We start from the raw sequence: 70,826 nt of genomic DNA, 5'->3' as shown, positions 1-70,826 counted from the left end.
TAGGCAGACTGTTGAAGGACTGTGCACACTCCTCCCCGCCCACTACCCTTCCCCCGACCCTACCACTAAACCTAACCAGCCCGCGCCTCCAGTCTGCCGTCAATAGGTGGCGCTCTGCCAGTGCGGATCCTCTGGGGGCCTTGTCGGTGAGTACTCTGTTTCATTTGTGCGAGTGTAGTGACGGGGCAACAAGTCATGCCATTGCTTAGACTTGTTTTGACACATTGTTCAACAGGAGGCTAGGTACTTCAAAGCAAACATTTTATTGCTTTGTGCAAACATCCCAATATTCAAGTGGATGTTAGGCTACTATGTGATGCATGTAATTTGTCGAAATGACACATCACATATGTAAGAATTCTTATTTTGGAATTCTTTTGGAAGTCTTCTGACTCCACTGCAGCGTGAGCAACAGCCCCGCCCCCTGCAGCACACTATTTAAAGCCACCTCCTGTTTGAAGGCTCATTCCCTCTCCAGCAGTCGATCAGAACACATCCTGCTCACGGAGGACACACAGGGAGAGTCGGCATTTGGCACAGGGATTTCAAGGAAGCATCCCACCCACTGGTGGAACCAGGTGAGTCCCAGTGGGCGTGGCCCAGCCAGCCTGACGAGGCCTGAAAGGCCGAAACGCGCGTCGCTGGATGTTTGTCCGCATGTGTCGTCATTGCATTTAACGCCTGTCTCGGATTGCTTGCTTTTCAGGGTCCTTTCAGGGGGTCTCGCTGTGGCGCAGGTGTTCCCGATTCGGATTGCTTAATTGCAGAGTCCTCGGGATGTCCTGCGTTTGGCGGGGGCGTGGCCTAGGCAGACTGTTGAAGGACTGTGCACACTCCTCCCCGCCCACTACCCTTCCCCCGACCCTACCACTAAACCTAACCAGCCCGCGCCTCCAGTCTGCCGTCAATAGGTGGCGCTCTGCCAGTGCGGATCCTCTGGGGGCCTTGTCGGTGAGTACTCTGTTTCATTTGTGCGAGTGTAGTGACGGGGCAACAAGTCATGCCATTGCTTAGACTTGTTTTGACACATTGTTCAACAGGAGGCTAGGTACTTCAAAGCAAACATTTTATTGCTTTGTGCAAACATCCCAATATTCAAGTGGATGTTAGGCTACTATGTGATGCATGTAATTTGTCGAAATGACACATCACATATGTAAGAATTCTTATTTTGGAATTCTTTTGGAAGTCTTCTGACTCCACTGCAGCGTGAGCAACAGCCCCGCCCCCTGCAGCACACTATTTAAAGCCACCTCCTGTTTGAAGGCTCATTCCCTCTCCAGCAGTCGATCAGAACACATCCTGCTCACGGAGGACACACAGGGAGAGTCGGCATTTGGCACAGGGATTTCAAGGAAGCATCCCACCCACTGGTGGAACCAGGTGAGTCCCAGTGGGCGTGGCCCAGCCAGCCTGACGAGGCCTGAAAGGCCGAAACGCGCGTCGCTGGATGTTTGTCCGCATGTGTCGTCATTGCATTTAACGCCTGTCTCGGATTGCTTGCTTTTCAGGGTCCTTTCAGGGGGTCCTCGCTGTGGCGCAGGTGTTCCCGATTCGGATTGCTTAATTGCAGAGTCCTCGGGATGTCCTGCGTTTGGCGGGGGCGTGGCCTAGGCAGACTGTTGAAGGACTGTGCACACTCCTCCCCGCCCACTACCCTTCCCCCGACCCTACCACTAAACCTAACCAGCCCGCGCCTCCAGTCTGCCGTCAATAGGTGGCGCTCTGCCAGTGCGGATCCTCTGGGGGCCTTGTCGGTGAGTACTCTGTTTCATTTGTGCGAGTGTAGTGACGGGGCAACAAGTCATGCCATTGCTTAGACTTGTTTTGACACATTGTTCAACAGGAGGCTAGGTACTTCAAAGCAAACATTTTATTGCTTTGTGCAAACATCCCAATATTCAAGTGGATGTTAGGCTACTATGTGATGCATGTAATTTGTCGAAATGACACATCACATATGTAAGAATTCTTATTTTGGAATTCTTTTGGAAGTCTTCTGACTCCACTGCAGCGTGAGCAACAGCCCCGCCCCCTGCAGCACACTATTTAAAGCCACCTCCTGTTTGAAGGCTCATTCCCTCTCCAGCAGTCGATCAGAACACATCCTGCTCACGGAGGACACACAGGGAGAGTCGGCATTTGGCACAGGGATTTCAAGGAAGCATCCCACCCACTGGTGGAACCAGGTGAGTCCCAGTGGGCGTGGCCCAGCCAGCCTGACGAGGCCTGAAAGGCCGAAACGCGCGTCGCTGGATGTTTGTCCGCATGTGTCGTCATTGCATTTAACGCCTGTCTCGGATTGCTTGCTTTTCAGGGTCCTTTCAGGGGGTCTCGCTGTGGCGCAGGTGTTCCGATTCGGATTGCTTAATTGCAGAGTCCTCGGGATGTCCTGCGTTTGGCGGGGGCGTGGCCTAGGCAGACTGTTGAAGGACTGTGCACACTCCTCCCCGCCCACTACCCTTCCCCGACCCTACCACTAAACCTAACCAGCCCGCGCCTCCAGTCTGCCGTCAATAGGTGGCGCTCTGCCAGTGCGGATCCTCTGGGGGCCTTGTCGGTGAGTACTCTGTTTCATTTGTGCGAGTGTAGTGACGGGGGCAACAAGTCATGCCATTGCTTAGACTTGTTTTGACACATTGTTCAACAGGAGGCTAGGTACTTCAAAGCAAACATTTTATTGCTTTGTGCAAACATCCCAATATTCAAGTGGATGTTAGGCTACTATGTGATGCATGTAATTTGTCGAAATGACACATCACATATGTAAGAATTCTTATTTTGGAATTCTTTTGGAAGTCTTCTGACTCCACTGCAGCGTGAGCAACAGCCCCGCCCCCTGCAGCACACTATTTAAAGCCACCTCCTGTTTGAAGGCTCATTCCCTCTCCAGCAGTCGATCAGAACACATCCTGCTCACGGAGGACACACAGGGAGAGTCGGCATTTGGCACAGGGATTTCAAGGAAGCATCCCACCCACTGGTGGAACCAGGTGAGTCCCAGTGGGCGTGGCCCAGCCAGCCTGACGAGGCCTGAAAGGCCGAAACGCGCGTCGCTGGATGTTTGTCCGCATGTGTCGTCATTGCATTTAACGCCTGTCTCGGATTGCTTGCTTTTCAGGGTCCTTTCAGGGGGTCTCGCTGTGGCGCAGGTGTTCCCGATTCGGATTGCTTAATTGCAGAGTCCTCGGGATGTCCTGCGTTTGGCGGGGGCGTGGCCTAGGCAGACTGTTGAAGGACTGTGCACACTCCTCCCCGCCCACTACCCTTCCCCCGACCCTACCACTAAACCTAACCAGCCCGCGCCTCCAGTCTGCCGTCAATAGGTGGCGCTCTGCCAGTGCGGATCCTCTGGGGGCCTTGTCGGTGAGTACTCTGTTTCATTTGTGCGAGTGTAGTGACGGGGCAACAAGTCATGCCATTGCTTAGACTTGTTTTGACACATTGTTCAACAGGAGGCTAGGTACTTCAAAGCAAACATTTTATTGCTTTGTGCAAACATCCCAATATTCAAGTGGATGTTAGGCTACTATGTGATGCATGTAATTTGTCGAAATGACACATCACATATGTAAGAATTCTTATTTTGGAATTCTTTTGGAAGTCTTCTGACTCCACTGCAGCGTGAGCAACAGCCCCGCCCCCTGCAGCACACTATTTAAAGCCACCTCCTGTTTGAAGGCTCATTCCCTCTCCAGCAGTCGATCAGAACACATCCTGCTCACGGAGGACACACAGGGAGAGTCGGCATTTGGCACAGGGATTTCAAGGAAGCATCCCACCCACTGGTGGAACCAGGTGAGTCCCAGTGGGCGTGGCCCAGCCAGCCTGACGAGGCCTGAAAGGCCGAAACGCGCGTCGCTGGATGTTTGTCCGCATGTGTCGTCATTGCATTTAACGCCTGTCTCGGATTGCTTGCTTTTCAGGGTCCTTTCAGGGGGTCTCGCTGTGGCGCAGGTGTTTCCCGATTCGGATTGCTTAATTGCAGAGTCCTCGGGATGTCCTGCGTTTGGCGGGGGCGTGGCCTAGGCAGACTGTTGAAGGACTGTGCACACTCCTCCCCGCCCACTACCCTTCCCCCGACCCTACCACTAAACCTAACCAGCCCGCGCCTCCAGTCTGCCGTCAATAGGTGGCGCTCTGCCAGTGCGGATCCTCTGGGGGCCTTGTCGGTGAGTACTCTGTTTCATTTGTGCGAGTGTAGTGACGGGGCAACAAGTCATGCCATTGCTTAGACTTGTTTTGACACATTGTTCAACAGGAGGCTAGGTACTTCAAAGCAAACATTTTATTGCTTTGTGCAAACATCCCAATATTCAAGTGGATGTTAGGCTACTATGTGATGCATGTAATTTGTCGAAATGACACATCACATATGTAAGAATTCTTATTTTGGAATTCTTTTGGAAGTCTTCTGACTCCACTGCAGCGTGAGCAACAGCCCCGCCCCCTGCAGCACACTATTTAAAGCCACCTCCTGTTTGAAGGCTCATTCCCTCTCCAGCAGTCGATCAGAACACATCCTGCTCACGGAGGACACACAGGGAGAGTCGGCATTTGGCACAGGGATTTCAAGGAAGCATCCCACCCACTGGTGGAACCAGGTGAGTCCCAGTGGGCGTGGCCCAGCCAGCCTGACGAGGCCTGAAAGGCCGAAACGCGCGTCGCTGGATGTTTGTCCGCATGTGTCGTCATTGCATTTAACGCCTGTCTCGGATTGCTTGCTTTTCAGGGTCCTTTCAGGGGGTCTCGCTGTGGCGCAGGTGTTCCCGATTCGGATTGCTTAATTGCAGAGTCCTCGGGATGTCCTGCGTTTGGCGGGGGCGTGGCCTAGGCAGACTGTTGAAGGACTGTGCACACTCCTCCCCGCCCACTACCCTTCCCCCGACCCTACCACTAAACCTAACCAGCCCGCGCCTCCAGTCTGCCGTCAATAGGTGGCGCTCTGCCAGTGCGGATCCTCTGGGGGCCTTGTCGGTGAGTACTCTGTTTCATTTGTGCGAGTGTAGTGACGGGGCAACAAGTCATGCCATTGCTTAGACTTGTTTTGACACATTGTTCAACAGGAGGCTAGGTACTTCAAAGCAAACATTTTATTGCTTTGTGCAAACATCCCAATATTCAAGTGGATGTTAGGCTACTATGTGATGCATGTAATTTGTCGAAATGACACATCACATATGTAAGAATTCTTATTTTGGAATTCTTTTGGAAGTCTTCTGACTCCACTGCAGCGTGAGCAACAGCCCCGCCCCCTGCAGCACACTATTTAAAGCCACCTCCTGTTTGAAGGCTCATTCCCTCTCCAGCAGTCGATCAGAACACATCCTGCTCACGGAGGACACACAGGGAGAGTCGGCATTTGGCACAGGGATTTCAAGGAAGCATCCCACCCACTGGTGGAACCAGGTGAGTCCCAGTGGGCGTGGCCCAGCCAGCCTGACGAGGCCTGAAAGGCCGAAACGCGCGTCGCTGGATGTTTGTCCGCATGTGTCGTCATTGCATTTAACGCCTGTCTCGGATTGCTTGCTTTTCAGGGTCCTTTCAGGGGGTCTCGCTGTGGCGCAGGTGTTCCCGATTCGGATTGCTTAATTGCAGAGTCCTCGGGATGTCCTGCGTTTGGCGGGGGCGTGGCCTAGGCAGACTGTTGAAGGACTGTGCACACTCCTCCCCGCCCACTACCCTTCCCCCGACCCTACCACTAAACCTAACCAGCCCGCGCCTCCAGTCTGCCGTCAATAGGTGGCGCTCTGCCAGTGCGGATCCTCTGGGGGCCTTGTCGGTGAGTACTCTGTTTCATTTGTGCGAGTGTAGTGACGGGGCAACAAGTCATGCCATTGCTTAGACTTGTTTTGACACATTGTTCAACAGGAGGCTAGGTACTTCAAAGCAAACATTTTATTGCTTTGTGCAAACATCCCAATATTCAAGTGGATGTTAGGCTACTATGTGATGCATGTAATTTGTCGAAATGACACATCACATATGTAAGAATTCTTATTTTGGAATTCTTTTGGAAGTCTTCTGACTCCACTGCAGCGTGAGCAACAGCCCCGCCCCCTGCAGCACACTATTTAAAGCCACCTCCTGTTTGAAGGCTCATTCCCTCTCCAGCAGTCGATCAGAACACATCCTGCTCACGGAGGACACACAGGGAGAGTCGGCATTTGGCACAGGGATTTCAAGGAAGCATCCCACCCACTGGTGGAACCAGGTGAGTCCCAGTGGGCGTGGCCCAGCCAGCCTGACGAGGCCTGAAAGGCCGAAACGCGCGTCGCTGGATGTTTGTCCGCATGTGTCGTCATTGCATTTAACGCCTGTCTCGGATTGCTTGCTTTTCAGGGTCCTTTCAGGGGGTCTCGCTGTGGCGCAGGTGTTCCCGATTCGGATTGCTTAATTGCAGAGTCCTCGGGATGTCCTGCGTTTGGCGGGGGCGTGGCCTAGGCAGACTGTTGAAGGACTGTGCACACTCCTCCCCGCCCACTACCCTTCCCCCGACCCTACCACTAAACCTAACCAGCCCGCGCCTCCAGTCTGCCGTCAATAGGTGGCGCTCTGCCAGTGCGGATCCTCTGGGGGCCTTGTCGGTGAGTACTCTGTTTCATTTGTGCGAGTGTAGTGACGGGGCAACAAGTCATGCCATTGCTTAGACTTGTTTTGACACATTGTTCAACAGGAGGCTAGGTACTTCAAAGCAAACATTTTATTGCTTTGTGCAAACATCCCAATATTCAAGTGGATGTTAGGCTACTATGTGATGCATGTAATTTGTCGAAATGACACATCACATATGTAAGAATTCTTATTTTGGAATTCTTTTGGAAGTCTTCTGACTCCACTGCAGCGTGAGCAACAGCCCCGCCCCCTGCAGCACACTATTTAAAGCCACCTCCTGTTTGAAGGCTCATTCCCTCTCCAGCAGTCGATCAGAACACATCCTGCTCACGGAGGACACACAGGGAGAGTCGGCATTTGGCACAGGGATTTCAAGGAAGCATCCCACCCACTGGTGGAACCAGGTGAGTCCCAGTGGGCGTGGCCCAGCCAGCCTGACGAGGCCTGAAAGGCCGAAACGCGCGTCGCTGGATGTTTGTCCGCATGTGTCGTCATTGCATTTAACGCCTGTCTCGGATTGCTTGCTTTTCAGGGTCCTTTCAGGGGGTCTCGCTGTGGCGCAGGTGTTCCCGATTCGGATTGCTTAATTGCAGAGTCCTCGGGATGTCCTGCGTTTGGCGGGGGCGTGGCCTAGGCAGACTGTTGAAGGACTGTGCACACTCCTCCCCGCCCACTACCCTTCCCCCGACCCTACCACTAAACCTAACCAGCCCGCGCCTCCAGTCTGCCGTCAATAGGTGGCGCTCTGCCAGTGCGGATCCTCTGGGGGCCTTGTCGGTGAGTACTCTGTTTCATTTGTGCGAGTGTAGTGACGGGGCAACAAGTCATGCCATTGCTTAGACTTGTTTTGACACATTGTTCAACAGGAGGCTAGGTACTTCAAAGCAAACATTTTATTGCTTTGTGCAAACATCCCAATATTCAAGTGGATGTTAGGCTACTATGTGATGCATGTAATTTGTCGAAATGACACATCACATATGTAAGAATTCTTATTTTGGAATTCTTTTGGAAGTCTTCTGACTCCACTGCAGCGTGAGCAACAGCCCCGCCCCCTGCAGCACACTATTTAAAGCCACCTCCTGTTTGAAGGCTCATTCCCTCTCCAGCAGTCGATCAGAACACATCCTGCTCACGGAGGACACACAGGGAGAGTCGGCATTTGGCACAGGGATTTCAAGGAAGCATCCCACCCACTGGTGGAACCAGGTGAGTCCCAGTGGGCGTGGCCCAGCCAGCCTGACGAGGCCTGAAAGGCCGAAACGCGCGTCGCTGGATGTTTGTCCGCATGTGTCGTCATTGCATTTAACGCCTGTCTCGGATTGCTTGCTTTTCAGGGTCCTTTCAGGGGGTCTCGCTGTGGCGCAGGTGTTCCCGATTCGGATTGCTTAATTGCAGAGTCCTCGGGATGTCCTGCGTTTGGCGGGGGCGTGGCCTAGGCAGACTGTTGAAGGACTGTGCACACTCCTCCCCGCCCACTACCCTTCCCCCGACCCTACCACTAAACCTAACCAGCCCGCGCCTCCAGTCTGCCGTCAATAGGTGGCGCTCTGCCAGTGCGGATCCTCTGGGGGCCTTGTCGGTGAGTACTCTGTTTCATTTGTGCGAGTGTAGTGACGGGGCAACAAGTCATGCCATTGCTTAGACTTGTTTTGACACATTGTTCAACAGGAGGCTAGGTACTTCAAAGCAAACATTTTATTGCTTTGTGCAAACATCCCAATATTCAAGTGGATGTTAGGCTACTATGTGATGCATGTAATTTGTCGAAATGACACATCACATATGTAAGAATTCTTATTTTGGAATTCTTTTGGAAGTCTTCTGACTCCACTGCAGCGTGAGCAACAGCCCCGCCCCCTGCAGCACACTATTTAAAGCCACCTCCTGTTTGAAGGCTCATTCCCTCTCCAGCAGTCGATCAGAACACATCCTGCTCACGGAGGACACACAGGGAGAGTCGGCATTTGGCACAGGGATTTCAAGGAAGCATCCCACCCACTGGTGGAACCAGGTGAGTCCCAGTGGGCGTGGCCCAGCCAGCCTGACGAGGCCTGAAAGGCCGAAACGCGCGTCGCTGGATGTTTGTCCGCATGTGTCGTCATTGCATTTAACGCCTGTCTCGGATTGCTTGCTTTTCAGGGTCCTTTCAGGGGGTCTCGCTGTGGCGCAGGTGTTCCCGATTCGGATTGCTTAATTGCAGAGTCCTCGGGATGTCCTGCGTTTGGCGGGGGCGTGGCCTAGGCAGACTGTTGAAGGACTGTGCACACTCCTCCCCGCCCACTACCCTTCCCCCGACCCTACCACTAAACCTAACCAGCCCGCGCCTCCAGTCTGCCGTCAATAGGTGGCGCTCTGCCAGTGCGGATCCTCTGGGGGCCTTGTCGGTGAGTACTCTGTTTCATTTGTGCGAGTGTAGTGACGGGGCAACAAGTCATGCCATTGCTTAGACTTGTTTTGACACATTGTTCAACAGGAGGCTAGGTACTTCAAAGCAAACATTTTATTGCTTTGTGCAAACATCCCAATATTCAAGTGGATGTTAGGCTACTATGTGATGCATGTAATTTGTCGAAATGACACATCACATATGTAAGAATTCTTATTTTGGAATTCTTTTGGAAGTCTTCTGACTCCACTGCAGCGTGAGCAACAGCCCCGCCCCCTGCAGCACACTATTTAAAGCCACCTCCTGTTTGAAGGCTCATTCCCTCTCCAGCAGTCGATCAGAACACATCCTGCTCACGGAGGACACACAGGGAGAGTCGGCATTTGGCACAGGGATTTCAAGGAAGCATCCCACCCACTGGTGGAACCAGGTGAGTCCCAGTGGGCGTGGCCCAGCCAGCCTGACGAGGCCTGAAAGGCCGAAACGCGCGTCGCTGGATGTTTGTCCGCATGTGTCGTCATTGCATTTAACGCCTGTCTCGGATTGCTTGCTTTTCAGGGTCCTTTCAGGGGGTCTCGCTGTGGCGCAGGTGTTCCCGATTCGGATTGCTTAATTGCAGAGTCCTCGGGATGTCCTGCGTTTGGCGGGGGCGTGGCCTAGGCAGACTGTTGAAGGACTGTGCACACTCCTCCCCGCCCACTACCCTTCCCCCGACCCTACCACTAAACCTAACCAGCCCGCGCCTCCAGTCTGCCGTCAATAGGTGGCGCTCTGCCAGTGCGGATCCTCTGGGGGCCTTGTCGGTGAGTACTCTGTTTCATTTGTGCGAGTGTAGTGACGGGGCAACAAGTCATGCCATTGCTTAGACTTGTTTTGACACATTGTTCAACAGGAGGCTAGGTACTTCAAAGCAAACATTTTATTGCTTTGTGCAAACATCCCAATATTCAAGTGGATGTTAGGCTACTATGTGATGCATGTAATTTGTCGAAATGACACATCACATATGTAAGAATTCTTATTTTGGAATTCTTTTGGAAGTCTTCTGACTCCACTGCAGCGTGAGCAACAGCCCCGCCCCCTGCAGCACACTATTTAAAGCCACCTCCTGTTTGAAGGCTCATTCCCTCTCCAGCAGTCGATCAGAACACATCCTGCTCACGGAGGACACACAGGGAGAGTCGGCATTTGGCACAGGGATTTCAAGGAAGCATCCCACCCACTGGTGGAACCAGGTGAGTCCCAGTGGGCGTGGCCCAGCCAGCCTGACGAGGCCTGAAAGGCCGAAACGCGCGTCGCTGGATGTTTGTCCGCATGTGTCGTCATTGCATTTAACGCCTGTCTCGGATTGCTTGCTTTTCAGGGTCCTTTCAGGGGGTCTCGCTGTGGCGCAGGTGTTCCCGATTCGGATTGCTTAATTGCAGAGTCCTCGGGATGTCCTGCGTTTGGCGGGGGCGTGGCCTAGGCAGACTGTTGAAGGACTGTGCACACTCCTCCCCGCCCACTACCCTTCCCCCGACCCTACCACTAAACCTAACCAGCCCGCGCCTCCAGTCTGCCGTCAATAGGTGGCGCTCTGCCAGTGCGGATCCTCTGGGGGCCTTGTCGGTGAGTACTCTGTTTCATTTGTGCGAGTGTAGTGACGGGGCAACAAGTCATGCCATTGCTTAGACTTGTTTTGACACATTGTTCAACAGGAGGCTAGGTACTTCAAAGCAAACATTTTATTGCTTTGTGCAAACATCCCAATATTCAAGTGGATGTTAGGCTACTATGTGATGCATGTAATTTGTCGAAATGACACATCACATATGTAAGAATTCTTATTTTGGAATTCTTTTGGAAGTCTTCTGACTCCACTGCAGCGTGAGCAACAGCCCCGCCCCCTGCAGCACACTATTTAAAGCCACCTCCTGTTTGAAGGCTCATTCCCTCTCCAGCAGTCGATCAGAACACATCCTGCTCACGGAGGACACACAGGGAGAGTCGGCATTTGGCACAGGGATTTCAAGGAAGCATCCCACCCACTGGTGGAACCAGGTGAGTCCCAGTGGGCGTGGCCCAGCCAGCCTGACGAGGCCTGAAAGGCCGAAACGCGCGTCGCTGGATGTTTGTCCGCATGTGTCGTCATTGCATTTAACGCCTGTCTCGGATTGCTTGCTTTTCAGGGTCCTTTCAGGGGGTCTCGCTGTGGCGCAGGTGTTCCCGATTCGGATTGCTTAATTGCAGAGTCCTCGGGATGTCCTGCGTTTGGCGGGGGCGTGGCCTAGGCAGACTGTTGAAGGACTGTGCACACTCCTCCCCGCCCACTACCCTTCCCCCGACCCTACCACTAAACCTAACCAGCCCGCGCCTCCAGTCTGCCGTCAATAGGTGGCGCTCTGCCAGTGCGGATCCTCTGGGGGCCTTGTCGGTGAGTACTCTGTTTCATTTGTGCGAGTGTAGTGACGGGGCAACAAGTCATGCCATTGCTTAGACTTGTTTTGACACATTGTTCAACAGGAGGCTAGGTACTTCAAAGCAAACATTTTATTGCTTTGTGCAAACATCCCAATATTCAAGTGGATGTTAGGCTACTATGTGATGCATGTAATTTGTCGAAATGACACATCACATATGTAAGAATTCTTATTTTGGAATTCTTTTGGAAGTCTTCTGACTCCACTGCAGCGTGAGCAACAGCCCCGCCCCCTGCAGCACACTATTTAAAGCCACCTCCTGTTTGAAGGCTCATTCCCTCTCCAGCAGTCGATCAGAACACATCCTGCTCACGGAGGACACACAGGGAGAGTCGGCATTTGGCACAGGGATTTCAAGGAAGCATCCCACCCACTGGTGGAACCAGGTGAGTCCCAGTGGGCGTGGCCCAGCCAGCCTGACGAGGCCTGAAAGGCCGAAACGCGCGTCGCTGGATGTTTGTCCGCATGTGTCGTCATTGCATTTAACGCCTGTCTCGGATTGCTTGCTTTTCAGGGTCCTTTCAGGGGGTCTCGCTGTGGCGCAGGTGTTCCCGATTCGGATTGCTTAATTGCAGAGTCCTCGGGATGTCCTGCGTTTGGCGGGGGCGTGGCCTAGGCAGACTGTTGAAGGACTGTGCACACTCCTCCCCGCCCACTACCCTTCCCCCGACCCTACCACTAAACCTAACCAGCCCGCGCCTCCAGTCTGCCGTCAATAGGTGGCGCTCTGCCAGTGCGGATCCTCTGGGGGCCTTGTCGGTGAGTACTCTGTTTCATTTGTGCGAGTGTAGTGACGGGGCAACAAGTCATGCCATTGCTTAGACTTGTTTTGACACATTGTTCAACAGGAGGCTAGGTACTTCAAAGCAAACATTTTATTGCTTTGTGCAAACATCCCAATATTCAAGTGGATGTTAGGCTACTATGTGATGCATGTAATTTGTCGAAATGACACATCACATATGTAAGAATTCTTATTTTGGAATTCTTTTGGAAGTCTTCTGACTCCACTGCAGCGTGAGCAACAGCCCCGCCCCCTGCAGCACACTATTTAAAGCCACCTCCTGTTTGAAGGCTCATTCCCTCTCCAGCAGTCGATCAGAACACATCCTGCTCACGGAGGACACACAGGGAGAGTCGGCATTTGGCACAGGGATTTCAAGGAAGCATCCCACCCACTGGTGGAACCAGGTGAGTCCCAGTGGGCGTGGCCCAGCCAGCCTGACGAGGCCTGAAAGGCCGAAACGCGCGTCGCTGGATGTTTGTCCGCATGTGTCGTCATTGCATTTAACGCCTGTCTCGGATTGCTTGCTTTTCAGGGTCCTTTCAGGGGGTCTCGCTGTGGCGCAGGTGTTCCCGATTCGGATTGCTTAATTGCAGAGTCCTCGGGATGTCCTGCGTTTGGCGGGGGCGTGGCCTAGGCAGACTGTTGAAGGACTGTGCACACTCCTCCCCGCCCACTACCCTTCCCCCGACCCTACCACTAAACCTAACCAGCCCGCGCCTCCAGTCTGCCGTCAATAGGTGGCGCTCTGCCAGTGCGGATCCTCTGGGGGCCTTGTCGGTGAGTACTCTGTTTCATTTGTGCGAGTGTAGTGACGGGGCAACAAGTCATGCCATTGCTTAGACTTGTTTTGACACATTGTTCAACAGGAGGCTAGGTACTTCAAAGCAAACATTTTATTGCTTTGTGCAAACATCCCAATATTCAAGTGGATGTTAGGCTACTATGTGATGCATGTAATTTGTCGAAATGACACATCACATATGTAAGAATTCTTATTTTGGAATTCTTTTGGAAGTCTTCTGACTCCACTGCAGCGTGAGCAACAGCCCCGCCCCCTGCAGCACACTATTTAAAGCCACCTCCTGTTTGAAGGCTCATTCCCTCTCCAGCAGTCGATCAGAACACATCCTGCTCACGGAGGACACACAGGGAGAGTCGGCATTTGGCACAGGGATTTCAAGGAAGCATCCCACCCACTGGTGGAACCAGGTGAGTCCCAGTGGGCGTGGCCCAGCCAGCCTGACGAGGCCTGAAAGGCCGAAACGCGCGTCGCTGGATGTTTGTCCGCATGTGTCGTCATTGCATTTAACGCCTGTCTCGGATTGCTTGCTTTTCAGGGTCCTTTCAGGGGGTCTCGCTGTGGCGCAGGTGTTCCCGATTCGGATTGCTTAATTGCAGAGTCCTCGGGATGTCCTGCGTTTGGCGGGGGCGTGGCCTAGGCAGACTGTTGAAGGACTGTGCACACTCCTCCCCGCCCACTACCCTTCCCCCGACCCTACCACTAAACCTAACCAGCCCGCGCCTCCAGTCTGCCGTCAATAGGTGGCGCTCTGCCAGTGCGGATCCTCTGGGGGCCTTGTCGGTGAGTACTCTGTTTCATTTGTGCGAGTGTAGTGACGGGGCAACAAGTCATGCCATTGCTTAGACTTGTTTTGACACATTGTTCAACAGGAGGCTAGGTACTTCAAAGCAAACATTTTATTGCTTTGTGCAAACATCCCAATATTCAAGTGGATGTTAGGCTACTATGTGATGCATGTAATTTGTCGAAATGACACATCACATATGTAAGAATTCTTATTTTGGAATTCTTTTGGAAGTCTTCTGACTCCACTGCAGCGTGAGCAACAGCCCCGCCCCCTGCAGCACACTATTTAAAGCCACCTCCTGTTTGAAGGCTCATTCCCTCTCCAGCAGTCGATCAGAACACATCCTGCTCACGGAGGACACACAGGGAGAGTCGGCATTTGGCACAGGGATTTCAAGGAAGCATCCCACCCACTGGTGGAACCAGGTGAGTCCCAGTGGGCGTGGCCCAGCCAGCCTGACGAGGCCTGAAAGGCCGAAACGCGCGTCGCTGGATGTTTGTCCGCATGTGTCGTCATTGCATTTAACGCCTGTCTCGGATTGCTTGCTTTTCAGGGTCCTTTCAGGGGGTCTCGCTGTGGCGCAGGTGTTCCCGATTCGGATTGCTTAATTGCAGAGTCCTCGGGATGTCCTGCGTTTGGCGGGGGCGTGGCCTAGGCAGACTGTTGAAGGACTGTGCACACTCCTCCCCGCCCACTACCCTTCCCCCGACCCTACCACTAAACCTAACCAGCCCGCGCCTCCAGTCTGCCGTCAATAGGTGGCGCTCTGCCAGTGCGGATCCTCTGGGGGCCTTGTCGGTGAGTACTCTGTTTCATTTGTGCGAGTGTAGTGACGGGGCAACAAGTCATGCCATTGCTTAGACTTGTTTTGACACATTGTTCAACAGGAGGCTAGGTACTTCAAAGCAAACATTTTATTGCTTTGTGCAAACATCCCAATATTCAAGTGGATGTTAGGCTACTATGTGATGCATGTAATTTGTCGAAATGACACATCACATATGTAAGAATTCTTATTTTGGAATTCTTTTGGAAGTCTTCTGACTCCACTGCAGCGTGAGCAACAGCCCCGCCCCCTGCAGCACACTATTTAAAGCCACCTCCTGTTTGAAGGCTCATTCCCTCTCCAGCAGTCGATCAGAACACATCCTGCTCACGGAGGACACACAGGGAGAGTCGGCATTTGGCACAGGGATTTCAAGGAAGCATCCCACCCACTGGTGGAACCAGGTGAGTCCCAGTGGGCGTGGCCCAGCCAGCCTGACGAGGCCTGAAAGGCCGAAACGCGCGTCGCTGGATGTTTGTCCGCATGTGTCGTCATTGCATTTAACGCCTGTCTCGGATTGCTTGCTTTTCAGGGTCCTTTCAGGGGGTCTCGCTGTGGCGCAGGTGTTCCCGATTCGGATTGCTTAATTGCAGAGTCCTCGGGATGTCCTGCGTTTGGCGGGGGCGTGGCCTAGGCAGACTGTTGAAGGACTGTGCACACTCCTCCCCGCCCACTACCCTTCCCCCGACCCTACCACTAAACCTAACCAGCCCGCGCCTCCAGTCTGCCGTCAATAGGTGGCGCTCTGCCAGTGCGGATCCTCTGGGGGCCTTGTCGGTGAGTACTCTGTTTCATTTGTGCGAGTGTAGTGACGGGGCAACAAGTCATGCCATTGCTTAGACTTGTTTTGACACATTGTTCAACAGGAGGCTAGGTACTTCAAAGCAAACATTTTATTGCTTTGTGCAAACATCCCAATATTCAAGTGGATGTTAGGCTACTATGTGATGCATGTAATTTGTCGAAATGACACATCACATATGTAAGAATTCTTATTTTGGAATTCTTTTGGAAGTCTTCTGACTCCACTGCAGCGTGAGCAACAGCCCCGCCCCCTGCAGCACACTATTTAAAGCCACCTCCTGTTTGAAGGCTCATTCCCTCTCCAGCAGTCGATCAGAACACATCCTGCTCACGGAGGACACACAGGGAGAGTCGGCATTTGGCACAGGGATTTCAAGGAAGCATCCCACCCACTGGTGGAACCAGGTGAGTCCCAGTGGGCGTGGCCCAGCCAGCCTGACGAGGCCTGAAAGGCCGAAACGCGCGTCGCTGGATGTTTGTCCGCATGTGTCGTCATTGCATTTAACGCCTGTCTCGGATTGCTTGCTTTTCAGGGTCCTTTCAGGGGGTCTCGCTGTGGCGCAGGTGTTCCCGATTCGGATTGCTTAATTGCAGAGTCCTCGGGATGTCCTGCGTTTGGCGGGGGCGTGGCCTAGGCAGACTGTTGAAGGACTGTGCACACTCCTCCCCGCCCACTACCCTTCCCCCGACCCTACCACTAAACCTAACCAGCCCGCGCCTCCAGTCTGCCGTCAATAGGTGGCGCTCTGCCAGTGCGGATCCTCTGGGGGCCTTGTCGGTGAGTACTCTGTTTCATTTGTGCGAGTGTAGTGACGGGGCAACAAGTCATGCCATTGCTTAGACTTGTTTTGACACATTGTTCAACAGGAGGCTAGGTACTTCAAAGCAAACATTTTATTGCTTTGTGCAAACATCCCAATATTCAAGTGGATGTTAGGCTACTATGTGATGCATGTAATTTGTCGAAATGACACATCACATATGTAAGAATTCTTATTTTGGAATTCTTTTGGAAGTCTTCTGACTCCACTGCAGCGTGAGCAACAGCCCCGCCCCCTGCAGCACACTATTTAAAGCCACCTCCTGTTTGAAGGCTCATTCCCTCTCCAGCAGTCGATCAGAACACATCCTGCTCACGGAGGACACACAGGGAGAGTCGGCATTTGGCACAGGGATTTCAAGGAAGCATCCCACCCACTGGTGGAACCAGGTGAGTCCCAGTGGGCGTGGCCCAGCCAGCCTGACGAGGCCTGAAAGGCCGAAACGCGCGTCGCTGGATGTTTGTCCGCATGTGTCGTCATTGCATTTAACGCCTGTCTCGGATTGCTTGCTTTTCAGGGTCCTTTCAGGGGGTCTCGCTGTGGCGCAGGTGTTCCCGATTCGGATTGCTTAATTGCAGAGTCCTCGGGATGTCCTGCGTTTGGCGGGGGCGTGGCCTAGGCAGACTGTTGAAGGACTGTGCACACTCCTCCCCGCCCACTACCCTTCCCCCGACCCTACCACTAAACCTAACCAGCCCGCGCCTCCAGTCTGCCGTCAATAGGTGGCGCTCTGCCAGTGCGGATCCTCTGGGGGCCTTGTCGGTGAGTACTCTGTTTCATTTGTGCGAGTGTAGTGACGGGGCAACAAGTCATGCCATTGCTTAGACTTGTTTTGACACATTGTTCAACAGGAGGCTAGGTACTTCAAAGCAAACATTTTATTGCTTTGTGCAAACATCCCAATATTCAAGTGGATGTTAGGCTACTATGTGATGCATGTAATTTGTCGAAATGACACATCACATATGTAAGAATTCTTATTTTGGAATTCTTTTGGAAGTCTTCTGACTCCACTGCAGCGTGAGCAACAGCCCCGCCCCCTGCAGCACACTATTTAAAGCCACCTCCTGTTTGAAGGCTCATTCCCTCTCCAGCAGTCGATCAGAACACATCCTGCTCACGGAGGACACACAGGGAGAGTCGGCATTTGGCACAGGGATTTCAAGGAAGCATCCCACCCACTGGTGGAACCAGGTGAGTCCCAGTGGGCGTGGCCCAGCCAGCCTGACGAGGCCTGAAAGGCCGAAACGCGCGTCGCTGGATGTTTGTCCGCATGTGTCGTCATTGCATTTAACGCCTGTCTCGGATTGCTTGCTTTTCAGGGTCCTTTCAGGGGGTCTCGCTGTGGCGCAGGTGTTCCCGATTCGGATTGCTTAATTGCAGAGTCCTCGGGATGTCCTGCGTTTGGCGGGGGCGTGGCCTAGGCAGACTGTTGAAGGACTGTGCACACTCCTCCCCGCCCACTACCCTTCCCCCGACCCTACCACTAAACCTAACCAGCCCGCGCCTCCAGTCTGCCGTCAATAGGTGGCGCTCTGCCAGTGCGGATCCTCTGGGGGCCTTGTCGGTGAGTACTCTGTTTCATTTGTGCGAGTGTAGTGACGGGGCAACAAGTCATGCCATTGCTTAGACTTGTTTTGACACATTGTTCAACAGGAGGCTAGGTACTTCAAAGCAAACATTTTATTGCTTTGTGCAAACATCCCAATATTCAAGTGGATGTTAGGCTACTATGTGATGCATGTAATTTGTCGAAATGACACATCACATATGTAAGAATTCTTATTTTGGAATTCTTTTGGAAGTCTTCTGACTCCACTGCAGCGTGAGCAACAGCCCCGCCCCCTGCAGCACACTATTTAAAGCCACCTCCTGTTTGAAGGCTCATTCCCTCTCCAGCAGTCGATCAGAACACATCCTGCTCACGGAGGACACACAGGGAGAGTCGGCATTTGGCACAGGGATTTCAAGGAAGCATCCCACCCACTGGTGGAACCAGGTGAGTCCCAGTGGGCGTGGCCCAGCCAGCCTGACGAGGCCTGAAAGGCCGAAACGCGCGTCGCTGGATGTTTGTCCGCATGTGTCGTCATTGCATTTAACGCCTGTCTCGGATTGCTTGCTTTTCAGGGTCCTTTCAGGGGGTCTCGCTGTGGCGCAGGTGTTCCCGATTCGGATTGCTTAATTGCAGAGTCCTCGGGATGTCCTGCGTTTGGCGGGGGCGTGGCCTAGGCAGACTGTTGAAGGACTGTGCACACTCCTCCCCGCCCACTACCCTTCCCCCGACCCTACCACTAAACCTAACCAGCCCGCGCCTCCAGTCTGCCGTCAATAGGTGGCGCTCTGCCAGTGCGGATCCTCTGGGGGCCTTGTCGGTGAGTACTCTGTTTCATTTGTGCGAGTGTAGTGACGGGGCAACAAGTCATGCCATTGCTTAGACTTGTTTTGACACATTGTTCAACAGGAGGCTAGGTACTTCAAAGCAAACATTTTATTGCTTTGTGCAAACATCCCAATATTCAAGTGGATGTTAGGCTACTATGTGATGCATGTAATTTGTCGAAATGACACATCACATATGTAAGAATTCTTATTTTGGAATTCTTTTGGAAGTCTTCTGACTCCACTGCAGCGTGAGCAACAGCCCCGCCCCCTGCAGCACACTATTTAAAGCCACCTCCTGTTTGAAGGCTCATTCCCTCTCCAGCAGTCGATCAGAACACATCCTGCTCACGGAGGACACACAGGGAGAGTCGGCATTTGGCACAGGGATTTCAAGGAAGCATCCCACCCACTGGTGGAACCAGGTGAGTCCCAGTGGGCGTGGCCCAGCCAGCCTGACGAGGCCTGAAAGGCCGAAACGCGCGTCGCTGGATGTTTGTCCGCATGTGTCGTCATTGCATTTAACGCCTGTCTCGGATTGCTTGCTTTTCAGGGTCCTTTCAGGGGGTCTCGCTGTGGCGCAGGTGTTCCCGATTCGGATTGCTTAATTGCAGAGTCCTCGGGATGTCCTGCGTTTGGCGGGGGCGTGGCCTAGGCAGACTGTTGAAGGACTGTGCACACTCCTCCCCGCCCACTACCCTTCCCCCGACCCTACCACTAAACCTAACCAGCCCGCGCCTCCAGTCTGCCGTCAATAGGTGGCGCTCTGCCAGTGCGGATCCTCTGGGGGCCTTGTCGGTGAGTACTCTGTTTCATTTGTGCGAGTGTAGTGACGGGGCAACAAGTCATGCCATTGCTTAGACTTGTTTTGACACATTGTTCAACAGGAGGCTAGGTACTTCAAAGCAAACATTTTATTGCTTTGTGCAAACATCCCAATATTCAAGTGGATGTTAGGCTACTATGTGATGCATGTAATTTGTCGAAATGACACATCACATATGTAAGAATTCTTATTTTGGAATTCTTTTGGAAGTCTTCTGACTCCACTGCAGCGTGAGCAACAGCCCCGCCCCCTGCAGCACACTATTTAAAGCCACCTCCTGTTTGAAGGCTCATTCCCTCTCCAGCAGTCGATCAGAACACATCCTGCTCACGGAGGACACACAGGGAGAGTCGGCATTTGGCACAGGGATTTCAAGGAAGCATCCCACCCACTGGTGGAACCAGGTGAGTCCCAGTGGGCGTGGCCCAGCCAGCCTGACGAGGCCTGAAAGGCCGAAACGCGCGTCGCTGGATGTTTGTCCGCATGTGTCGTCATTGCATTTAACGCCTGTCTCGGATTGCTTGCTTTTCAGGGTCCTTTCAGGGGGTCTCGCTGTGGCGCAGGTGTTCCCGATTCGGATTGCTTAATTGCAGAGTCCTCGGGATGTCCTGCGTTTGGCGGGGGCGTGGCCTAGGCAGACTGTTGAAGGACTGTGCACACTCCTCCCCGCCCACTACCCTTCCCCCGACCCTACCACTAAACCTAACCAGCCCGCGCCTCCAGTCTGCCGTCAATAGGTGGCGCTCTGCCAGTGCGGATCCTCTGGGGGCCTTGTCGGTGAGTACTCTGTTTCATTTGTGCGAGTGTAGTGACGGGGCAACAAGTCATGCCATTGCTTAGACTTGTTTTGACACATTGTTCAACAGGAGGCTAGGTACTTCAAAGCAAACATTTTATTGCTTTGTGCAAACATCCCAATATTCAAGTGGATGTTAGGCTACTATGTGATGCATGTAATTTGTCGAAATGACACATCACATATGTAAGAATTCTTATTTTGGAATTCTTTTGGAAGTCTTCTGACTCCACTGCAGCGTGAGCAACAGCCCCGCCCCCTGCAGCACACTATTTAAAGCCACCTCCTGTTTGAAGGCTCATTCCCTCTCCAGCAGTCGATCAGAACACATCCTGCTCACGGAGGACACACAGGGAGAGTCGGCATTTGGCACAGGGATTTCAAGGAAGCATCCCACCCACTGGTGGAACCAGGTGAGTCCCAGTGGGCGTGGCCCAGCCAGCCTGACGAGGCCTGAAAGGCCGAAACGCGCGTCGCTGGATGTTTGTCCGCATGTGTCGTCATTGCATTTAACGCCTGTCTCGGATTGCTTGCTTTTCAGGGTCCTTTCAGGGGGTCTCGCTGTGGCGCAGGTGTTCCCGATTCGGATTGCTTAATTGCAGAGTCCTCGGGATGTCCTGCGTTTGGCGGGGGCGTGGCCTAGGCAGACTGTTGAAGGACTGTGCACACTCCTCCCCGCCCACTACCCTTCCCCCGACCCTACCACTAAACCTAACCAGCCCGCGCCTCCAGTCTGCCGTCAATAGGTGGCGCTCTGCCAGTGCGGATCCTCTGGGGGCCTTGTCGGTGAGTACTCTGTTTCATTTGTGCGAGTGTAGTGACGGGGCAACAAGTCATGCCATTGCTTAGACTTGTTTTGACACATTGTTCAACAGGAGGCTAGGTACTTCAAAGCAAACATTTTATTGCTTTGTGCAAACATCCCAATATTCAAGTGGATGTTAGGCTACTATGTGATGCATGTAATTTGTCGAAATGACACATCACATATGTAAGAATTCTTATTTTGGAATTCTTTTGGAAGTCTTCTGACTCCACTGCAGCGTGAGCAACAGCCCCGCCCCCTGCAGCACACTATTTAAAGCCACCTCCTGTTTGAAGGCTCATTCCCTCTCCAGCAGTCGATCAGAACACATCCTGCTCACGGAGGACACACAGGGAGAGTCGGCATTTGGCACAGGGATTTCAAGGAAGCATCCCACCCACTGGTGGAACCAGGTGAGTCCCAGTGGGCGTGGCCCAGCCAGCCTGACGAGGCCTGAAAGGCCGAAACGCGCGTCGCTGGATGTTTGTCCGCATGTGTCGTCATTGCATTTAACGCCTGTCTCGGATTGCTTGCTTTTCAGGGTCCTTTCAGGGGGTCTCGCTGTGGCGCAGGTGTTCCCGATTCGGATTGCTTAATTGCAGAGTCCTCGGGATGTCCTGCGTTTGGCGGGGGCGTGGCCTAGGCAGACTGTTGAAGGACTGTGCACACTCCTCCCCGCCCACTACCCTTCCCCCGACCCTACCACTAAACCTAACCAGCCCGCGCCTCCAGTCTGCCGTCAATAGGTGGCGCTCTGCCAGTGCGGATCCTCTGGGGGCCTTGTCGGTGAGTACTCTGTTTCATTTGTGCGAGTGTAGTGACGGGGCAACAAGTCATGCCATTGCTTAGACTTGTTTTGACACATTGTTCAACAGGAGGCTAGGTACTTCAAAGCAAACATTTTATTGCTTTGTGCAAACATCCCAATATTCAAGTGGATGTTAGGCTACTATGTGATGCATGTAATTTGTCGAAATGACACATCACATATGTAAGAATTCTTATTTTGGAATTCTTTTGGAAGTCTTCTGACTCCACTGCAGCGTGAGCAACAGCCCCGCCCCCTGCAGCACACTATTTAAAGCCACCTCCTGTTTGAAGGCTCATTCCCTCTCCAGCAGTCGATCAGAACACATCCTGCTCACGGAGGACACACAGGGAGAGTCGGCATTTGGCACAGGGATTTCAAGGAAGCATCCCACCCACTGGTGGAACCAGGTGAGTCCCAGTGGGCGTGGCCCAGCCAGCCTGACGAGGCCTGAAAGGCCGAAACGCGCGTCGCTGGATGTTTGTCCGCATGTGTCGTCATTGCATTTAACGCCTGTCTCGGATTGCTTGCTTTTCAGGGTCCTTTCAGGGGGTCTCGCTGTGGCGCAGGTGTTCCCGATTCGGATTGCTTAATTGCAGAGTCCTCGGGATGTCCTGCGTTTGGCGGGGGCGTGGCCTAGGCAGACTGTTGAAGGACTGTGCACACTCCTCCCCGCCCACTACCCTTCCCCCGACCCTACCACTAAACCTAACCAGCCCGCGCCTCCAGTCTGCCGTCAATAGGTGGCGCTCTGCCAGTGCGGATCCTCTGGGGGCCTTGTCGGTGAGTACTCTGTTTCATTTGTGCGAGTGTAGTGACGGGGCAACAAGTCATGCCATTGCTTAGACTTGTTTTGACACATTGTTCAACAGGAGGCTAGGTACTTCAAAGCAAACATTTTATTGCTTTGTGCAAACATCCCAATATTCAAGTGGATGTTAGGCTACTATGTGATGCATGTAATTTGTCGAAATGACACATCACATATGTAAGAATTCTTATTTTGGAATTCTTTTGGAAGTCTTCTGACTCCACTGCAGCGTGAGCAACAGCCCCGCCCCCTGCAGCACACTATTTAAAGCCACCTCCTGTTTGAAGGCTCATTCCCTCTCCAGCAGTCGATCAGAACACATCCTGCTCACGGAGGACACACAGGGAGAGTCGGCATTTGGCACAGGGATTTCAAGGAAGCATCCCACCCACTGGTGGAACCAGGTGAGTCCCAGTGGGCGTGGCCCAGCCAGCCTGACGAGGCCTGAAAGGCCGAAACGCGCGTCGCTGGATGTTTGTCCGCATGTGTCGTCATTGCATTTAACGCCTGTCTCGGATTGCTTGCTTTTCAGGGTCCTTTCAGGGGGTCTCGCTGTGGCGCAGGTGTTCCCGATTCGGATTGCTTAATTGCAGAGTCCTCGGGATGTCCTGCGTTTGGCGGGGGCGTGGCCTAGGCAGACTGTTGAAGGACTGTGCACACTCCTCCCCGCCCACTACCCTTCCCCCGACCCTACCACTAAACCTAACCCTAACCCTAACCCTAACCCTAACCCTAACCCTAACCCTAACCCTAACCCTAACCCTAACCCTAACCCTAACCCTAACCCTAACCCTAACCCTAACCCTAACCCTAACCCTAACCCTAATATGTCGATTTGACGCTTCACATATGTAGGATGTTATTTTGAGAGTCTTTTGACTCCGCTGTAGTTGTGAGCACTAGCCACGCCCACTGCAGCACACTATATAACCTCCTCCATTTGGAGCCCAGGCTCATTCCCTCTCCGGCAGTTCATGAGATACCCTCCTGCCCGAGGACACATAGGGAAGCCGTCTCGACCACGGGGTTTCAAGGAAGCACCCTTTACCCACTGGAGAAGGAGAAGAGCTCCAGTGGGCGTGGCCCAGCCAGCCTGACGAGGCCTGAAAGGCCGAAACGCGCGTCGCTGGATATTATCCGCATGTGTTTGTCACTTCATTTAAAGCCCCGATTCGATTTCTTCCAGGGTCCTTGGGGTGGCCATCGTTCGGCTTGGCGTCGCCTGGACAGGTTGTGATGGAGCGAGCACACCCTCCTCTTCTCTCTTTTCTTTTTTTCACACTCTCTCTCTCTCTATCCCTCTCCCTCTCCTCTCCTAAACCTAACCTTTACTCTCTCCTCTCCTAAACCTAACCTTTACTCTCTCTCTCATCTCACTCTCTCTCTCTCTCTCTCACTCACTCTCTCTCTCTCTCTCTCTCTCTCTCTCTCTCTCTCTCTCTCTATCTCACTCTCTCTCTCTCCTAACCCTAACCCCAACCCCAACCACAAACCTGACACGCCAGTGCCTCCGGCCTTGTTTCGGGTGGCGTCCTGCCTGCGATGATTGTCACTCTGGGTGGCCTGCTCGGTGAGTACAAATCGTTTCACAGTGCGGGTGTCGTGACGTTACAACAAGTCGAACTTTTAGACTTGATTTGAACACATTCCAAATGGAGGGAAAGGTATATCAAAGCAAACATTTTATTGCTTTGGTCAAACATTCCGATAGTCCACGGCGTGTTTGTCCACTATGTGTTGCACATAATATGTCGATTTGACGCTTCACATATGTAGGATGTTATTTTGAGAGTCTTTTGACTCCGCTGTAGTTGTGAGCACTAGCCACGCCCACTGCAGCACACTATATAACCTCCTCCATTTGGAGCCCAGGCTCATTCCCTCTCCGGCAGTTCATGAGATACCCTCCTGCCCGAGGACACATAGGGAAGCCGTCTCGACCACGGGGTTTCAAGGAAGCACCCTTTACCCACTGGAGAAGGAGAAGAGCTCCAGTGGGCGTGGCCCAGCCAGCCTGACGAGGCCTGAAAGGCCGAAACGCGCGTCGCTGGATATTATCCGCATGTGTTTGTCACTTCATTTAAAGCCCCGATTCGATTTCTTCCAGGGTCCTTGGGGTGGCCATCGTTCGGCTTGGCGTCGCCTGGACAGGTTGTGATGGAGCGAGCACACCCTCCTCTTCTCTCTTTTCTTTTTTTCACACTCTCTCTCTCTCTATCCCTCTCCCTCTCCTCTCCTAAACCTAACCTTTACTCTCTCCTCTCCTAAACCTAACCTTTACTCTCTCTCTCATCTCACTCTCTCTCTCTCTCTCTCACTCACTCTCTCTCTCTCTCTCTCTCTCTCTCTCTCTCTCTCTCTCTCTATCTCACTCTCTCTCTCTCCTAACCCTAACCCCAACCCCAACCACAAACCTGACACGCCAGTGCCTCCGGCCTTGTTTCGGGTGGCGTCCTGCCTGCGATGATTGTCACTCTGGGTGGCCTGCTCGGTGAGTACAAATCGTTTCACAGTGCGGGTGTCGTGACGTTACAACAAGTCGAACTTTTAGACTTGATTTGAACACATTCCAAATGGAGGGAAAGGTATATCAAAGCAAACATTTTATTGCTTTGGTCAAACATTCCGATAGTCCACGGCGTGTTTGTCCACTATGTGTTGCACATAATATGTCGATTTGACGCTTTATGTAGGATGTTATTTTGAGAGTCTTTTGACTCCGCTGTAGTTGTGAGCACTAGCCACGCCCACTGCAGCACACTATATAACCTCCTCCATTTGGAGCCCAGGCTCATTCCCTCTCCGGCAGTTCATGAGATACCCTCCTGCCCGAGGACACATAGGGAAGCCGTCTCGACCACGGGGTTTCAAGGAAGCACCCTTTACCCACTGGAGAAGGAGAAGAGCTCCAGTGGGCGTGGCCCAGCCAGCCTGACGAGGCCTGAAAGGCCGAAACGCGCGTCGCTGGATATTATCCGCATGTGTTTGTCACTTCATTTAAAGCCCCGATTCGATTTCTTCCAGGGTCCTTGGGGTGGCCATCGTTCGGCTTGGCGTCGCCTGGACAGGTTGTGATGGAGCGAGCACACCCTCCTCTTCTCTCTTTTCTTTTTTTCACACTCTCTCTCTCTCTATCCCTCTCCCTCTCCTCTCCTAAACCTAACCTTTACTCTCTCCTCTCCTAAACCTAACCTTTACTCTCTCTCTCATCTCACTCTCTCTCTCTCTCTCCTCACTCACTCTCTCTCTCTCTCTCTCTCTCTCTCTCTCTCTCTCTCTCTCTCTATCTCACTCTCTCTCTCTCCTAACCCTAACCCCAACCCCAACCACAAACCTGACACGCCAGTGCCTCCGGCCTTGTTTCGGGTGGCGTCCTGCCTGCGATGATTGTCACTCTGGGTGGCCTGCTCGGTGAGTACAAATCGTTTCACAGTGCGGGTGTCGTGACGTTACAACAAGTCGAACTTTTAGACTTGATTTGAACACATTCCAAATGGAGGGAAAGGTATATCAAAGCAAACATTTTATTGCTTTGGTCAAACATTCCGATAGTCCACGGCGTGTTTGTCCACTATGTGTTGCACATAATATGTCGATTTGACGCTTCACATATGTAGGATGTTATTTTGAGAGTCTTTTGACTCCGCTGTAGTTGTGAGCACTAGCCACGCCCACTGCAGCACACTATATAACCTCCTCCATTTGGAGCCCAGGCTCATTCCCTCTCCGGCAGTTCATGAGATACCCTCCTGCCCGAGGACACATAGGGAAGCCGTCTCGACCACGGGGTTTCAAGGAAGCACCCTTTACCCACTGGAGAAGGAGAAGAGCTCCAGTGGGCGTGGCCCAGCCAGCCTGACGAGGCCTGAAAGGCCGAAACGCGCGTCGCTGGATTATTATCCGCATGTGTTTGTCACTTCATTTAAAGCCCCGATTCGATTTCTTCCAGGGTCCTTGGGGTGGCCATCGTTCGGCTTGGCGTCGCCTGGACAGGTTGTGATGGAGCGAGCACACCCTCCTCTTCTCTCTTTTCTTTTTTTCACACTCTCTCTCTCTCTATCCCTCTCCCTCTCCTCTCCTAAACCTAACCTTTACTCTCTCCTCTCCTAAACCTAACCTTTACTCTCTCTCTCATCTCACTCTCTCTCTCTCTCTCTCACTCACTCTCTCTCTCTCTCTCTCTCTCTCTCTCTCTCTCTCTCTCTCTCTATCTCACTCTCTCTCTCTCCTAACCCTAACCCCAACCCCAACCACAAACCTGACACGCCAGTGCCTCCGGCCTTGTTTCGGGTGGCGTCCTGCCTGCGATGATTGTCACTCTGGGTGGCCTGCTCGGTGAGTACAAATCGTTTCACAGTGCGGGTGTCGTGACGTTACAACAAGTCGAACTTTTAGACTTGATTTGAACACATTCCAAATGGAGGGAAAGGTATATCAAAGCAAACATTTTATTGCTTTGGTCAAACATTCCGATAGTCCACGGCGTGTTTGTCCACTATGTGTTGCACATAATATGTCGATTTGACGCTTCACATATGTAGGATGTTATTTTGAGAGTCTTTTGACTCCGCTGTAGTTGTGAGCACTAGCCACGCCCACTGCAGCACACTATATAACCTCCTCCATTTGGAGCCCAGGCTCATTCCCTCTCCGGCAGTTCATGAGATACCCTCCTGCCCGAGGACACATAGGGAAGCCGTCTCGACCACGGGGTTTCAAGGAAGCACCCTTTACCCACTGGAGAAGGAGAAGAGCTCCAGTGGGCGTGGCCCAGCCAGCCTGACGAGGCCTGAAAGGCCGAAACGCGCGTCGCTGGATATTATCCGCATGTGTTTGTCACTTCATTTAAAGCCCCGATTCGATTTCTTCCAGGGTCCTTGGGGTGGCCATCGTTCGGCTTGGCGTCGCCTGGACAGGTTGTGATGGAGCGAGCACACCCTCCTCTTCTCTCTTTTCTTTTTTTCACACTCTCTCTCTCTCTATCCCTCTCCCTCTCCTCTCCTAAACCTAACCTTTACTCTCTCCTCTCCTAAACCTAACCTTTACTCTCTCTCTCATCTCACTCTCTCTCTCTCTCTCTCACTCACTCTCTCTCTCTCTCTCTCTCTCTCTCTCTCTCTCTCTCTCTCTATCTCACTCTCTCTCTCTCCTAACCCTAACCCCAACCCCAACCACAAACCTGACACGCCAGTGCCTCCGGCCTTGTTTCGGGTGGCGTCCTGCCTGCGATGATTGTCACTCTGGGTGGCCTGCTCGGTGAGTACAAATCGTTTCACAGTGCGGGTGTCATGACGTTACAACAAGTCGAACTTTTAGACTTGATTTGAACACATTCCAAATGGAGGGAAAGGTATATCAAAGCAAACATTTTATTGCTTTGGTCAAACATTCCGATAGTCCACGGCGTGTTTGTCCACTATGTGTTGCACATAATATGTCGATTTGACGCTTCACATATGTAGGATGTTATTTTGAGAGTCTTTTGACTCCGCTGTAGTTGTGAGCACTAGCCACGCCCACTGCAGCACACTATATAACCTCCTCCATTTGGAGCCCAGGCTCATTCCCTCTCCGGCAGTTCATGAGATACCCTCCTGCCCGAGGACACATAGGGAAGCCGTCTCGACCACGGGGTTTCAAGGAAGCACCCTTTACCCACTGGAGAAGGAGAAGAGCTCCAGTGGGCGTGGCCCAGCCAGCCTGACGAGGCCTGAAAGGCCGAAACGCGCGTCGCTGGATATTATCCGCATGTGTTTGTCACTTCATTTAAAGCCCCGATTCGATTTCTTCCAGGGTCCTTGGGGTGGCCATCGTTCGGCTTGGCGTCGCCTGGACAGGTTGTGATGGAGCGAGCACACCCTCCTCTTCTCTCTTTTCTTTTTTTCACACTCTCTCTCTCTCTATCCCTCTCCCTCTCCTCTCCTAAACCTAACCTTTACTCTCTCCTCTCCTAAACCTAACCTTTACTCTCTCTCTCATCTCACTCTCTCTCTCTCTCTCTCACTCACTCTCTCTCTCTCTCTCTCTCTCTCTCTCTCTCTCTCTCTCTCTCTCTATCTCACTCTCTCTCTCTCCTAACCCTAAACCCCAACCCCAACCACAAACCTAACCCTAACCCTAACCCTAACCCTAAACCCTAACCCTAACCCTAACCCTAACAGCCTACCGGAAGAATCCTAGCCTGGGGGATTTGCTGGTTAGAGCTCGGGTTCCCTCCCTTAGAGACCCGCCCCCCACTCGAAGCAATGCTCCCTTTCAGCATATCCCCTGGTTGATCAACCGACACAATGGCAAGGTCTTCCGACCGCTGTGCAGAGGGGACGGGCACACGAAGAATTGTGTGTATGTTATCCTCTGCCAGCGCTGCCAAGTCATGTATGTTGGCGAAACGGGCAACACAATGGCCACCCGTTTTCGCCAACACAAATATAACATTGTCCGGCGGAAGAACACATCCACCCACCTAGTGCAACACTTCATCCGGCACGGGTGGGCTTCTGTCCGGGCGTGCGTGATCCAGGCAGACTCCAAGTGGAGTGTAGGCCAACGCAGGGGGACTGAACGCTCCTGGATCACAAAACTGGGCACCCGCCATCCGGGGGGCCTCAATGAGGCGTGAGTGCGAGCCCGCTGGGCCATAGATGACCGTGCACACCCTTCTTATATTCTTTTTACACTCTTTTATCGCCCTTCCCCCACCCCTACCCTAACCCTAACCGACTCTCCTTTTTCACTCCTAAAACCTACCCGTCTCTCTTTTCTTTACACCTAACACCTACCCATCTCTCCTTCTCTTTATACCTAACCCTAACTCCTAACTCTAACCCTAACCCCAACCCCAACCCCAACCCTAACCCTAACCCTAACCCTAACCCTTCAGAGCAGTAAAGAGGGCCTCGAGGCCACCAGGAAGTCCTCCCGCCTGGTGCAAATCCGATGAAACCTTAAAAGTTGGGATTTCACCAACCCAGCTAACGTGTGCTTTGGGTGGAAGCTGCTCTTATAAAGGAGTGCGTGAGTGTCGGTCTCCTAGAAGAACACCCGAATGTCCAAGTTGTGACTGTTTAAAAGTCAGGGACCCTTGAATGTCGTGGTGCCCAAAAAGTCGACGGAGGGTTAGGGTTAGGGTTAGGGTTAGGGTTAGGGTTAGGGTAACCCTAACCCTAACCCTAACCCTTGGGATTGGGTTTAGTGTTAGGGTTGGGGTTGGGGTTGGGGTTGGGTTGGGGTTAGGGTTAGGGTTGGGGGTGGGTTGGGGTTGGGGTTAGGGTTAGGGTTAGGAGTTAGGGTTAGGTTTAAAGAGAAGGAGAGATGGGTAGTTTTAGGTGTAAAAAAAGAGAGACGGGTAAGTTTTAGGAGTGAAGGAGGAGAGTCGGTTAGGGTTAGGGTAAGGGGTGGGGGAAGGGGCGATAAAAGAGTGTAAAAAAGAATATAAGAAGGGTGTGCACGGTCCGTCTATGGCCCAGCGGGCTCGCACTCACGCCTCATTGAGGCCCCCCGGATGTCTGGTCCCCAACTTTGTGATCCACAGGCGTTCGACACGCTTCCGTTGGGCCACACTCCATCTGGCGTCGGTCTGGACAACGCACACCCGAACAGAAGTCCACCCGTGCCGGATAGGGTTAGGGTTAGGGTTAGGGTTAGGGTTAGGGTTGGGGGTTAGGGTTTGGGTTAGGGTTGGGGTTGGGTTAGGGTTAGGGTTAGGGTTTAGGGTTTGGGTTAGGGTTAGGATTCGGGTTAGGGTTAGGGTTGGGGTTGGGGTTAGGGTTAGGGTTAGGGTTGGGGTTGGGGTTAGGGTTAGGATTAGGGTTAGGATTGGGGTTATGGTAAAAACCATAAAAGAAAAATGGGTAGGGTTAGGAAGGAAAGGGGGGTGGGGGGATATATAAGAAAAAATAAAATAAAAAGGGAAGTAAAAAAAGGAATGTGCCCTGTCCATCAACAGTCCTATGGCTCCCCCTCATACCTCGTTGAGGCCTACTGGATACTTGGTGCCCAAGTTCGTGATCCAGATGTGCTCCGCCCTCCGACGTTGGGCGAGGCTCCATCTGGGGTTCGCTTCGACGACAGTAGCCCGGACGGCAGACCACCCGTGTCGGACAAAATGCCGGACCAGGTGAGTATTGGTGTTTTTGCGTCTAACGATGTTGTACTTATGTTGGGCGAATCTCCTAGCTAAGGTATTGCCCGTCTCGCCCACGTACATATTGCCACATCGTTGACAGCGAATGACATAAACACAATTTTGTGTATGTAGTCCGCCACGACACAGTGGTTGGAAAACCTTGCGGTTCTGGGGGTTCACAAACCACGGCGCGTGTCGGACAAGGGCGTCCCTCTGAGCGGAGGGTGGGTCTCCCAGTGGGCTGACCCTGGCCCTGACCAACATATCATTCAAGTTGGGGTTCTTCCGGTAGGCCGGTACCACATAGTGCCCCTGCAGCCTCCCGCTACTCTCCGAGAATGTACGGAAATGGGTTTTGACTTTTCTCACGACCCTGACGGCCGAAGGAGAGTAGGTGGTGATAAGAGGAATCATGTCCGTACCAGGAGGAGGTCCCTTCGGGTCCAGGAAGACCCTCAACTGTCTTCTGAGGAAGGACCTGGAATAGCCCCTCCTCTTCAGAGCAGTAAAGATGGTCTTCGCGGCCACCAGGAAATCCTCCTGCCTAGTACAAATACGATGAAACCTCAGGAGTTGGGATTTCACCAGCCCCGCAAATGTGTGCTTGGGGTGGAAGCTGCTTTTGTAAAGGAGCGCATGGGTGTCCGTCTCCTTGAAGAACACTTTTATGTCCAAAAGTTGCGTTTTAGCAAAATTCGGACCCTTGAATGTCGTGGTGTCCAAAAAGTCGACGGATGTGTGACTCGTGGTCGACTTGATGGTGATGTTTTTATTGTGCGTGTTGAGCGTGTTTAAAAACACCCCAGATGTCATCCAGGTACCGAAAATAATGTTCGGGACGTTTTGGGCAAGAGGCCAAAGCAGATGTCTCCCACTCTGCCATAAAAATGTTGGCATACGCAGGTGCAAATTTCTTGCCCATAGCAGTGCCCTTAATTTGGAGGTAGAAACGACCATCGAACTCAAAATCGTTTCTCCTCAAATTAATATCAAGGAGCTCCAAGAGCTCCTTCTCAGGCCTGCTGACGTCACGATACCTGTGGAAGACATTTTTAGGGTTTAGGGTTTAGGGTTTGGGTTAGGGTTGGGGTTGGGTTAGGGTTAGGGTTAGGGTTAGGGTTTAGGGTTTGGGTTAGGATTCGGGTTAGGGTTAGGGTTGGGGTTGGGGTTAGGGTTGGGGTTGGGGTTAGGGTTAGGGTTGGGGTTGGGGTTGGGGTTAGGTTTGGGGTTAGGAGTTAGGGTTAGGTATAAAGAGAAGGAGAGATGGGTAGGTGTTAGGTGTAAAGAAAAGAGAGATGGGTATAGGGTTAGGGTTAGGGTTGGGGTTGGGGTTGGGGTTAGGGTTAGAGTTAGGAGTTAGGGTTAGGTATAAAGAGAAGGAGAGATGGGTAGGTGTTAGGTGTAAAGAAAAGAGAGACGGGTAGGTTTTAGGAGTGAAAAAGGAGAGTCGGTTAGGGTTAGGGTAAAGGGTGGGGGAAGGGCGATAAAAGAGTGTAAAAAAGAATATAAGAAGGGTGTGCACGGTCCATCTATGGTCCAGCGGGCTCGCACTCACGCCTCATTGAGGCCCCCCGGATGGCGGGTGCCCAGTTTTGTGATCCAGGAGCGTTCAGTCCCCCTGCGTTGGCCTACACTCCACTTGGAGTCGGCCTGGATCACGCACGCCCGGACAGAAGCCCACCCGTGCCGGATGAAGTGTTGCACTAGGTGGGTGGATGTGTTCTTCCGCCGGACAATATTGTATTTGTGTTGGCGAAAACGGGTGGCCATTGTGTTACCCGTTTCGCCAACATACATGACTTGGCAGCGCTGGCAGAGGATAACATACACACAATTCTTCGTGTGCCCGTCCCCTCTGCACAGCGGTCGGAAGACCTTGCCATTGTGTCGGTTGATCAACCAGGGGATATGCTGAAAGGGAGCATTGCTTCGAGTGGGGGGCGGGTCTCTAAGGGAGGGAACCCGAGCTCTAACCAGCAAATCCCCCAGGCTAGGATTCTTCCGGTAGGCTGAGACCAAATAGTGTTGTTGAAGATTCCCGCTTTTGTCAACAAAATCCCTGAAGTTTTGTTTCACCATTCTGGACACCTGCACCGCCGCAGGTGAGAATGTGGTGATGAATGGGATCATAGAATCGCCGAGGGGGGGCTTTTTTGGGTCAAGGAAGCACCTGAACTGTCTCCTGAGGAAGGTTAGGGTTAGGGTTAGGGTTAGGGTTGGGGTTGGGGTTGGGGTTAGGGTTAGAGTTAGGAGTTAGGGTTAGGTATAAAGAGAAGGAGAGATGGGTAGGTGTTAGGTGTAAAGAAAAGAGAGATGGGTAGGTTTTAGGAGTGAAAAAGGAGAGTGGTTAGGGTTAGGGTAAGGGGTGGGGGAAGGGCGATAAAAGAGTGTAAAAAAGAATAAAAGAGGGGTGTGCACGGTCCGTCTATGGCCCAGCGGGCTCGCACTCACGCCTCATTGAGGCCCCCCGGATGTCTGGTCCCCAACTTTGTGATCCACAGGCGTTCGGCCCGCTTTCGTTGGGCCACACTCCATCTGGCGTCAGTCTGGACAACGCACACCCGAACAGAAGTCCACCCGTGCCGGATAAAATGCTGCACCAGGGTTAGGGTTAGGGTTAGGGTTAGGGTTAGGGATTAGGGTTAGGGTTAGGGTTTAGGTTTAGGGTTAGGGTTGGGGGTGGGGTTAGGGTTTAGGGTTAGGGTTTAGGTTTAGGGTTAGGGTTGGGGTTAGGGTTAGGGTTGGGGGTGGGGTTAGGGTTAGGGTTGGGGGTGGGTTAGGGTTTAGGGTTAGAGTTTAGGGTTAGGGTTGGGGTTAGGTTTGTGGTTGGGGGTGGGGTTAGGGTTAGGGTTGGGGTTAGGGTTTAGGGTTAGGGTTTAGGGTTAGGGTTAGGGTTGGTGTTGGGGTTAGGGTTTAGGGTTAGGTTTAGGTTTAGGGTTAGGGTTGGGGTTAGGGTTGGGGTTAGGGTTTAGGGTTAGGTTTGTGGTTGGGGTTAGGGTTGGGGTTGGGGTTAGGTTTTTGGGTAGGTTTTAGGAGTAGAAAAAGGAGATGGGTAGGGTTAGGGGAAGGGGGCATGGGGGGTAGAAAAAAATAAAGAAGGGAAGTAAGAAGGGAATGTGTACTGTCCGTCGACAATCCTACAGCCTCCAGCTCAAACCTCATTGAGGCCACCCGGGTACCTGGTGCCAAGTTTAGTGATCCAGAGGTGCTCGGCTCTAAGACGTTGAGCCAGGCTCCATCTCGGATCCATTTGCACAACTGTTACCCGCACGGAAGACCACCCGTGTCGGATAAAGTGCTGAACCAGGTGCGTGTTGGTGTTTTCGTGCCTAACGATGTTGTGCTTGTGTTGGGCGAATCTCCCGACCAGGGTATTGCCCGTCTCACCTACATACATCTCGCCACATCGTTGGCATTTGATAACGTACACACAGTTTTTGGTGTGACGGCCGCCACGGCACAGTGGTTGGAAAACCTTGCGGCTATGGGGATTCACCAACCACTGTGAGTGGCGGACAAGGGCGTCCCTCCGAGTGGAGGGCGGGTTTTTCATGGAGCTGACCCTGGCCCTGACCAGCATATCACTCAAGTTAGGGTTCTTGCGGTAGGCCGGCACCACATAATGCTCCGGCAGCCTCCCACTACTCTCCACAAAAGTCCAGAAGTTGTCTTTGACAATCCTGGCGACTCGTACGGTCGAAGGAGAGTAGGTGGTGATGAAAGGGATCATGGTTGTCCCAGGGGGGGTCTCCCCGGGTCCAAGAAGACCCTCAACTGTCGTCTGAGGAAGGACCTGGAATAGCCCCTCCCCTTCAGAGCAGTAAAGAGGGCCCTCGAGGCCACCAGGAAGTCCTCCCGCCTGGTGCAAATCCGATGAAACCTTAAAAGTTGGGATTTCACCAACCCAGCTAACGTGTGCTTTGGGTGGAAGCTGCTCTTATAAAGGAGTGCGTGAGTGTCGGTCTCCTAGAAGAACACCCGAATGTCCAAGTTGTGACTGTTTAAAAAGTCAGGACCCTTGAATGTCGTGGTGCCCAAAAAGTCGACGGAGGTGTTGCTCGTGGTCGACTTAATGGTGATGTTAGGGTTATGAGTATTGAGCGTGGTCAAAAACACGTCAAACTCCTCCCTAGAGTGTGTCCAGACGCCCCAGATGTCATCGAGGTACCGAAAATAGTGGAGAGGACGTTTTGGGCAGATGGCTAAGACAGAAGTCTCCCACTCTGCCATAAATATATTGGCATACGCCGGAGCAAATTTCTTGCCCATAGCAGTGCCCTTAATTTGGAGGTAGAAACGACCATCGAACTCAAAATCGTTTCTCCTCAAATTAATGTCAAGGAGCTGTAGTAGCTCCTTTTCAGGCCTGCTGACGTCCCGGTACCTATAGAAGACGTTTTTGACAGCCTGAATACCCTCATCAATATCTATGTTCGTATACAGGCTGCCAATGTCAATAGTAAATAAGATTGACTCTGGGGGAATGTGCACACTCTTGATTTTATCTATAAAATCATAAGTATCTCTGAGGTAGCTGTCGTGGAGAACGGAGAGTGGCGTTAAATAGTAGTCGATGAACTCTGCCGTTCTGTATGTTTCGCTCCCGCAGTCAGACACAATGGGCCGGCCCGGAGGGATCTCGTGGGGCTTGCTCCACTTGTCTGGCTCCTTGTGTATTTTAGGGAGCATGTAAAATCTGCGGGTTCGGGGATCCAGCTCCCCCAAGAGATACTGTTTTTGTTTATCATTAATACATTTTTTAAGTAGAAGATTATGAACAATCTTTTCTACCATGGGGATGGTATGGGGATAAATAGGTTCCGACAGTGGTGAATAATAAGTGGTGTCACTCAACTGTCGCGAGCCCTCCCATATATATTGTGATCTGTCAAAAATGACAACAGCGCTCCCCTTATCCGCTGGTTTGATCCCAATATGTTTGTTATTTTTCAGACTATCAAGAGCCTCAACTTCTCCACGTGTCAAATTGCGGGGGACCACAGGTGCACAGCCCGAGCCGAACAATGGACGCTCATCAGCATGGACCAGAGCCTGAAACTCCGGAGGCAAAAGTCCAGGTGAGGGCTCCCAGTCGGAGCGGGCTGTGAAGGGTCTGGGCTTGAGAGTGTCCTGTTTCTCATAGAACACTGCAAGTTTGACACATCTATGGTAGTGCTGGAGGTCAAATTTCAATTGATGGTGCCAGTCACCACTGATGTTAGTAGAAGGGATGAAGTTGAGGTCCTTGTTAAGGAGGGAGACCTGTGAGGGGGTTGGCGTAAAATTACAGGCCAAATTAATTACATTCTTATTACCCCCCCGAACGGTCGGGATTATGGGGACCCCAAGTTTAAATGGCTAAGCCAATCCCTGAGCATGGACTTGGCCGTTTCCCTGGTCCAATGAATGTGGTCTACTTGGGTCTCAAAGTCCCGGTCGTCAGCTGCTCGAGGTTCCTTTTCTGTTCCTCGGGCAATAATGCCGAATAATTCACCAGGGGAATTATGACTTGGGCATGTGGGAACCTAGCCGCGGCTGCCCTAAGTGCACCTTGGAGCTGCTTTAAAGTCGTCTCCTTCACCTTTTGCTCACGATTGTTGAGCCCAAACGCTAATACCAGCATGTCTACCTGGACAGTAACTTTGGCCTTTAACAGGATGGCCTCCGCGTGGCGGAAGTTGGCCCCCGGGTAACTGTCAATTTGGAGGTCAGGTGTGTGAAAGGGTGGTAAAAGGGCGAGATTGGAGTCGCCGATCAACAAGACCCTCTTGTTGACCAGCACCTTCCAATCCACCATTTTTTTAAGTGTGTTGATGTGTCTAGTGGGTTTGTTAGGGGGTGCACGATTAACATCCTGTACTGTTTGATCTACACTTTGAGACACAGAGGGAACAGTTGGAGAATCTGGGACAGGGGGTTCCTGTCGTGTCACCTTTTTTGGCAGCCCCGGGAAAAGATGGGACCAATCCGGAGGCGTGTGAGGAGGAGGAGAGGACGGAGTTGAATGATGTCGCCCAGGCTCTTCTTGCAAAGGTGAGTCTGGATAGTCAACAAGAGGGGTCACCGGGGAAGTAGACTCACGTGATGACTGTTGTCGTACTTCCTGGTGTGGTGATGCCTCCTCGTCCGTGTACCAGGTGACCTGGGACAAGCCAGGGGGCGTGGCCGGGTTTGGTGAGGGCCGAAGCAGAGGCTGTGGGACCCGTGTTTGTTCTTTGTCCTGGAGGTCGATCAGCAGGGCTTCCAAGGATCTGGTGGACTCCTGTGGTGAGTTCTGGATGTCCTGGGTCAAGCTGGGGGTATCCTGTTGTTGATCCTCCCTGTATACCATCACTACAGCCTCACGTCTTGGAGGAGCGCTCGGAGGGGGCGTTGTGGGGCGTGCAGGAGGAGGCTGGCTGGACGGGTCCTCCTGGATGGTGTCGTCCGCGGGCCTGCTGCACCGGTTGATGTGTCGTGTCACTCTCTGCTCTTTGGGTGGCTCAGCAACTGGAGGAGCGGGTGACAGGCGGGGGAAGCTGATGGGGGTCACCTGTGTTGGAGGGCCCGCCTCCCGTTGCGCCACAAGAGACCAGTCTGGGCAGATGGCGTCGGTGCTGGTGGCCACCGAGACCCGGGTGAAAACCTGTGCAGGAGGATCTCCTGATGGTACCACATGAGGGGCCCGGTCTCGGCCGACGGGGTCCGTGTTGGTGCCCGCCGATACCAAAACAGTGGTCTGCCGTGGTGGTGGCGGCGGAGGTCGGGCAGGGAGCCCCACCTCATGGAGGTCCGCGAAGGCCGAGAGGATCTGTGCCTCGGCCAACCGGAGAGTGTCCCCCAGAAGTCTGCGCCCCAGATGTTTCCTGGCCCATGTAGAGGCCGTCTGGAAGGCGGTTCTCCATTCTTGACCAATAAAATTTTTTATTTTGGCCATTTCAAGATCCAGTGCTTTTTTATAATGATCTCTTAATGTCCCCATCGTTGAAGATACCCAATTTTTGGCATTGAACTTGATCCATCCCTGCGTCTCTGGATTATTAACTGCAGGTTTAATCATAGCGTTACAGCCATGAAATTCTAAGTTAATTATTATTTGCAAAAAAAAAAAATCAAGTTTATGAGTTTGAACATCAAATATGTTGCCTTTGTAGCATATTCAACTGAATATGGGGTGGAAAAAATTTGCAAATCATTGTATTCCGTTTATATTTACATCTAACACAATTTCCCAACTCATATGGAAACGGAGTGTGTGTGTGTGTATATACATACATATATATATATATATATATATATATATATATATATATATATATATATATATATATATATATATATACATACACATATATATATATGTATATATATATATATACATACACACACACACACACATATATATATATATATATATATATTTATATGTATTGGGGCGGCATGGCCTAGTGCAGGGGTCAGCAACCCAAAATGTTGAAAAAGCCACATTAGACCAAAAATACAAAAACAAATCTGTAAGGAGCCGCAAAAAAATAGAAGCCATATTACATACAGATAGTGTGTTTTGAGATATACATTGAATTATGAGGACTGAAAGGAAACTAAATTAGCTCAAATATAGCTACAAATGAGGCATCATAATGCAATATGTACATACAGCTAGCCTAAATAGCATGTTAGCATCGATTAGCTTGCAGTAATGGAGTGACCAAATATGTCTGATTATCACTCCACACAAGTCAATAACATCAACAAAACTCACCTTTGTGCATTCATGCACAACATTAAAAGTTTGTTGGACAAAATGAGACAGAAAAAAAAGTGGCATAAAACACGTCTTAGAAAGTCGGAGAAAGTTGTACATGTAAGCAAACTAGGGTGAGTTCAAGGACCGCCAAAATGAGTAGGACAAAACGTCGCTCACCAAATACTCGAATCAGTGAACAGGTTTAATACAAACAGTGTGCTTTATTGCAATTAGGGAGGTTTGTCATGTTTGTCCTCCTACAGAAACCAAATTAAAACAAAAAATATATTTTTTACCCCTCATCATTTCCATTTTTCATACATTTTTGAAAAAGCTCCAGAGAGCCACTAGGGCGACGATAAAGAGCCGCAGGTTGCCGACCCCTGGCATAGTGGGTAGAGTGGCCGTGCCAGAGGGAGGGTTGCAGGTTCGCTCCCCGCCTCTTGACATCCAAATTGCTGCCGTTGTGTCCTTGGGCAGGACACTTCACCCTTGCCCCCGGTGCCGCTCACACAGTGAATGAATGATGAATGATGAATGAATGATAGGTGGCGGTCCGAGGGGCCGTAGGCACAAACTGGCAGCCTTCCTTCTGTCAGTCTACACCAGGGCAGCTGTGGCTACAAATGTAGCTTACCACTAGCAGGTGTGAATAAATGATGGCTTCCCATTTCTCTGTGAGCGCTTTGAGTATCTAATAATAGAAAAGCGTGATATAAACTCTAGTCCACTAATATTATTATTATATGACCCATCTTTTCTTGCCTCTAATTGGCATGTCCGTAATGTTTCACAGTGATTTTCCTCGTACGTATGGATGTTCTTTTTCATCCAGGTCATTGTATTTTCTACGTATTTAAAGCTACCTCGCTCCATGGGTCTAAAAATAGCTGAGCTACGGGAATCGTTCCTTGTACAAAAAGTAGTGAAGCTACCAATAATCTACCGTGAACATGTATTTAAGCTGCATGTAGCTCGTTAATGGCCATCACTGTTCATTAGTATGAGTACTTTACTGGAACAACCCTACTGAGTACAAATGCAACTCCCACAACCCACATCCGCGTTTAGCACATTATTCAGTAAACACAGATAACTAATTGACACCTTTTATAACCATGTCAGATATCATTTGATGCTCCTGATGAGATTTTATCTACAAGTTCCAAAGGTTAATTATTGCCGGTGTTGATAAATGCCCCATCAAAGGTCATCACAATCTCTATCGCCCTGCAACACACAAACACCACACGCAAACACACCCGTGGAAAATGTCTCAATGGAGTGGGGTTGACTCCTCAAATGTTTAGATCAAATGATTGAAAGGAAACTCTTCCATGTATCTCCACAGGGAGTGTCAGTGCTGACACGCACGCACACACACACACACACACACACACACACACACACATATGCACACACACACGTGTACACACACATGCACACACACGCACACACACACACCTGCGTGCACTTGCAAGTGTTAACGAGCACAGGTGCATACATTAATGGTGGCACTGCTGCAAGTCTTTTTTTTTTTTTGTTTGTTTTCAGCTCTTCCTCCAGGAGGGTCTCTAACATCTCTGCCAATCCCAGCAGGTAACTTCCCATCAAACACTTTTCTTTTATCTGAACATGTCGAGGCTAAATAATAATGATAATAATATTATGTCTTTTTATTCACGCATCACTAAGTTGTTTGTTTCGGCCTTTCAAATGTTAAAATGTCATTAAAAGCAAGAAAGCGAGCGCTGACTTTGCATTATTTTAGAATAATTTGTACAATATAACTCTGCTTTAAGTAGATGAGATGAGAGGAAAAAGTGCTACAACCGCTTTTGACTTTTCACCCAGGAACTCTGCAAATGTTAAACATAATTGCTCGTCTTCCTCTGTCAGCCGTAAGTGATTCCTTTTCCAACGCAGTTGAAGAAATACCTTTTTTATCGACACAGTATTGCGTTTATGTCCCTACTCCTGCTCTTTTTCTTGTTCACAACAAGCAAAGTTCAAAGGTCCCCTCTGGGAGTTTTATAACCTCTTGTCAGGCTGAGGAAAAGGTTCTGTTTCGTGCAGGTAAGAGCATTCTGCTTTTTGAAGCCTTTATTAAAAGGCGATATGGCATAATTGACATAAAAATGCTCTGAAATATTGACTCACTCCAAAGGGATGGCGGCCCACAAGGGTCAATGCTTGGTCCAGTGCCGTCTTGTCGTATCGTGTCCGGCGGACATTTCACATCCAAACTTAAAAATACAATGTGTGGAAGCTAAACAAATGTTTATCCTTTTAAATAAATCAATATGTGCAGTAATTTAAAATTGGAAATAAAAAGTGCAATGCACTAATTCTACTGTGTGCATGTCAAATAGTTATGAATGGATAAAACAGAAATGTTTTACTTTTAAAGTTGGCAAAATCTAATGCTTCAGCCTCCACCTTTTTTTATTTAAAAAAAAAAAGTGTACAGTGATGGGCAAGTTACTTGGAGAATGTAGTAGGCTCACCTCCAAATTACTCTCCATAAAATGTAGTTAAGCTATCCTTGGAGAATTGTAGCAAGATCCACAGTAAAAGTAGATAGAAATGCTGTTAAATGTAGCTATCTATGGGCCCACATGTATAATGTAACTGTTCATGTAACTGAGTGTCCAAATAGTAAGTCACTTAGCTGGGGACACCTACAACCACCTCTAGGGGTCACTATGTATTTGTTTAGTTTGTAGTCTGGATTAGCAGTCCATGTTCTCACTTTGTAGCCTTGATGTAAAGCGCCTTGCTACATGGCTCTAGAAGAGCTAAGCTACAGGAAAAGCTACTTGTTGGAAAAAAAAAAAGCAGCTAAGCTTGCGCCAAGCTACTGGAAAATGTAGTTAAACTTGTGTGTGTGTGTCACAGTCACAGGACAGTTTACTTACGAAATGTCAGGATTTATATTTAAGACATTGCTCATCTGCAGCTTTACTCTGCTAAAACTGATTAATTAAAAATACTACAATTGTAAACATTTAAAGATGATAGATTTGAACATATGTATTTACAGCATGGTGTCCAAAGTGCGGCCTGGGGGGCATTTTTTTACGGCCCCACGGCACATTTTAAAAATACTATGGTAAAAAAAAAAACATAAAAAGAGGTATAAAAGGGGCAACCAGGTGAAAGATAACAAGAACATGTTGCAATGTTTATTCTAATAACACAAAGCTGACATGCAGGCTGTTTCTTAAAAAATACAAAATAAAAATATTGAATCGAAATCAATTATGACTTATTGACCAATTCAGGGCTCCAATTACGTCACATTAAATATCACACTTTGAGATATTTTTTGGGGCAAATGTTTTTATATTTTGTTTGCCATATAAAAAACTGAGCTGTTTTTTTTTTTAAAGAATGGCCTAAAACGAACAAACAAAAAACAGATTTTTTTTTTTTTAATTGACCGATAGATCTGAAGTTGATCTCGAGACCATTGTGTTAAAAGTAAACAGTAAAAAAAAAAAATAATTTTTTTTTAACACTTTAAGGAGTCAGACCCTTTTGGATCAGTGTGTTGTTTTTAAGTGTCATTACACAAAAAATAATAGTGAATTAAAATCAATGGTGTTATGAGTTGTTGACCTTTTTCTGGCTCTAATTATTAGATCATTTCAAACATTCTACTTTTTCAATAAAAAAATATGGTTTTCTTTGACAAAAAGAGCATACAACTTAAATCTTTAAAAGCGTCATATTGACAGATAGACCTAATGTTGATCTAGAGATTTAAACCTTGAATAATATTAAAAATAATACTGAATAATGACACATTTTTACCAAAACCCTTTGGGGTCCCCGGGATCGCGCCTGAGTGGAGGCCTAAATGTATATTCTTTCATACATGTATTGGTTTTTAAGCTAAATGGCCCCCGCTTGCTTTGATTATTCAGTGTGCGGCCCTCAGTGGAAAAAGTTAGGACACCCCGGATTTACAGCCTATTTTCTATGTTTAATGGCAAAAGGGAAATGATCTTCAATCGCATGTTGGTTCTTTCTTGCACTTTTAGCATAGCTTTTTGTTTTTCTTATCACAAGTGAAGATTTTCTCCCATGACAGAAACGTGCCGAGTTGACTTTCTCCTGGTTAGTCTGACTTGTGCAAGAGCGTTGACTTTGAGCCCGATCCTTGGTGAGCGTGTCAAGGAGCAGCAAATGTAACAAGCGTGTCTCTGCAGAGCGTAAACCATGGAGGTCCTCTTCCAGATGCTCTTCTCGCCGCTGCCCACGCCGGCCATCATCTCGCTGTTCGTGGTGGCGGCCGCGACCCTGTTCTACCTCAACACCAGGCCCGCCCCCATAAGGCCCCCTGCCGACCTGGAGTGCCAGACCGTGGGCATCAAGGTGACGCAGCTTCAATGGCGTTTTGATGTGACCTTGTGATGTACTTCCCACTCTGCACCTTTCAGGATGGAGCCAGGAAGATTGCCTTGCTCAAGGACAACAACAACCTGCTGGCTTATTACTATGGCGACGCCAAGACCATCTATGAGGTGTTTCAGAGGGGGATGAGAGTTTCAGGTGAGTTTGAATTTGCATAAAGAGCGTGTGTGTGAAATAATTCAAATCTTTTTTTGTTCCATTCTTAAATTCATGTCAGTCAATATAAAGTTGTTTTTTTTCCTAATTGGAGCTTTAAATAGGTGTATTAACATAGATTTTATTTTTTTTAACAATGACTGTTAAAAAAAACAAAAACAATTATTGGGTATTCAAAATGGCCCCATTCATAAGTGTTAAACAAAAATCATATATTAGATTTTTTTACACTCAAGTGTCTAAATTAGTGAATCTCTGTGGTGCGCCATCTGGTGGTTCACCAAAAATCATCATTTCAAACTGTTACTGTTCAAACTGATGTTACAGTGGCCAGAAACAGTATAAAATTTACACTTGTTAAACAAATCCCCTGTCTACTTTTTAAAGAATAATGTAGTTTAGAAATGCCATCCTACTTGGCAGGTTGGAAATAAAAACACCCATTCATAATATATCCATGCAAGTATAAGATGGCTAGCGATTAGCAGGTTCTATTTGAATATGTAGTATTGCACATTTAGGTAGTGTTTCATACAGACTGTGTGGCGATGTGACCCCCTGTGCTAGACCGCTTGTCTTTGGTTCCCTAAATCCAAGCTAATGCTTTCAAAATCAGATGCACCTGACAGAGAATGGGTCCGCAAACCTAAAGTTGGGAACCCATCTAAAGAATACTAATTAAAAAGTTTAACATTTAAAAGTGGAACATTTCTAAGGTGCATAGGAGTGTCCAAATTACGGCCTGCTGGCATTATCAGTTTTAATAATTTGGCATTCATTTGGGAAGTCCGAGTACTTTGCTGCTGATGTTTGCCATCTTTCAGACCTATTCAGGTCAAGGACTTTTTGCTCTAAAGGGAATCCTGCATAGCATTTAATTGTACAACCCAATGCAAACAACTTTCCCTGGTCATAGTGCAAAAAAAGTCAAACCCACACAAAATGTCAACATGGTCACAACGGAATGTGCTTACGGAACTTTGGATAATCTAAAAAAAAATTGCCCATGCACCATGAGAAAAAATCTAAATGACACATTTAATTCAATTACAAATCATGATGGGAAAAATGCGAAACACTTATCCATGTTTGGTGCATTTTAACTGCTCGACCTTTCCAATGACAAAACTTTGAGGAGGTTGTTACAGAAGTAAACAAGGTAGAAGTCCTACTTTCACATACTCTTTATGTACACTTGTATTAATTACAGCAGTGGTTCTCAAAATTTTTTCAGTGATGTACCCCCTGTCAACATTTTTTTTAATTCAAGTACCCCCTAATCAGAGCAAAGCATTTTGGGTTGAGATAAAGAAGTAAAATACAGCACTATGTCATCAGTTTCTGATTTATTAAATTGTATAACGGTGCAAAATATTGCTCATTTGTTGTGGTCTTTTTTGAACTATTTGGAAAAAAGAGGGTTAGTAAAAACTTGTTGAAAATAAACAAGTGATTTAATTGTAAATGCAGATTTCTCCACATAGAAGTAATCATCAACTTAAAGTTCCCACTTTGGGGATTGTAATAGAGATCCATCTGGATTCATCAACTTACTTCTAAACATTTCTTCACAATAAAAGAAATCTTTAACATCAATATTTTATGGAACATGTACACAAAAAATCTAGCTGTCAACTCTGAATATTGCATTGTTGCATTTCTTTTCAGTTTATGAACTTACATTTATATTTTGTTGAAGTATTATTCAATGAATATATTTATGAAGGATTTTTGAATTGTTGCTATTTTTAGAATATTTAAAAAACATCTCACGTACCCCTTGGCATATCTTCAAGTACCCCCAGGGGTACGCGTACCCCCATTTGAATCACATAACTATTATATGTACACACGTGTGTATGTATATCTTTAAATGTAGTTGGACCCCCACCTTTTTTTTCCTGGTCAAAGTTTGAGCACCCCTGGTCTAACCCATCAGTGGTTTAAAAAAAAAAAAAAAAAAAAGTCAAATGTATCTCACCCAGTTTTTAGAGAAGACAAGTGTCCACATTTTCTGACCCGCTGCCTGCAGGTAACGGGCCGTGTTTGGGCTCCAGAAAAGCCGGGAGGCCGTATCAGTGGCTCAGGTACAAACAGGTAAACACACCGCATGACACACCTGAATCACACGCCCGAGAAAAAATCCTGACTTGTTGTCCTGCCCCGGAAGGTGTCGGACAGAGCGGAGCATCTCGGCTCGGGGCTCCTCCAGAGGGGCTTGAAGGCCAACCCAAACACTTTCATAGGCATCTTTGCTCAGAACCGACCAGAAGTGAGTCGGCACCATTGCAGAGTGGCGCTTTGATGGCATATTTTTGCTCACTGGACTTTATTTTCAAAGTGGATTATCAGTGAGCTGGCCTGTTACACCTACTCCATGGTGGCGGTCCCCCTTTACGACACCCTGGGTCCCGAAGCGCTCGTCTTCATTATCGACCAAGGTAATTGGATCTGGTCCATCCCCGAGATGTGCTCTAAACTTCCTTTTATTAAACCTGATGTTCTTCTACTTATGTTTTAGCGGACATTTCCACCGTGCTGTGTGACACTCGGGAAAAAGCCGAGGCTCTGCTGCAGAACTGCGAGAAAGGACAGACTCCGGTCCTGAAAACTGTCATTGTCATGGATCCGTTCGACACAGACCTAGTCCAGCGAGGAACCAAGTGTGGTGTTGACGTGTTGTCCATGCAGGATGTGGAGGTATCACTGTTGTAAATGTGGCTGTGCTGTGACAGTATGTTGTGTAAACCGTGCCTTAAATAATGGTGGGGTGTTTGTAATGGAGGAAACTCGAGTGGGGCTGAACAATGTCAATGCTGATACACCTCACTCCCTGGTAACCTTAAGAGGGGGTGTTGCCTATCAAGTTGATAGCCCAGGCTTATAGCTTGATGGTTAGCACGCTTGCCTTATGCGGATGACCCAAGTTTGCGTCTTGTGTGGAACAGAAGAAACCCACCAGGTAAGTTTCACTTGGGCTCACAATTTGCTTTAGAGTATAGACCAGGGGTGGCCAAATGTTTTGACTTGGGGATAGGGCGGGGAGAGTCTACATGTGTTTTGTGGACTTGGAGAAGGCGTACGACTGTGTCTTTCAGGAAGTCCTGTGGAGAGTGCTCAGAATATGGGATATCGACCTGATTGTGGCGGTCCACTCCCTGTATGATCCATGACAGAGCCTGGTCTGGGTTGCCGGCAGTAAGTCGACCCAGTTTCCAATGAGGGTTGGACCCTGCCAAGGCTGCCCTTTGTCACCGATTCTGTTAGCAACTTTTGTGGACAGAATTTATTGGCACAGTTGGGGTGCTGAGGGGATCCGGTTAGTGGCTGCAAGATTAGGTCTCTGCTTTTTGCGGATAATGTGGTCCTGCTGGCTTCATGTGGCCAGAATCTTCAGCTCTCAGAGCACAGTCTGTGACAAAGGGCAGCCTTGGCGGAGTCCAACCCTCACTGGAAACGTGTCCGACTTACTGTTGGCAATGCGTACTAACCTGTGACACTGATCGTACAGGGAGCGGACAGCCACAATCAGACATTCCGATACCCCATACTCTCTGAGCACTCCCTGAGGGACACTGTCGAATGCCTTCTCCAAGTCCACAAAGCACATGTAGAATGGTTGAGCAAACTCCCATTCACCCACAAGGAACCTGCCGAGAGTATAGCGCAGTTCCACTACCAGAACGAAAACCACACTGTTCCTCCTGAAGCCGAGGTTCGACTATTCGGTGTAGCCTCTCCTGTACACCTAAATAGACCTTCCCGGGAAGGCTGAGGAGTGTGATTCCACGATAGTTGGAACACACCCTCCGGTTCCCCTTCTTAAAGAGAGTAACCACCAGCTGGGTCTGCCAATCCAAGGGTACCACCCCCGATATCTACGCGATGCTGTAGAGTCTTGTCAATCAAGACAGCCCCACAGCATCCAGAGCCTTAAGGAACTCCGGGTGGGTCTCATCCACCTCCGGGGCATTGCCACCAAGGAGCTTTTTAACTACCTCAGCAACAGAAATAGGAGAGCCCACCACAGATTCCCCAGGCACTGCTTCCTCAAAGGAAAACGTGTTGGTCGGATTGAGGAGTATTCCCTCCACCGATCCACAACATCCGCAGTCGAGGTCAGCAGAACACCACCCGCACCATACACGGTGTTGATATTGCACTGCTTCCCCTTTCTGAGGCAGCGTTTGGTGGTCCAGAATTGCTTCGAAGCCGTTCGGAAGTCGTTTTCCATGGCTTCCCCGAACTCCTCCCATGTCTGAGTTTTTGCGACCGCTGAAGCCGCACACCGCTTGGCCTGTCGGTACCTGTCCGCTGCCTCCTGAGTCCTAGAAGCAACCATTGACTTAAGTGTTTTTTTTTTCTTTCTGCTCCACAGGCTTCTGGGAAAAGTGATCTTCAAAAGCCAGTGGTAAGCCAACGTTCTCAGTTATGACTTGTTAAGGCAAGGATGTCCGAAATGCATCCTTAGGCTATTTTTGAACCCTTAGCTTGTCACCTGTCTTGTTGAGATGGCTTATTGGGACCTACTGTTCGTTGGCCTGGTTTTGGCATATGTACTGTGCAACAGGTTTTAGTTTTCTGCCTTCAGAAAGCTTGAACCTGAGGCGCTTTATTGCTCAAGGGTGTTCTATTCACTGTAGCCACCCAAGCCAGAAGACCTCAGCATAGTTTGCTTCACCAGTGGAACTACAGGTAAACACTCTTGGTCCTCAGAACCAGAAAGACCGGCTGAGGCTAAATGTGTCTTTTCAAAGGGAACCCAAAGGGGGCGATGCTGACCCATGAGAACGTGGTTGCTGATGCTGCTGGAGTCATCCAAACTTTTGAGGTGTATTTTCTTTGGGCCTCTTGTAGGATGCACATTTAGCCACAATTCTAATTTCCTGTGTTTGCCTAGACATCCGTTGTTCCCAATACTGAGGATGTTAGCATTTCCTTCCTGCCGTTGGCACACATGTTTGAGAGAGTGGTGCAGGTGAGAACTTGATGTTGGTTCCACACCTGCAGGGGTATCAGTGTCTTCTTGCTGCAGACTGTCATGTACGGCGCTGGAGCTCGAGTGGGATTCTTCCAAGGGGACATTAGACTTCTGCCTGACGACATGAAAACTCTGCAACCCACAATTTTTCCCGTCGTGCCTCGACTTCTCAACCGCATCTATGACAAAGTTGGTAGTGGCGTTTTGTCGCTATGAATTTTTTTATTTTTGTTTTTTTAAGTCTGTTCTTTTGTGTCCAGGTGCAGAGCGGCGCTGTGTCCCCTTTCAAAAAATGGCTACTCAACTTTGCGGTGGAAAGAAAGCTGGCCGAGGTGCGGGAAGGCATTGTGAGGAACAACAGCATCTGGGACAAGCTCATCTTCCACAAAGTGCAGGTACAACAACACGGATCAAAACGACGCGTGCAGGAAGTGACTTACTGGTGGCCGACTTGCTGATCAGGAGTCTCTGGGTGGACGGGTACGAGTCATGGTGACGGGGGCGGCGCCCATCTCTCCTTCTGTTCTGGACTTCCTCCGGGCCTCGCTCGGTTGTCAGGTAACTTTCTGGCCGGAGTGTGGTTCCCCCCGTCTTTTGGGCCTCACCAGCATGGACGTGAATAATTAACATCGTCTGCATGTTTTGAAAATGAGTAAAAAAATGTCATCAAAGAATGGCCTGGAGACAATGTGTGGCCTGCAACTCTTTCCTCACAGCAAAGTAAAAAATAAGGTGTAATTCATAAAAAGAACAATGGTAGATATGAAAAATACTTATGCTGTCCTTGAATTGGAGTGATATTTGCCGACGCTCCGTGGTCACAATAATTAAAGCCCCAATTAAAAACGTTCAGTTTTGTTTGATTTTGGCGGTACCGGTGGACCAAAGCTGTAGTTTGTTGCCAGGAGACCACATTTCCCAAGAGGACTAGTGCATATAGCGTCGCACTGACGTGATTTAATATTGGCACAAATATTCTGCTTATGCTAAATGGCACACTATCAAGAAATGGTCTTGGATTGTGCAACTACCAAGAATCTATGGAGGCGGATGCAGCTCCGAGTTTTTTTTGTTTTTTTTTCAAAGGAAGTAGTGAAACTATCACACTGTTTGCTGTTAATTCCTACCACACACATTCCTGATAGCTAGCCTTAGCGTTATTTTAATTTTGAGAATTGAAAGTCACTAGTCCAGTAATAAATTCAGCATCGGTCTGAAATTCCTAGTCTTTGAGCTCACGCCAGCCAAGAAAAGTAACTTTCCTTTTATCCCGGTAAGCTACCTTTTTTTTTTTTTTTTTTTTTTTCTCTGACTACACTCATTTCTTTGGTTTTGGAGCTTCTGCCATGACTGCAAGTAGGCGGTCGCGTCGTTTTGTCTTAACGAATTGGAAAGGGAGTGACCTGAAGTTTTTTTTGGTTCCTGCCACCCTCCAAAGTCACAAAGTGCCATTGAAAGCGATAGAGGCCCCCTGGGGTGTCATTCAACTAGTTGTAAGTTCAAAAGTTCTGACAACTTCATGAAGGTTGAAAAATGACTTGCTGCTGCTTCAAACTCAAGGCGCAGTACATTGAAATATGCAGACACATTTGTTACTCGGAACTTTTGAAATGGGCTTCTGCCTTGGAGAAGTTGTATGCAACTATACTTTTTATAAGCAATAAAATGCCAGTTGACAAGTTTAGTTGCATTACATATATGGATGTTTCTCATTTTTACACATTTTCAAAACAGTTTTACTATAAAATGTCAAACATTAGGGAATTTCACGTTGGATTACCTTTTTACTGATGTATCAGTAAATTTAAAACATTTTCTTAGCTTTTCCTTGTTCAAATTCGGCAAAGTTTCTATTAACATTTTTTTTATTTTTTTGTTGCTTGCAGGGTGATTGTACAGCCTTCTAAACAATCAATGACTGCCCTCCTGTGGCTGATATGTTTAATGCATCTGATCTAATAGGTCAGGCTCTATAGGGAACAAAAGTGACACTGGAGTGGGCTCCAACCTATGTATCGCTCATGATACGTCTGGCGTTAATTGAAGGCTCTTGTTGGGGAAATGGCTTCTCATCTTATCAAAGTTGTGATACTTGCAACTTTATTTGACACTAGGGTGGATTATTTTGCAGATAAACATCTGATACCTCATGCTAGTCTGTTTTTGTTTTAAGAGACTCCTAGTAGCAAACTTTCTTGCTCAAGCAGTTTTACTTTGCATATTGACTTTTTTAGTAGCGCAACATGCTAATGCATGCTTTATTTCCTGTCTAAGATTATTGCAATGCCCTGTTCTTCCAAAAATGTGAAAACTCAATCTGCACGTGTGCCGACAAGGATGGCAGCATATTACACCAGTTTTAAACTTGTCGCATTGGCTCCCCCATTCAATTTTAAACGTAGTTTTTAAGGGTCCTAATGGCCCGGCGACCTGCTTTAAGCGTATAAACCTTGGCGGATCCTGAGGTCCTCTGGCACTGGCCTTTGTACCTTTTTCAGAGAGCGCTACGATTTTCAAAAAGACAGCTTTTCAATCAGGATTTTTACTGATCATGTTTTATTAGTTTGGTGTTTTCTAACACTGAGAATGGTGAAAAACATTTTTTGCATTTCACATGTTCTATACTTTTTATTAATTTTTTTGGGATAGTGTTCATTTGAGTTCTTCAGGTGCAGTTTTTCCTATAATCCTCAGCACCGTGTTGTTGCTCTGCTGTTGTCAGTGTTGCTGTGGATGCAAGTTATTTGTCTTTAGTTCAGCATTTTGTTTGCCACTTTCCTGTGTATGAAAAGTGCCGTATGAACAGTCTTGATTTCAAGTCTCGCTGGAGTGCGCCTACAGTGTTTGTGCAAATCTGTGAACGAGGCCTACAAATCAGGAGCTATAACATCGCCATGACTCCCCATGTGACAGATCTTTGAGGCCTACGGCCAGACTGAATGCACGGCCGGCTGCACCTTCACCATGCCGGGAGACGCCACCTCAGGTACGACGTCTACCGCCATGCGAGTCTCTTTTGGTTACGAGATGCCTTTTGACCTCAGGACACGTGGGGGTTCCTCTGCCGTGTAACGTGGTGAAACTGGTGGACGTGGAAGAGATGAACTACTTTGCCTCCAATGGTGAAGGCGAGGTGAGTTTACATTGTTTTTTTGGAGGAAGCGAGTGCATGACTGTTGTGGTGGCAGGTGTGCATCAAGGGCACCAACGTGTTCAAAGGCTACCTGAAGGATCCGGAGAAGACCGCTGAGGCTTTGGATAAAGACGGCTGGCTCCACACTGGAGACATCGGAAAATGGCTGAAGGTAGAGTCAAGATATTTATCGTAACTTCTGTGCTCTAATTGGAGGTAAAGCGTGCCCAAATGCTGGGGGTGAACTCATTGGAAAAACCAGATCTCTCCAAGACCATCAACTCATCAGTCTCTGGACTTTTTGTGGCCTGAATTTGCAGCAGCTTTTCCAAATGTTGCAACATAAGTCGTCATGGTTTTGAGGCCATTTTTTTTAATACGCTCTTGTAACCTTAACCTCCAAAAACTAGAGAATACTTCCAAATGACTTATTTTGTAGGATGGCCTTAAAAGTATACTGTAGATTGCCTTGAAGTGAATACTCGAGCACATTGTCAAATGACTTAATTCTTTATAACCAGGGTTGGGATAATTACTTTTAAAAGTAATTGTAGTTGTTACTTTATCAAATTATAATTATCTTAATGTAATGCATTACATTAAGAAAACAAAAAATCAAAAGAGGCAAATGAATGATGTTTCATGAGAGCAGAGTGTGGGCCTTTTTTAAAAAGTGAATGTGAGGTTGGTGAGAGTGTACTTGGAGAAGTGTTTTAGTGAAGCTGTTAGCTTAGCAGCGGCAGTTATCTGAATCTTTTCACTGGATTGTGTTGGCATAAGTGGCGAAGGTGATTGAAAGGCTGTAATATCCTTGTCCACAAACAAGGTTTTGTAGGATTGCGAGCTTGTCACTTCAATCACTGATTTGTTCTTCATTAGTAGTAGTGTGTACATATTTGCTGTCTGATGTTGCTTCGCCATTTGATAGTGTTGGCAAATTTGTTCACGTTTTGATCAGTTGAAGAGTGAGTCTGAGCGCCACTCAAACACATTTGATTGAAAATGATGCCAATTGACTAAAGTGTGGAGAAATTAGACAAAGTTGTGAGGCAGCGCCCAATTCCCAGGATCGGTCAAATTGATGTAAGTTGGTGCAATCCCAAGAGTGAAATCCCGAATGGACTGGCTTGTTTGAAGCAATTAAATGGGAGTGGTAGTGTTTGCAGCTGGAACTGATGGTAATAAACATGTGAACGCAGGCCGTATGTTCTAAATGAGTCTTATAAACACAGGAAATTTTTGTTGGGAGGTGCATGTTTAGGGAGAGGTTTTGGAGGGGAAGAGTTAGCTAATGTACCTTGAAGACCATAAACAGGTTTCGAACCATAGATTTTTAAGAAAATGGCCAGAGTTTTCCCAGTTCTCTCAGGGAAACGCTAATGAATGCATTTATTACAAGTGGTATAGATGATTGTAATGCCCTGCTTTCCGCTTGTCCTAAAAATGTTATTGCACCTTTGCAACTACTCCAAAAGACAAGACCAGAAGGGGGGCTCGTATTACACCAGTTTTAACATCTCTGCATTTGGCTTCCTGTGTTTCAGGATCAACTTAAAGGTTCTTCTTGCGGTTTATAAATGTTGTTGGGACTCTTTCAGATTTGCTTTTACCCCGAGATCCTCCAGCACACACCTAATTATTCCACTATTACTTCCCTGGTGATGGCCCCCCCATCTATGTCGGAGGACTTCAGAGCTGCAGCGAAAGTTCATGTTTTTAACACTCACCTTTTTTTTCCCATTTGGCTGTTGCCTAATTGTTTTTATTGATGCCATTTTTATCTGTAGTTATGCAAAATTTGTTTTAATTTCCAGTTTGCCTCGGAGGAAGCAATCTGCATCAGCTTTGTCTGCATCCTGGTGACCATGGTACCATGACCTCCTGGTGCAGATGGCTCCTGCATCCTGGTGACCATGGTAACATGACCTCCTGGTGCAGATGGCTCCTGCATCCTGGTGACCATGGTAACATGACCTCCTGGTGCAGATGGCTCCTGCATCCTGGTGACCATGGTAACATGACCTCCTGGTGCAGATGGCTCCTGCATCCTGGTGACCATGGTACCATGACCTCCTGGTGCAGATGGCTCCTGCATCCTGGTGACCATGGTACCATGACCTCCTGGTGCAGATGGCTCCTGTGAGTGTTCACTCACCTGGCTTCTGCATCCTGGTGACCATGGTACCATGACCTCCTGGTGCAGATGGCTCCTGCATCCTGGTGACCATGGTACCATGACCTCCTGGTGCAGATGGCTCCTGTGATAGTGTTCACTCACCTGGCTCCTCTGTACTCAGCATTCACTTGTGCCGTGATGGCAGATGTTTTTAAAGCAGCTCCTTACATTTATGTCTGAAAAACTTAGGTGGTTCAGGCATCTTGTGCGGATGCCTCATGAGCGTCTCCTTAAAGAGGTCCTTGTTGCACCTCCCATTGGGAGGAGACCCCAGGGCAGGCAAAGGACCAGATGGGGAGCGGGGGGGGATTGCATCTCCTCTCTGGCTTGGGGATTCCCCAGGAGGAAATTGCTAATGTTGCTCTGGAAAGGGAAGTCTGGGGGTCTCTGGTGGAGCTGTTGACCACGTGACCCGATTCTGGATACGCGGTTTAAGGTGGATGGATGAAAAGTGCTTTTGTAAGTCAAGTGTGATGGCAGCAGGTTTCTTTGCCGCCAACAGACTGGAGTTCTGAAGGTTATTGACCGCAAGAAGAACATCTTTAAGCTGGCCCAGGGAGAATACATCGCACCAGAGAAGATTGAAAATGTCTACGTGCGCAGCGCACCTGTGGCTCAGGTCTTTGTGCACGGTGACAGTCTACAGGTGAGACAATGTGCATGTGCACACATGCCAATTGCCAACCACAATTTTGTTTCCAGGCCTTCCTGGTTGCAGTCGTGGTACCCGATCCTGAGGTTTTGCTGCGTTTTGCCCAGAATCTGGGCTGCCAGGGTTCCATGGAAGAACTGTGCAGCAACAAGGTCACTGTTCGATTCCCTCTCCAGCCGTAGAGCATGCTGAGGGAAGAATGTTTTTATATTTAGGAAGGTTTGTGATGCGTTGCAGGAAGTGAAGAAGGCTGTTCTGTCCGACATGATCAATTTGGGAAAAGAAGCAGGACTGAAGTCCTTTGAGCAGGTAACTAAAGCAGCCAGCGTGAGTTCTTTTTGCTTTCCAGCAGGGGTGTGCAAACGATTCCGTTGAGGGTCACATGCAGGAGCCATTTTTAGTTCTCAAAACCAATATAGATTTTTTTTTTTACACCCCAACTTTAGTCCCTGGGACTTTACTGTTCTTGATCTTTTTTTTTTTTATATATATAAATGTGTGTATAGTGTATTCAACGCTAGAATCTTGATAGTCTTTTGATATAAAAACAAAATGCAATATTTTCCCCCCAAAAAAATGTCAAGTGCAGTATGTTGTAAAATAATTGGAGCCTTAAATGGGTCAAATTTAATTTTAATTGGTAAGCAATGACATTGAAAAAATATGTATATATATACACACATATGTGTGTGTGTGTGTGTGTATATATATACACACACATATACATATGTGTATGTGTGTGTGTGTGTGTATATATATACACACACATATACATATGTGTATGTATGTATGGCCCTGCTCAAGTGTTGCACTTAAAGCCATCAGTATTTATTTCAAGTCTTACAGCTTTAGATCAACTTTGGATGTATCCTAAGTATAAAAAAAATGTTGGGGAATTTTTTTTGTAAAATCTCTTCAATGGTAAACACACAACATTTGCACCCACAAAGAAATTGAATAATTGAAGCCTTTTATATTCATTCATTCAATTGTACTTTTTGAGCAATAACTTTTAAATGAAACAATCCTGGGCCTCCAAAAGGGCCCTGCTCAAAAGTTAAGTTTGTTTTCTTTAAATGCTCAAGTGTAGTTTAAAATCAGATCTGTTAGTGAAGTTGTTTTTGTTTTGTTGCCCTTTTTTTTTTCAATTTAAAAAAAAATTTTTTTTTTCTTTGTCAAAACCTTTTTATCATATCAAAAGCACAAGATATGCAATATTTAACCCTTCAAAATTCCCAAGTAAAATTGACTTTGGCCACTCTGCATGACCGCATCTTGTTAAAGTAGCAATGATTGTCTCACACTCACACACACACACACACTAGGTGTGGTGAAATTATTCTCTGCATTTGACCCATCACCCTTTATCACTCCCTGGGAGGTGAGGGGAGCAGTGGGCAGCAGCGGTGCCGCGCCTGGGAATCTTTTTTGGTGATTTAACCCTCAATTCCGGCCCTTAATGCTGAGTGCCAAGCAGGGAGGTAATTTTTACAGTCTTTGATATGACTCGGCCGGGGTCTGAACTCTCAACCTCCCCATCTCAGTTGAGGTCGCCCTCTAGTGGTGTCTGTCCTAACATGTTTCTGTGCTGCAGGTGAAGGCAGTCTACCTCCACCCGGACCAGTTCACCATCGACAACGGCCTCTTGACCCCCACACTGAAAGCCAAGAGGGCCGAGCTGAAGGCTTTCTTCCGCATGCAAATTGAGCAGCTTTATGCGCAATAAAAAGTGAAAAAGTCTTCATGCATCTCATTGTCAGACATCTACTAAACTCACACGTTTGAGATGAAAACAAAAACCTTTCACCATGCAGCTATTTGAGTTGTAAGAAGACTGCCACCGTGTGGTGAAACGTCTTCATTGCCGGGGTTGCTTTTATTTGAAAGACTCTGTGGTCGGAGTGTTTTGTGAACCCACTTTTTTTTGCCACTCTATTCATGGAACTGCATTTTTTCCACTGAGTTTTGATATTGCCATAAAAATAATTTGGGCAAACTGATTTTTGGAGCGCAAACTTTATCTGACAGTTGGCCTCAATATGCAAAAGGCTGGAAATGATGTGCACAAAAATAAAACACTTCAAATTTTTTCCCAAATTTTTTTTTTATTTAAACAGAAAAAAATAATTTCCTGATTTCTTAATACTTTAAAAATTCCCACCTGTGTAACACATGATTCGATTAAGAATATGTTATTGATGCAGTTTTACATTTCATTTCACTAAGAGTTTATCACTTGTAACGTTTTGGTATAAGTGTAAAATTCCCATCACATTTTATTAAATGAATGGAAATGTGTGCAGAAGGGGAACTTAAAGGAATCTCTCAGTCAAGTGACTCGCTGATGTCGGCATTACTGTCCAATAAATGGATTTTATAGCCTGTGTCCCAGTTGCAATGCATCTAAGAATCCATTATTTCCTCCACCTCTAAATAGAATGTGGGCTATTTTTTTGTTTGTTTTGCTGGATGTTTGCTTTTTCATTTTTTTATTTTTAAATCCATCTTCCGATTATCTGAATTTGGTTTGCGGGGGCAGCAGCCTAAGCAGAGGAGCCCACACTTCCCTTTCCCCAGCTACTTGGTCCAGCTCCTCCCAAGTCCAGCTGGGAGGACATAGTCTCTCTACCGTGTCCTCGGTCTTCCCTGTGGTCTCCTACCACGTCCAGGGAGATGCTCCAACCTCATCTGCTTCCTCTAATTGGATACGTATGTGCTCTAAAAATGAAATGGCTCAATGAAAACATTAAAATTATACTCAATTTTGGAAGACCTAATTCTAAATTGGGCTTAGCCATACGTTATATTTCACATAAAATATAATCAAGTGCATCGGCAATTATGGAAGAATGAGGTAATTATACATTACAATGAATATATATTTACTCTTACAAGCGGCCTTCCATGAACATTTGACTTACACTTTGAAGTCTGTGTGTATCTACAAAGCCCAAAAGCAGTGCAGTTATGTGCAAATGCTAAATAAAAAGAGAATACAATGATCTGCAAATCCCTTTCAACTTATATTCAATTGAATAGACTGTAAAGACAAGATAGTTAATGTTTGAACTGGAAAACTTTATTTTTTGAAAATATGTCATTTGGAATTTGATGGCTGCAACATGTTGCAAAAAAGAGTGAGAAAACTTAGGAATGCTCATCCAAGACTTATTTGGAACATGCCACAGGTGATCAGGCTGATTGGGAACAGGTGGGTGCCAGGATTGGCTATAAAAGCAACTTCCATGAAATGCTCACTCATTCACAAACAAGGACGGGGCGTGGGTCACCACTTTGTCAACAAATGCCTGAGCAAATTGATTAAGAACAACATTTCTCAAGCAGCTACTGCAAGTAATTGATTGAAAACTTTTTCAGTCGATTGCACAGTTGAGTTGCATACATATTCCGTACAATTGACCACTGAATGCTAACACCCCAATAAGTTGTACAACTTGTTTAAGTCGGGGTCCACCTTCATCAATTCATGGATTTCACCATCTACGCTCCGTAATATCAACAAAAGGTTCAGAGAATCTGGAGAAATCACTGCAGGTAAGCCATGATATTACGCACCTTGGATCCCTCACGCGCTACTGCATCAAAAAGCCAGTGTAAAAGATATCACCACAATGGCTCAGGAACAATTCAGTAAACCACTGTCACTAAATACAGTTCATCGCTACATCTGTAAGTGCAAGTTAAAACTTTACTATGCAAAACCAAAGCCATTTATCAACAACACCCAGAAACGCAGGAGCCTTTGGTAAAAAGTGGGTGTAATAAGTTGAATGTATTAGCTTGCACTGAATGCACTTAGATAGGGTCCTCTTTCATCCACCTATCCATTTTCTAGCGTTTGTCCCTTTTTGGGGTCAGGGGGGTTGCTGGAGCCTATATGGACAAGGAAGGTGGGGTATACCCTGGACAAGCCACCACAGATAGACAACATTCACGCCAGGAACCATTTAGTCTTGCCAATCAAGCTATGGCCATGAAGATTTGGATTCAGAGACTCAAAGAAGAAAGAAAAGTGTGTTTTTTCATGTGTGTAATTCATCCCAATTATGCTTCTTGTTGTTGTGATGATTTTGAATGGTGGACAGTTATTAGTTTTCAATGGTTGCCTATTTGTAATATTGCATAAAGCCCAAGGATAGAAAGAGTTCTATACAAATAAACTTGGCTTGCCTCTTTCAACAGCTGCTGGTCAGGATTCATGCCAGCTGCTTGAAGGCTTTTAGAAGAAGCAAATCATCCATTGTACAGTACAGGTAAGATGCTTTCTTGATACACTTTGCTGGCTTGTATTATTCAATCTACCTTCAAATATGTGATCTATGTGCTCCTCTAATGATGGAGGCAGGGCCGCCCCCGGGTTAATTGGGGCCCAAAGCAGAATTTCAGTAGGAGGCCCCTCTCCCCATTACCATGTTTTTCACATTGTTTTTTTATTCAAATGTAACATTTTTTTATAGTCAAACCTAAATTTAATTTGTTGCATGTTTCAAATCGTAAATGGCAGGGCTGCGAATCTTTGGGCGCCACGCGATTCCATTCAGAGTCATTTCTCGATTCAGTAAGATTTTTGATTCAAAATCAATACTTTTTTGAAGACATTATGTGCCGGTACTAAGATGAAGTACATTCCTCCACAAGATGAAGTACATTCCTCCACAAGATGAAGTACATTCCTGCACAAGATGAAGTACATTCCTCCACAAGATGAAGTACATTCCTGCACAAGATGAAGTACATTCCTCCACAAGATGAAGTACATTCCTCCACAAGATGAAGTACATTCCTCCACAAGATGAAGTACATTCCTGCACAAGATGAAGTACATTCCTCCACAAGATGAAGTACATTCCTCCACAAGATGAAGTACATTCCTCCACAAGATGAAGTACATTCCTCCACAAGATGAAGTACATTCCTGCACAAGATGAAGTACATTCCTCCACAAGATGAAGTACATTCCTGCACAAGATGAAGTACATTCCTCCACAAGATGAAGTACATTCCTCCACAAGATGAAGTACATTCCTCCACAAGATGAAGTACATTCCTGCACAAGATGAAGTACATTCCTCCACAAGATGAAGTACATTCCTCCACAAGATGAAGTACATTCCTCCACAAGATGAAGTACATTCCTCCACAAGATGAAGTACATTCCTCCACAAGATGAAGTACATTCCTGCACAAGATGAAGTACATTCCTGCACAGGATGAAGTACATTCCTCCACAAGATGAAGTACATTCCTCCACAAGATGAAGTACATTCCTCCACAAGATGAAGTACATTCCTCCACAAGATGAAGTACATTCCTGCACAAGATGAAGTACATTCCTGCACAAGATGAAGTACATTCCTGCACAAGATGAAGTACATTCCTGCACAAGATGAAGTACATTCCTGCACAAGATGAAGTACATTCCTGCACAAGATGAAGTACATTCCTGCACAAGATGAAGTACATTCCTGCACAAGATGAAGTACATTCCTGCACAAAGTAGATAAACAGTTTTGATACATTTCTTAATTACATGAAAGAATACTGGTTTTGTTTGAAGTAATTTGACCCAAAAATCTACTAAAGTGGCTGGACTGGACAGACTTTGGGTGCAAACATTTGTTTTTGTAAAAAAAACATTTTTTTTTTTAAAATCAGTTAAAAATTGTTACACATAAGAATCGTGATTGGTCAGTTTTGACAGCCCTAGTAAATAGTCTGTATTTATATATGCTACCCACAACCCATCAGGAGGGAGGTGGCTGAAGTGTCTTGCCCAAGGACACAATGGTCATGAATAGGGAGGCAGAAACTGTATTCGAACCAGGAACCCTCAAGTTGCTGGCACGGCCGTGCCCCCCAATCTGGTTCTGCATACCAAAAGGGGCCGAAAACCAACTGCATGTAAGATAAGATATATACTGTGTGTGTGTGTGTATATATATATATATATATATATATATGCGTATATATATATATGTGTGTGTGTGTGTGTATGTGTATGTATTTATGTATGATGAGCAGGTTCAATATCCATAGCACTGTTCAAGCTGAGAAAGCTTGCAAAACTGTACTTCAAAGACACGAGTCCATGACGAGCACAGAAGTCCAATAAGAATCCAGCACTCAGGTTCAGATCAGGGAGACACCAGTCCATTTATCACTGTCAGTGACCACGTGTGCATTGAAATCCCCCAGTAAGACTATGGAATCCCCTGCCGGCGCCCCACACAGGACCAAATCCCATGCAAGCTTTCCAAGAAGGCCGAATAATCTCAACTCTTGTTTGGGGTGAACTCCAAAGTACAGACACTCAGCCAGGGACTCGTGAGTATCCTCACACCCTGAGCTCCTCCAGAAGTGAACAAGATCCATCTCTTGTCTGGGAGTTTGGTTTCAAAGCCCTTGCTATGCGTGGAGGTAAGCCCCACCAGATCCAAGCAGTAGCGCTCCACCTCCTGCACCAGCTGAGGCTCCTTCCCCACCAGCGTAGAGATGTTCCACATCCCAAAAGTCAGCCTCTGCTGCCCCAAATTGGTCTGTCCGGAGCCTCCACTTTCACTGCCATCCATCTAGCAGTGCACCCGACCCCACTGGTTCTGACCGCGGGTGGTGGGCCCACCTGGCAGAGAAAATGGTGTGTCCACGTAACTTCTTCGGGCTGTGGCCGGCCCTGCTCCATGGCTAGCCCGGCTGTGCTCCATGGCTAGCCCGGCTGTGCTCCATGGCTAGCCCGGCTGTGCTCCGTGCTCCATGGCTAGCCCGGCCGTGCTCCATGGCTAGCCCGGCCGGCCACCAGGCGCTTCCTGACGAGCCCTGCCTCTGGGTGTAGCTGAGGAGGAGGACCACGGGCTTCCTCCAGGCCGGATAACACATCTCCTTCTTGTTTGTTACATGGAAAAATATTGTTTGATTGAAACTTTTATTAGTAGATTGCACAGTACAGTACATATTCTGTACAACTGACCACTAAATGCTAACACCCCAATAAGTTTTGAAACTTGTTTAAGTCGGGGTCCACCTTCTTCAATTCATGGTAACCCTGATGCTGAGGAGGAGGGTCCCGGGCTTCCTCCAGGCCGGATCACATCTCCTTGTTTGTTCCATGGGGTGGTACCGTAACCCTGATGGGGGGGGGGGACGTTGACCTTGCCCAAGGGTGACCTGGGTCTATGTAAGGCAGGAGCGTTGAACTCCCTGAGGCTTTATACAAATACACAGACCAAATACAAATCTAATCTTTGATGTCGTAGTGGTTTGTGCAGCCCTTTGAGACACTAGTGATTTAGGGCTATATGAGTAAACATTCATTGATTGATTGATATTCTGACAGTTTTAGATTTTCTTATACACGTGCGAGGCATGAGGCGTCTCTACATCAGGACTCTTATACAGGTGTGAGGCGTGTGTACATCAGGACTCTTATACAGGTGTCAGGCGTGTGTACATCAGGACTCTTATACAGGTGTGAGGCGTGTGTACATCAGGACTCTTATACAGGTGTGAGGCGTGTGTACATCAGGACTCTTGTACAGGTGTGAGGCGTGTGTACATCAGGACTCTTGTACAGGTGTGAGACGTGTGTACATCAGGACTCTTATACAGGTGTGAGGCGTGTGTACATCAGGACTCTTATACAGGTGTGAGGCGTGTGTACATCAGGACTCTTATACAGGTGTGAGGCGTGTGTACATCAGGACTCTTATACAGGTGTGAGGCGTGTGTACATCAGGACTCTTATACAGGTGTGAGGCGTGTGTGCATCAGGACTCTTATACAGGTGTGAGGCGTGTGTACATCAGGACTCTTATACAGGTGTGAGGCGTGTGTACATCAGGACTCTTATACAGGTGTGAGGCGTGTGTACATCAGGACTCTTATACAGGTGTGAGGCGTGTGTACATCAGGACTCTTATACAGGTGTGAGGCGTGTGTACATCAGGACTCTTATACAGGTGTGAGGCGTGTGTGCATCAGGACTCTTATACAGGTGTGAGGCGTGTGTACATCAGGACTCTTATACAGGTGTGAGGCGTGTGTACATCAGGACTCTTATACAGGTGTGAGGCGTGTGTACATCAGGACTCTTATACAGGTGTGAGGCGTGTGTACATCAGGACTCTTATACAGGTGTGAGGCGTGTGTGCATCAGGACTCTTATACAGGTGTGAGGCGTGTGTACATCAGGACTCTTATACAGGTGTGAGGCGTGTGTACATCAGGACTCTTATACAGGTGTGAGGCGTGTGTGCATCAGGACTCTTATACAGGTGTGAGGCGTGTGTACATCAGGACTCTTATACAGGTGTGAGGCGTGTGTACATCAGGACTCTTATACAGGTGTGAGGCGTGTGTACATCAGGACTCTTATACAGGTGTGAGACGTGTGTACATCAGGACTCTTATACAGGTGTGAGGCGTGTGTGCATCAGGACTCTTATACAGGTGTGAGGCGTGTGTACATCAGGACTCTTATACAGGTGTGAGGCGTGTGTACATCAGGACTCTTATACAGGTGTGAGACGTGTGTACATCAGGACTCTTATACAGGTGTGAGGCGTCTCTACATCAGGACTCTTATACAGGTGTGAGGCGTGTGTACATCAGGACTCTTATACAGGTGTGAGGCGTGTGTACATCAGGACTCTTATACAGGTGTGAGGCGTCTCTACATCAGGACTCTTATACAGGTGTGAGGCGTGTGTACATCAGGACTCTTATACAGGTGTGAGGCGTGTGTACATTAGGACTCTTATACAGGTGTGAGACGTGTGTACATCAGGACTCTTATACAGGTGTGAGACGTGTGTACATCAGGACTCTTATACAGGTGTGAGGCGTGTGTACATCAGGACTCTTATACAGGTGTGAGGCGTGTGTACATCAGGACTCTTATACAGGTGTGAGGCGTGTGTACATCAGGACTCTTATACAGGTGTGAGGCGTGTGTACATCAGGACTCTTATACAGGTGTGAGGCGTGTGTACATCAGGACTCTTATACAGGTGTGAGACGTGTGTACATCAGGACTCTTATACAGGTGTGAGGCGTCTCTACATCAGGACTCTTATACAGGTGTGAGGCGTGTGTACATCAGGACTCTTATACAGGTGTGAGGCGTGTGTACATCAGGACTCTTATACAGGTGTGAGGCGTCTCTACATCAGGACTCTTATACAGGTGTGAGGCGTGTGTACATCAGGACTCTTATACAGGTGTGAGGCGTGTGTACATCAGGACTCTTATACAGGTGTGAGACGTGTGTACATCAGGACTCTTATACAGGTGTGAGACGTGTGTACATCAGGACTCTTATACAGGTGTGAGGCGTGTGTACATCAGGACTCTTATACAGGTGTGAGGCGTGTGTACATCAGGACTCTTATACAGGTGTGAGGCGTCTCTACATCAGGACTCTTATACAGGTGTGAGGCGTCTCTACATCAGGACTCTTATACAGGTGTGAGGCGTCTCTACATCAGGACTCTTATACAGGTGTGAGGCGTGTGTACATCAGGACTCTTATACAGGTGTGAGGCGTGTGTACATCAGGACTCTTATACAGGTGTGAGGCGTGTGTACATCAGGACTCTTATACAGGTGTGAGGCGTCTCTACATCAGGACTCTTATACAGGTGTGAGGCGTGTGTACATCAGGACTCTTATACAGGTGTGAGGCGTGTGTGCATCAGGACTCTTATACAGGTGTGAGGCGTGTGTACATCAGGACTCTTATACAGGTGTGAGGCGTGTGTACATCAGGACTCTTATACAGGTGTGAGGCGTGTGTGCATCAGGACTCTTATACAGGTGTGAGGCGTGTGTGCATCAGGACTCTTATACAGGTGTGAGGCGTGTGTGCATCAGGACTCTTATACAGGTGTGAGGCGTGTGTACATCAGGACTCTTATACAGGTGTGAGGCGTGTGTACATCAGGACTCTTATACAGGTGTGAGGCGTGTGTACATCAGGACTCTTATACAGGTGTGAGGCGTGTGTACATCAGGACTCTTATACAGGTGTGAGGCGTGTGTACATCAGGACTCTTATACAGGTGTGAGGCGTGTGTACATCAGGACTCTTATACAGGTGTGAGGCGTGTGTACATCAGGACTCTTATACAGGTGTGAGACGTGTGTACATCAGGACTCTTATACAGGTGTGAGGCGTCTCTACATCAGGACTCTTATACAGGTGTGAGGCGTGTGTACATCAGGACTCTTATACAGGTGTGAGGCGTGTGTACATCAGGACTCTTATACAGGTGTGAGGCGTCTCTACATCAGGACTCTTATACAGGTGTGAGGCGTGTGTACATCAGGACTCTTATACAGGTGTGAGGCGTGTGTACATCAGGACTCTTATACAGGTGTGAGACGTGTGTACATCAGGACTCTTATACAGGTGTGAGACGTGTGTACATCAGGACTCTTATACAGGTGTGAGGCGTGTGTACATCAGGACTCTTATACAGGTGTGAGGCGTGTGTACATCAGGACTCTTATACAGGTGTGAGGCGTCTCTACATCAGGACTCTTATACAGGTGTGAGGCGTCTCTACATCAGGACTCTTATACAGGTGTGAGGCGTCTCTACATCAGGACTCTTATACAGGTGTGAGGCGTGTGTACATCAGGACTCTTATACAGGTGTGAGGCGTGTGTACATCAGGACTCTTATACAGGTGTGAGGCGTGTGTACATCAGGACTCTTATACAGGTGTGAGGCGTCTCTACATCAGGACTCTTATACAGGTGTGAGGCGTGTGTACATCAGGACTCTTATACAGGTGTGAGGCGTGTGTACATCAGGACTCTTATACAGGTGTGAGGCGTGTGTGCATCAGGACTCTTATACAGGTGTGAGGCGTGTGTACATCAGGACTCTTATACAGGTGTGAGGCGTGTGTACATCAGGACTCTTATACAGGTGTGAGGCGTGTGTGCATCAGGACTCTTATACAGGTGTGAGGCGTGTGTGCATCAGGACTCTTATACAGGTGTGAGGCGTGTGTGCATCAGGACTCTTATACAGGTGTGAGGCGTGTGTACATCAGGACTCTTATACAGGTGTGAGGCGTGTGTACATCAGGACTCTTATACAGGTGTGAGGCGTGTGTACATCAGGACTCTTATACAGGTGTGAGGCGTGTGTACATCAGGACTCTTATACAGGTGTGAGGCGTGTGTACATCAGGACTCTTATACAGGTGTGAGGCGTGTGTACATCAGGACTCTTATACTGGTGTGAGGCGTGTGTACATCAGGACTCTTGTACAGGTGTGAGACGTGTGTACATCAGGACTCTTATACAGGTGTGAGGCGTGTGTACATCAGGACTCTTATACAGGTGTGAGGCGTGTGTGCATCAGGACTCTTATACAGGTGTGAGGCGTGTGTGCATCAGGACTCTTATACAGGTGTGAGGCGTGTGTACATCAGGACTCTTATACAGGTGTGAGACGTGTGTACATCAGGACTCTTATACAGGTGTGAGGCGTGTGTGCATCAGGACTCTTATACAGGTGTGAGGCGTGTGTACATCAGGACTCTTATACAGGTGTGAGGCGTGTGTACATCAGGACTCTTATACAGGTGTGAGGCGTGTGTACATCAGGACTCTTATACAGGTGTGAGGCGTATGTACATCAGGACTCTTATACAGGTGTGAGGCGTGTGTACATCAGGACTCTTATACAGGTGTGAGACGTGTGTACATCAGGACTCTTATACAGGTGTGAGGCGTGTGTACATCAGGACTCTTATACAGGTGTGAGACGTGTGTACATCAGGACTCTTATACAGGTGTGAGGCGTCTCTACATCAGGGCTCTTATACAGGTGTGAGGCGTGTGTACATCAGGACTCATACAGGTGTGAGGCGTGTGTACATCAGGACTCTTATACAGGTGTGAGGGTGTGTACATCAGGACTCTTATACAGGTGTGAGGCGTCTCTACATCAGGACTCTTATACAGGTGTGAGGCGTGTGTACATCAGGACTCTTATACAGGTGTGAGGCGTGTGTACATCAGGACTCTTATACAGGTGTGAGGCGTGTGTGCATCAGGACTCTTATACAGGTGTGAGGCGTGTGTACATCAGGACTCTTATACAGGTGTGAGGCGTGTGTACATCAGGACTCTTATACAGGTGTGAGGCGTGTGTGCATCAGGACTCTTATACAGGTGTGAGGCGTGTGTACATCAGGACTCTTATACAGGTGTGAGACGTGTGTACATCAGGACTCTTATACAGGTGTGAGGCGTGTGTGCATCAGGACTCTTATACAGGTGTGAGGCGTGTGTACATCAGGACTCTTATACAGGTGTGAGGCGTGTGTACATCAGGACTCTTATACAGGTGTGAGGCGTGTGTACATCAGGACTCTTATACAGGTGTGAGGCGTGTGTACATCAGAACTCTTATACAGGTGTGAGGCGTGTGTACATCAGGACTCTTATACAGGTGTGAGGCGTGTGTACATCAGGACTCTTATACAGGTGTGAGGCGTCTCTACATCAGGGCTCTTATACAGGTGTGAGGCGTGTGTACATCAGGACTCTTATACAGGTGTGAGGCGTGTGTACATCAGGACTCTTATACAGGTGTGAGGCGTGTGTGCATCAGGACTCTTATACAGGTGTGAGGCGTGTGTACATCAGGACTCTTATACAGGTGTGAGGCGTGTGTACATCAGGACTCTTATACAGGTGTGAGGCGTGTGTACATCAGGACTCTTATACAGGTGTGAGACGTGTGTACATCAGGACTCTTATACAGGTGTGAGGCGTGTGTGCATCAGGACTCTTATACAGGTGTGAGGCGTGTGTACATCAGGACTCTTATACAGGTGTGAGACGTGTGTATATCAGGACTCTTATACAGGTGTGAGGCGTGTGTACATCAGGACTCTTATACAGGTGTGAGGCGTGTGTACATCAGGACTCTTATACAGGTGTGAGGCGTGTGTACATCAGGACTCTTATACAGTTGTGAGGCGTGTGTACATCAGGACTCTTATACAGGTGTGAGGCGTGTGTACATCAGGACTCATACAGGTGTGAGGCGTGTGTACATCAGGACTCATACAGGTGTGAGGCGTGTGTACATCAGGACTCATACAGGTGTGAGGCATGTGTACATCAGGACTCTTATACAGGTGTGAGGCGTGTGTACATCAGGACTCATACAGCTGTGAGGCGTGTGTACATCAGGACTCATACAGGTGTGAGGCATGTGTACATCAGGACTCTTATACAGGTGTGAGGCGTGTGTACATCAGGACTCTTATACAGGTGTGAGGCGTGTGTACATCAGGACCCTTATACAGGTGTGAGGCGTGTGTACATCAGGACTCTTATACAGGTGTGAGGCGTGTGTACATCAGGACTCTTATACAGGTGTGAGACGTGTGTACATCAGGACTCTTATACAGGTGTGAGACGTGTGTACATCAGGACTCTTATACAGGTGTGAGACGTGTGTACATCAGGACCCTTATACAGGTGTGAGGCGTGTGTACATCAGGACTCTTATACAGGTGAGAGGCGTGTGTACATCAGGACTCTTATACAGGTGTGAGGCGTGTGTACATCAGGACTCTTATACAGGTGTGAGGCGTGTGTACATCAGGACTCTTATACAGGTGTGAGGCGTGTGTACATCAGGACTCTTATACAGGTGTGAGGCGTGTGTGCATCAGGACTCTTATACAGGTGTGAGGCGTGTGTGCATCAGGACTCTTATACAGGTGTGAGGCGTGTGTACATCAGGACTCTTATACTGGTGTGAGGCGTGTGTACATCAGGACTCTTATACAGGTGTGAGGCGTGTGTACATCAGGACTCTTATACAGGTGTGAGGCGTGTGTACATCAGGACTCTTATACAGGTGTGAGGCGTGTGTACATCAGGACTCTTATACAGGTGTGAGGCGTGTGTACATCAGGACTCTTATACAGGTGTGAGGCGTGTGTACATCAGGACTCTTATACTGGTGTGAGGCGTGTGTACATCAGGACTAGGGCTGCGAATATTTGTGTGTCCCACGATTCGATTCAATATCGATTCTTGGGGTCGCGATTCGATAATATATTATTTTTTTTCAATTCAACGCGATTCTCAATTCAAAAAGGATATTTTTCCGATTGAAAAGGATTGTGTATTCATTCAATAAAAGGATTGTGTATTCATTCAATAAAAGGATTGTGTATTCATTCAACACATAGATTTCAGCAGGATCTACCCCAGTCTGCTCACATGCTAGCAGAGTAGTAGATTTACGTAAAAAGCTTTTATAATTGTAAAGGACAATGTTTTATCAACTGATTGCAATAATGTACATTTGTTTGAACTATTAAAAATATGCCTTATTTTATCTTTGTGCAAACATTGGACACAGTGTGTTGTCCAGCTTATGAGATGCCCTGCAAGTGTAAGCCACTGTGACACTATTGTTCTTTTTGATTATTATCATAAATGTCTAATGATGATGTCAATGAGGGATTTTTAATCACTGCTATGCTGAAATGATAACTAATATTGATACTGTTGTTGATAATATTCACTACTTTTGTTTTGTTCTGTGTGGTGTTTGTGTCTCCTCTCAATTGTTCTGTTTATTGCAGTTCTGAGTGTTGCTGGCTCAGCTTTGCTTTTGGAATTGGATTGCATTGTTATGGTATTGCTGTGTAGTGTTTGTTGGATTGATTAAAAAAAAAAATCGTTTTTTAAAAAAAGAGAATCGATTCTGAATCACACAATGTGAGAATCGTGATTCATATTTGAATCCATCCCCCCCCCCTCCCACTACTATCCTGCCATCTGACTGGTGATCAGCCGCTGGCATGCATGCATGCACCCATTTCATCCACCAGATGGGAGTGTTTCTCCACTCAGCCATTTTTCCCTTCGGTGCACTGAAAGGTTACTGAAAGAAAATGCAATTGGAAGAGAGCAGGAATAAATAAGATACAAATAACTGCGTGAATGCTTGGAGAGTCACTTGTATGAAGGTCATTCATGAATGCATGCATTAAAAAAACAATGACATCTCTTTCGCTGGCCTTTCAGCTCAGCCACAACATCTACACACCTTCTACTGTTTGGGCTCCACACATCCATCCATCCATTTTCTACCGCTTATTCCCTTTGGGGTCGCGGGGGGCGCTGGTGCCCATCTCAGCTACAATCGGGCGGATGGCGGGGTACACCCTGGACAAGTCGCCACTTCATCACAGGGCCAACACAGACAGACAACATTCACACACTAGGGACCATTTAGTGTTGCCAATCAACCTATCCCCAGGTGCATGTCTTTGGAGGTGGGAGGGGCCTATCCCCAGGTGCATGTCTTTGGAGGTGGAAGGGGCCTATCCCCAGGTGCATGTCCTTGGAGGTGGGAGGGGCCTATCCCCAGGTGCATGTCTTTGGAGGTGGGAGGGGCCTATCCTCAGGAGCATGTCTATGGAGGTGGGAGGGGCCTATCCCCAGGTGCATGTCTTTGGAGGTGGGAGGGGCCTATCCCCAGGTGCATGTCTTTGGAGGTGGGAGGGGCCTATCCCCAGGTGCATGTCCTTGGAGGTGGGAGGGGCCTATCCTCAGGTGCATGTCTATGGAGGTGGGAGGGGCCTATCCCCGGGTGCATGTCCATGGAGGTGGGAGGGGCCTATCCCCAGGTGCATGTCTTTGGAGGTGGGAGGGGCCTATCCTCAGGTGCATGTCTATGGAGGTGGGAGGGGCCTATCCCCAGGTGCATGTCTTTGGAGGTGGAAGGGGCCTATCCCCAGGTGCATGTCCTTGGAGGTGGGAGGGGCCTATCCCCAGGTGCATGTCCATGGAGGTGGGAGGGGCCTATCCCCAGGTGCATGTCTTTGGAGGTGGGAGGGGCCTATCCCCAGGTGCATGTCTATGGAGGTGGGAGGGGCCTATCCCCAGGTGCATGTCTATGGAGGTGGGAGGGGCCTATCCCCAGGTGCATGTCTATGGAGGTGGGAGGGGCCTATCCCCAGGTGCATGTCTTTGGAGGTGGGAGGGGCCTATCCCCAGGTGCATGTCTTTGGAGGTGGGAGGGGCCTATCCCCAGGTGCATGTCTTTGGAGGTGGGAGGGGCCTATCCCCAGGTGCATGTCCTTGGAGGTGGGAGGGGCCTATCCCCAGGTGCATGTCTTTGGAGGTGGGAGGAAGCAGGAGTAGAACCCACACAGTCACGGGGAGAACATGCAAACTCCACACAGAAAGATCCCGAGCCTGGAATTGAACCCAGGACTACTCAGGACCGTCGTATTGTGAGGCAGACGCACTAACCACAGTCATGCCGAGTACATTTTCAAATGTGACATTAATTTATAGTAATAAATATTATTTGTTTTTAATATGAAATTTCAACAACATTAACTGTAACTGTAATCCTGAAATATAAAAAACTAAATGGTACTAAAAAATCAAGACAGTTGCGGATTACCTGTAATATAAGACACACAAATATAAAATGTTTTGAATATGTATTTTAATATTTACAAAAATACATTTAATAATGAAATACAAACAGTAATATACAGTAGAATAGTAATTTATGAAAGGTTAAAAAATTGGGACCCATTATTAAATACATTAATCCATCCATCCATTTTCTACCGCTTATTCCCTTTGGGGTCGCGGGGGGCGCTGGTGCCTATCTCAGCTACACCCTGGACAAGTCGCCACCTCATCACAGTTATTAAATA

General features: G+C 48.5%; 2 protein-coding genes and 1 long non-coding RNA gene across 4 annotated transcripts; all 3 read left to right on the top strand.

The window, feature by feature from the left end:
- The first annotated feature begins 35,796 nt into the window (after nt 1–35,796).
- LOC133557116 (uncharacterized) lies at nt 35,797–37,755 on the top strand. The gene is made up of 4 exons (XM_061907363.1): nt 35,797–35,918; nt 36,727–36,873; nt 36,978–37,107; nt 37,180–37,755. Exons 1-4 carry the CDS (start codon nt 35,865–35,867, stop codon nt 37,497–37,499), a joined length of 651 nt encoding a protein of 216 aa, XP_061763347.1. The 5' UTR covers nt 35,797–35,864; the 3' UTR covers nt 37,500–37,755.
- Nucleotides 37,756–40,024: 2,269 nt separating this feature from the next.
- acsl5 (acyl-CoA synthetase long chain family member 5) lies at nt 40,025–55,823 on the top strand. 2 transcript variants are annotated; one of them, XM_061909542.1, is made up of 21 exons: nt 40,025–40,165; nt 42,781–42,946; nt 43,012–43,123; nt 45,174–45,238; nt 45,312–45,413; nt 45,483–45,582; nt 45,663–45,841; nt 47,520–47,552; nt 47,785–47,836; nt 47,899–47,972; nt 48,042–48,119; nt 48,177–48,311; nt 48,383–48,517; nt 48,585–48,680; nt 51,036–51,108; nt 51,167–51,255; nt 51,311–51,427; nt 53,934–54,077; nt 54,134–54,235; nt 54,321–54,392; nt 55,678–55,823. In XM_061909542.1, exons 2-21 carry the CDS (start codon nt 42,791–42,793, stop codon nt 55,807–55,809), a joined length of 2,046 nt encoding a protein of 681 aa, XP_061765526.1. In that variant the 5' UTR covers nt 40,025–40,165; nt 42,781–42,790; the 3' UTR covers nt 55,810–55,823. The 2 variants fall into 2 exon arrangements, with proteins under 2 accessions (XP_061765526.1, XP_061765527.1); XM_061909543.1 differs by lacking the exon at nt 40,025–40,165 and adding an exon at nt 40,427–40,642.
- Nucleotides 55,824–57,361: 1,538 nt separating this feature from the next.
- Nucleotides 57,362–58,824, top strand: LOC133557115 (uncharacterized). Its single transcript, XR_009807700.1, has 4 exons — nt 57,362–57,638; nt 58,287–58,357; nt 58,609–58,662; nt 58,721–58,824. It is a non-coding gene; the product is annotated as an uncharacterized LOC133557115 (long non-coding RNA).
- The last annotated feature ends 12,002 nt before the right edge of the window (nt 58,825–70,826 follow it).

The sequence above is a fragment of the Nerophis ophidion genome, linkage group LG08, assembly GCF_033978795.1.
Source record: "Nerophis ophidion isolate RoL-2023_Sa linkage group LG08, RoL_Noph_v1.0, whole genome shotgun sequence".
In the NCBI taxonomy this organism is placed as follows: Eukaryota; Metazoa; Chordata; class Actinopteri; order Syngnathiformes; family Syngnathidae; genus Nerophis; species Nerophis ophidion.
This window is presented reverse-complemented; position numbering and strand designations above follow the sequence as displayed.

Coding starts and splice junctions, on each gene's coding strand:
- LOC133557116 (XM_061907363.1), top strand. CDS start 35,865: ATGGACGCTCATCAGCATGGACCAGAGCCTGAAACTCCGGAGGCAAAA. Junction 35,919..36,726: donor CTCCGGAGGCAAAAGTCCAG/GTGAGGGCTCCC, acceptor TTTGAGACACAG/AGGGAACAGTTGGAGAATCT. Junction 37,108..37,179: donor GGATCTGGTGGACTCCTGTG/GTGAGTTCTGGA, acceptor CCATCACTACAG/CCTCACGTCTTGGAGGAGCG.
- acsl5 (XM_061909542.1), top strand. CDS start 42,791: ATGGAGGTCCTCTTCCAGATGCTCTTCTCGCCGCTGCCCACGCCGGCC. Junction 51,109..51,166: donor GCCGGGAGACGCCACCTCAG/GTACGACGTCTA, acceptor TTTTGACCTCAG/GACACGTGGGGGTTCCTCTG. Junction 51,428..53,933: donor ACATCGGAAAATGGCTGAAG/GTAGAGTCAAGA, acceptor TGCCGCCAACAG/ACTGGAGTTCTGAAGGTTAT.